At 26.8% G+C, this 60,490-nt stretch overlaps 2 protein-coding genes across 4 annotated transcripts in view; both read left to right on the top strand.

Annotated features, from left to right (window-relative positions):
- Window positions 1–23,232: 23,232 nt before the first annotated feature.
- LOC112599291 (probable chitinase 10) lies at window positions 23,233–39,908 on the top strand. 3 transcript variants are annotated; one of them, XM_025346114.1, is made up of 37 exons: window positions 23,233–23,299; window positions 27,067–27,229; window positions 27,538–27,629; window positions 27,699–27,863; window positions 27,936–28,124; window positions 28,184–28,461; window positions 28,533–28,838; window positions 28,895–29,021; window positions 29,091–29,144; window positions 29,211–29,393; window positions 29,454–29,583; window positions 29,640–29,781; window positions 29,852–30,079; window positions 30,146–30,344; window positions 30,675–30,787; window positions 30,873–31,095; window positions 32,561–33,061; window positions 33,123–33,307; window positions 33,380–33,584; window positions 33,669–33,805; window positions 33,868–34,249; window positions 34,312–34,491; window positions 34,557–34,768; window positions 34,853–34,988; window positions 35,052–35,194; window positions 35,264–35,449; window positions 35,513–35,638; window positions 35,705–35,840; window positions 36,609–36,891; window positions 36,961–37,094; window positions 37,183–37,394; window positions 37,519–37,654; window positions 37,743–37,885; window positions 38,355–38,540; window positions 38,616–38,809; window positions 38,909–39,191; window positions 39,247–39,908. In XM_025346114.1, the coding sequence occupies exons 1-37, from the start codon at window positions 23,233–23,235 to the stop codon at window positions 39,337–39,339; spliced, it is 6,852 nt and encodes a 2,283-aa protein (XP_025201899.1). In that variant the 3' UTR covers window positions 39,340–39,908. The 3 variants fall into 3 exon arrangements, with proteins under 3 accessions (XP_025201899.1, XP_025201914.1, XP_025201906.1); XM_025346129.1 differs by lacking the exon at window positions 23,233–23,299 and adding an exon at window positions 23,667–23,732; XM_025346121.1 differs by lacking the exon at window positions 23,233–23,299 and adding an exon at window positions 24,093–24,240.
- A 7,405-nt stretch (window positions 39,909–47,313) lies between these two features.
- Window positions 47,314–60,490, top strand: part of LOC112599905 (protein white) — a 26,159-nt gene continuing 12,982 nt past the window's right edge. The window contains exons 1-2 of the mRNA XM_025347028.1: window positions 47,314–47,409; window positions 59,858–60,035. Of these exons, the coding sequence (XP_025202813.1) occupies window positions 47,314–47,409; window positions 59,858–60,035 (274 nt within the window). The remainder of the gene's footprint in view (window positions 47,410–59,857; window positions 60,036–60,490) is intronic.

Here is a 60,490-nt window from a genome sequence, read left to right as displayed (position 1 = left end):
TATTTAAGTATTTATAATGATTATATGAGTACAAAAGTAACCACAATGACTGGATATATCTAGTCTTTATGGAAAAAAAATCAGTGAGTTATATAGTAATGAAATAAAGTTTATTTTATGTTAACTATTAAGGATGAACTTGCACTTTACCTCCTACAAAGTAGTTCATAAATCGAAATATATACTAATATAGTTAATATACTATCAAGTATCAACAATGTAAAGTGGATTGATATTAAATATTAATCCATTTTAATTTTATAGTTATATATATATATATATATATTTAGTTACAAACTACAGTCATCTTATTTTAATTTTAGCACTAGATGGCACTGCCGTATTAAATTAAAATTTATTTTTTTTTAATTTTCCGACTGTTAGCGGCAATCTAATTAGATGATTGAAACTTTTTATAAATCATTTAAAATATGTTTAAATGATTAAATATATATATATATTTATATTTTAATTTATAAAATAAAATATTGACAAATATTTTTGAAAATCTTCAATAATACATTTTTTAAAACATGTAACAACAATATTCCTAAAATATTTTTTATACTCTCCCTTGTGAAAGTTAAATCTACATTGAGGGGGCAGTAACCAAACCTATTGAAATAACAAATGAAATTCGATTTATAAACAATGAGTTAGCGTTTCTTTTCTCTGAAATGAAATATGAATTGAATGGGGATTCAAATTTAGAAGCTCGCCAACCCTGGTATAACTTTGACATTAAAAGGATATTGTTCGTATAATAAATCAGATATTGTTTCACACTATAACGCTGCTTGAGACGATGATATTAAAAATGTTAATAAAGATTTTATTGAGAGGGGTATGTTTAACGGATGTATTAATCTCAAAAATTTGTTTGGATTTTGCGAAGACTTTAAACGTATTTTAATTAACTGCAATCAACAACTGATATTAAATAGAGCGTTAAATAAATGTGGTTAAGCAGTATAAAAATAATGAAGTTGTTGTAACGCACCTAAACTAAAAGATATTAAAATAAATATCACTAAAATATCGTGCAAAATGCCTATAATTAAGGTTAATAATAAAGAAAAAATACAACTGTTAAAAGTAGTAAACCATCAGAAACCTCTAAAATGTGCATTTAAATCGTGGGAGTTGTGTGAATACTCATTTCTACTTCAAAACACATTACATTCGTGAATATTAAAAACATCTAACGGATTAGAAAAAACCTCGATATGCTATAATTGGATTTCAGACTGATAAGAAAAAGCAGTATGAGTAAAGCAATTTCATGTTTTGATCATTGTAAAATCAAAAACTTGAAGGTTTATTTAAATTCTGAAGTATTCTCCTATGAATATTTTCATAGCAACTTTACTAAAATCAAGAAGGCTACATTATATCGCGCATATACCGAGTTTCAGAAAACCTACTATGATCGTGATAATATTACTTTTGATTGACTCGATAAGATTTCAAAAAACTATCACCGGTTATAGTTATGGATATGAGCACAGAACGGTAATGTAAAACGTCGACTGTTGACCTAAGGATTGAAATTGAAACTGAAGAAGCGTTTCAGCCTCCACTTCGACATATTGCATAATATTACATAACCAAATTATAACTTATAATCTATTTAATGGCGAAGTAAGAACAATGTAAATACTAAATATTTATTGCACAACTTAATATTATTTCAATGAATAAAAAATAATTTTTATACATATCATGTCTTTATTTCACATAAATTATTAATATAACTGTACTTAGAAGAAAATACAATAGTTATATAACTCGAATTCGTGTGGGGTGTATAATACCAAGCACATACGTAATAGATACGGATGAGAAGGGCAAGGCTGCTCAACTTAAGGCATAGCAGATATGTGATATATAATTATGGAGGGTAGATACCACACGTCGATATGACAGGTGGGAAGGGGGGGCGAGCATGGCCAAGTACGTACGTGTAGCATAGGCTGGGCGGGGTAGTCGGATTCATCGGTTTTTCGGAGATCCAGAACATACTAAAACATACTACTTATGTGGATCGGCGGTGCTTGTTGGGTTCAGGAGATCCACCGGCAACTCACCGGACGGCGTGACTCATGAGTAGCGGTTATTATGGACTTGTTTTATTAAGATGGGTCGTACTATTATTTCCATAATTATTAACATTAATTATTATGTTATTAATAACATTACCTGACCCATTGACATTTTTCATAGAATTAGAATGTTCTTTGTATTTCGGAATATTTTGTTCTGTGACATGAATTATTTTGGAAATTTGGGAGTACCTTTCAATAAGGGCTAACAAAATGATGGCATAATTTTTATCAGCGATTTCTATAACTGGAAAGGGTTGTTTTTTCATTTTTTCCTTAAGCCCATCAATTTATTTTCATATTGTTTTGTTTTTTTTTTATAATCGTTTTATTCTTGGGTTCGTTAAAAAAAAATTAAAAATTATAACAATTTATATTCACTCTAAACTTAGTACTTACTAATTTTGCATTTTCAAAAAAAAAAATTGAATGTACATTACCAGCCGCAGAAAAAATACAGAAAACACAAAATAAAAATAATATAATATTTTTCATGTTCATTTTTTTTTTTTTTAATATTCTCAATATAATTATCTTCAAACTATATATAAAAAAAAAAAAAAAAAACAAAACACTATTATTTCCAGCAACATATCACTGAAAAAAACATTATAATATTATATATTTACGTTAATTATACAAGAATTCATTATTTCGGACAAAACAATTTCGAAGAATGAACCACACAATGAATATTAATATTTTTAATAATTTTCAAGAAACGAAAATGTTTTTAAATGGTTTTCATTATTACGTTTTTAAATGTCTTAAAAACATTTTTTGACCAACAATATTTTTTTTTAATATTTTAAATACTATTAAATAGTATTTTTTATATGTATAATACATTTTTCCAAAACATTATATATTTATTATTAGAATATATTTCATAAATATTGCTTTATATATTAATTTTAGGTAACAAGGTATCATATATGCAGTATACTATAACTTACCGTACAACCTATATTACCTACCTACTTTATTATATATATCTACATGTTATAGCCAATAGGGAGGTTTATAATACGAATGTTTCAATGTCTTTATTATAGGTAATATACCATTATACTAAATATATTATTATAGGTATAGAATATCTGAATACAAATAAATACAATATTATGAATGTACATTATAATATATAAATACAATACTATATCATAAGAAATTTAATATTAATATAACTATTATAATAATTGAGATTAAATTCAATCTCTTTTTTTATTATCGGCGGCAATGCGGCATAATAATTGATTTGCGTACAATTGTCTCGAAAATGCACCATTCTAAATATTAAAGTCGTATTAGTTCCATACGATTTAAAACAATACAACATCCATCATGTGTTTTAGACTCTTTTACTAAAACGTTTTTACTACTATACCTACATCATGCTAGATAATTTGAAATTGTCAGTCTCAAGAAATATGGCTCTTGTATATTTTCCTGGTTGCTCCAAAATAAATGATAGGATATTTTCAATCAGTGAAAATATTCTTTTTAGAAAGTCAGCTGAAATATAAATATAACGTGATGGAGTTATTATATGCACTGCTACTCTAAACATATCAGTCGGATCGATTCCAATGTGTATAAAGTTACGTTTCACCAGGCTTAAGATATAGTAAGTAGAATCGATAAGCTCCGAAGGTGGTGTTGGTAAGATATATGTATCTAAATATAATTATTTAAATTAAATTTATTAGCATTTAAAGATAAAAGAAATGGAAATGTTAACAATTACCATCAGAATTATTGCTTTCAACAGACATAATATCTAATAAAGACTTATTTTTAAAAGCAGGCACCTTTTTAATTTTTATAGGCTTTGAAGTCTCATATTCTTCAACTTCTGTTTCTGTAAAGGATTTTTCAATCTCAACTTGCTGATGCTATGTTTTTCTGAAATTATCTATGAAATAAATCAAATAATTTTTTATGAGTTGAATTTTACAATTGTTTACAAGTAAATACTAACTAATTAGATATTCAATTAGTTTTCATAAATTCTTACCATGATTTTTGTTCCCATCAAGAACTTTAACTTTATACTTTGCCCAAGTGCAGTCGGGCTCCTCTGTCATTTGTAAATTCAAAAGTATTTATTTTACTTGAGATCAACCAACACGATACTATTTAGGCTTAAAAAGTAATTCAAATATCTTGAAACAAAAATCAGTATTGTAATTACTTAAATTTATTGTATCTACTGCTTAAATTGGAAAAAAATAGAAAAGAAAAAATGTGTGTACATAATGATTTTAATGCATTTTTGATTAAAAACTCAATGGTAGTATTACAAATTACAATACCTAGCTATGTACAGTAGAGCCTTGATAGTCTAGACGAATTCTATTTCGAATACTATTACCAAAGGGTTTTTAAAATTATCTACTTAAATGACTAAGATTTTATTTATTTATTTATTTATTAATTAATTCACGGAATAAAATTCCTTATTTAGTACAGTACATAACAATAATTCAGTAAAATTTTTTATTTTTAATTCCACTACCTTCATATTTATTATACTTTAAATTACAAAAATAATAAATAACTTTAACATAATGAGTCACGAAAAAAAGTGTGTATTATAATATATGTGTTTGTAATCGTAAAAATTGTAGAATTGAATAATATTATGATGAATCCTTCTACATCAAGTATGTACTAGCTACTAGGTATTGTTCTCTATTATAAATTTATAGTATAATACAAAAATATTGTGTTGTTAAAATTGTAATTGTAAAATTTTTTAATTATGTGAAAATGATTTTTAATAATTATTTTCATAAGTATATCTAACCTATAATATAGATATTCATTTTTATATTATACAAATTAATTATTTTCCAATTTAGATGAGATAAATTATAATAATCATAATGAATGTAGATACTATGGACTATGAAAATATTTCAAATTTAGTTCCAATTCTATCTTTGTTTTTTGTTTAACGCGTGTAATATGTACTGTGGTTAGAGGTTACATACAATTTTACGTTTTTAACTAGGCACTATAGATAGTAAACATGGATTGAAAATACAACTAAAAACTATTAAATGCTTTTACATAAACACCACAAAATATTCGAGTACGTATTATTTAAATATGTTTAAAAAATGCCACTATTTATTTTATATTTATATCTACGTGTAAGACTTAATCTCTAAATAAGTGTATGATTTAACAACAATAAATATCATTTATTTTTAAGAAATTTGATATAAAATATATTACTATTAAGAATTTGTGCACATAATAATTAGTAAATTATCGTATACACTAACTGCATTATTTTTTACAATGAAATTTTTATACGATTCTGTAAATGTTGTCATATTGGTAGATTTAATTTTTTTTGCAATGGAAAAATTGTAATGCTGTTTGAACATGTTGATTTTAATTCGTTTGTTAATTCCTTCTTATAAATGTTTATAAAAAAAATTCAATGCAAATATTTATCGTAAAGTACAGAAAAAATTTTAATTGAATTTTTAATTTTTAATGGACTAATACAGGATTAGCGGTCAAGTTAATAATTCAAATAAATAATGTTATGTACATTAGGATGACTTCTGTGGGTAAATCGGAACGTCATCGCAATTCCTGTTTTCCAAGAGTTATCGTTTTAGACTAGAAGCGTTAACATCACTATGCGTTTTGGTCGTCAGAACCACTTATTGAACTGGTGTATATATGAAGTTATGTTAACAAATTGTTTTCTATTTCTCGTTTTTTTTTTCGATTAGATGACTAAAGCTTAATGATTCATATGGGTAAATGTCATATAAAGTCTATATCATTATAATCGTCCATTAACCGAATCAATTTATCATGAAACAGAAGCTTTTGAATGTACGATAGTATAGAGTAAAATAATATACTATGCTTTTGTATTTGCCTAATATTAAATATATTAATAATTTTTCTTCATAGCACAACTTTTAACACAGTTATAATACTAGTATAATAATATTAGAAATACATGTATTGTATCGTTTTAAATTTGTTTCAAATCTTCAAACATTACGATATCGTATCTATGTTCAGCAAAACTCAACACTAGAATATATTGTATATTATATTATTCACCTTTTGGCAAGGTCGTGCCATAGGTTGGGTCCGGTCAATAGCCGTGCAATAAAACCAGTATTCTTGACGATCCATCGACTTAGTTACCGTATTATTATTCTTTCTTGTCAAATACTCTATATCAAGAATCGTTCCTTATTTTGATTAATTGTGACGCTGTAAAAAATATATATTTTATATGTCTGCATTGTCAGAAGATATCAAATATATATTTGAATTCTTATAATTTTAGTTGCAATACACACATTTTAATTTCGTAAAAATACCAACAATTAATATGAATTTGTCATTAATTACAGTTTATATTTTCACATTCAACCTATACTTTTCACAACGCCTATCCAATATTTTAATATTTAAATATTTTAAACTTAATGTATAAAAACATGTAATCGTTTACCAAACACTTCAATTTACAAATGGCATAAGTATCGTATAAATTTAATATTTTATTGATTATTATGGCCTATAAGATAACTATCAAGTGACCAAACATTTTAAAACAAGATTAATACTAATTATTAAATAAAGCCACACACAAAAATATATTAAAATTCGCATAGTTAACTATTATATTACTATAGCCTATTATTATATCTGATAAATTATCAAAACTTATCAACTAATAATATAAGTAAAGTCGTATTTATAAGTAATTTGATTTTTAATGGAATTAACTCAATTAAGCTTACACATTACATTATGTAATACGTACCTATACGTTTTATAATACTTTGTATAATTTACAGATATTTTGAGTGTGAGTGTTTATATTCAATAATATATTTACTAGTAACAATCTATACATTTGAATTATATTTATCATTTTATCAAAATACAATCTATCATCATATTATATTAAATTATTGCTTCCAGTTACTTCAACCGATGTAGTTAAGAACTAAATCATATACCTACGTGAATTATAATACTTGCATTATGAATGAATGATAAATAAAGTAATGAAAAATATTGTAAATAATAAAATTTAAAATTATAAAATTGTTCATGTCTACAATAAATAGACTAGTTTATGTATGTAAGTTTTGTATACAAACCTGCTGATAAAAGTTTTTTGACATTATTTAAAAATACGTCTGAATGTCTGATATACCTACATGCATTAAATTGTAATTAACATTAATTTTGGAAATAAATATTTTTTCAAAGCTACTTATTTTATTTCTGTTGGTGGTTTAAATTGATTAACAATCCATTCAGAGTATTAACAATAAAATCAACTATTATGGACCCCAAACATGAGATCAATCACATATAGCTTCATTAAATGCTTATTTCACGTTTTCATAAAATAAGGACCATAATAAAGATTAAAGGACATTATCAAGGATAGTTATGCTCTGTTAAATGTTTATGATTTGAATAACAATAATTTAATATCTACCAATCGAGTGTAAAGTTAGACGTTTTTGTATTATTGATTTCTGATATAGCTCCGTTTTAGCGGATGCTCATACAGCCTTAACCCAAATTAAATAATTCATAAAGTTTGTTTGTGCATACGAATTCACATCTGATGATTTATTAGGTACGTGTTTTTAATAAATATCTAGATAATTCAAAATTTAATACATCAATAAGTTTTGAAGTTAAACATGAGGATTTAAAAAATTTCTGGAAATTTCGTATTATATATGCTATTGTATAAAATATTCTGTGTTCCTGCATTTATTCAATGTTTTATAGAATTGCACCAATTTAATTAGAATTAAGTTATGTTTAACGTTTAAACTACTCGATTAAGCACTTATAAGCAAATTTTATCAAAAAAATATTAATTCATTATAAAATAATATATTATTAATTAATCATGTATTTTATTTTAGAATAGTTAACAATTAGTCGTTAAGTAAAAATGATATAACTAAATTAACTGATAATAATATAATAAAAATTAAGCAGTAAAAATAAAATCTCTATCAGATATTTTGTAGAAACATTAAACATTATATCGATTTATATTTATATGGATATATTAGAAAATCGAATGACCTGTACCTAGTGTGATTATAATTGAAATTTGATTAACAATTCCAATATATTATGAAGTCTGAACTATGCATAGTAATTAAATATTCATGTTATTAACTCCCTAAAAGGTATTGATTAAAATAACATAAAACTTGCTTTGCTATTAGTAGATTTTGAATGTGCTGCACTACTATGTATTGAGTAGGTAATGTAATAAGTATAACTGAATGTATTAAATTTGAATTCAATATTAAATCAATGTTTTTGAAAAACAATTTGTAGCAGAAACTATGTGTCACTAAGTTAGTTAAATTCTAAGGATATCTTATCTATATACTTAATTATATTTTGCAATTAGTTTTTTTTTTTTTTTTGGGGGGGGGGATAGTTTGAATTGTTGAACTAATTTTTATTAAGAACATCGAATATCTTAATGTAGTTAACTTATTAATTAATAAAAACTTTATCGCGTAGAAATAACTAAATATTAGTCTTAATATTAAAAATGTTATTGTGTACAGAATAGTGTATATACAAAATCATAATGTAAGCATAATGACATAAATTTAAAGTCTACACGATTAATAATTTTTAAAATATTATAAAATAACTTATTGTTATGTTTTGTTTAAAAATCAAATTTTATTATTAATTTAATTTCAAATGCCAAAAAAATTATTCATAATTATATACGATATTTTGTAACTACTAGAAAAAAACTAATCGTCAAGCTCTTTAAGAGAAAAATATGATTTTTATCAAAATAAATTAGAAAAAAAGTGAGTAAGAGTAAATAGCTACACTGCTATAAGGCAATAGGTGTGTCGAATATAACTCATCAATAATTGAGTAACCCAGTCACTATAATGTATGAGTTCAATTGGAATTCAATGATATAACTTCGTACTATACCAAAAATTATTCTGATCAGATACAAATTCTAAGTAACCATGATAAAAAAATTATTTTATTAATTATATTCAAGTTTTAATCAAATATATTCATATTTTATATTTTGAGTAGAGCAATGAATGCATTAATTTTATAATGGTAAGTCAGTAGGTATTTTTTTTTTTTTGTGTCTGAATGTATTTTTATAGTTGGAACACTTGGATCGAACTTTGAATTAAGAGTGGTAAATAAGAATTTTTCTTAGTATTCTTCTTAGTAATAATAATAATAATAATAATTAGGGAAAACAAGAAAAAATAAGGGAAAAACTAGAATTCCTAAACAAAATCAGTTTTTACTGAATCTAAATGTTAGCATATATTTATTGTTTTATAAAAAATAATACAATAGTTTTATTTTTATTAAAATAAAAACATATTTAAAATAATTATATAGAAACAGAAAAGTTTTTTTTTTAAACTTATATAATTATACAAAGCACTTAACTGCATTAAATGATTAGGTATAAATTATAATATTGTAACAATATTTTGTTAACACATTTCTCAATCATCAATTAACTCAGTTATATTTGATATAATTAAATTCATACTAAAATTTAATTTAATTTTAATAATCTAAAAATGATTTTATTTGAAATGTTTAATGAACACTGTTTATTAAATCCTATAGAATCTATAGAAACATCAAATCTACATCTAGGTACCTATATAAAATGTATAATTACAATATTTAAGATTTTCTTACATTTATCTACTATTATATATACATTCTACATCAAATACAATAATTTCTAATAAATTTCCTTATAAATTATAGTGAAAACCAAAATTTTTTATTCTGACAAATAATCGACCAGAAATCTTAGAAATATAAATTTATAAAATTTTAAAATTGACAGAGAAAGGTGGATTTTGTTTCTGGACACCTTAGTAATTAAGAGAAAATGAATACTCATATTTATATTTATATATATGTATAAAATAATTAAATAATAATTTCAAGTCAAATTATTTTTGAATAAATAAACTAAGTAGTAGCTCGACCCAGGCTAATGTTTTAATCTAAATTAAAATTTATTTTTTTTTTGTTTAATTGGCAATAAACTAACCTAAAGTTGTTATAATACATTTGACAAATGAGTTTAGACAATGATGCCTGGAGAGTACTTATATCTATATAAATCGATATTTCAAACCGGTTTTGTTTTATTTTTAAACAAAATAATACTATTTTAAAAACATTTTTAACATGTGTATCTTATATTAATTACTTTTTATAAGAAACTAAATTAATTTAACCATACTTGTTTTTTTTAATAAGATTATTATATATTTGAATTCAATTTATATGTTTATGCATATTAGACTGTCATAAATTTAAATTTTAAATTATGATAAACATAAATATATAGAAGGAAATAGTATTGCTAACTATTTTAAATTATTTTTACTACCTATGTTTTTTTTTCTCACGGATAATATAGGAAAGACAATTGAAAATGAAATAATATAATTAATTAAATACATATAACAATTTAATAGAATTTTATTATTATTAAAAGTTATATATCGAGCTATAATTTTATCAAATAGGTAAATTAAAATAAAAATAAAACTTTAAATTTTTATTTCATAAAAGCTTTTTACAAGTTCTTATGCAGTTATACATTATTTAGTAAAAATATATTTTTAATTAACTGAGTATAATCTTATGCATTATCATGTAAGATTTTTGATTAAAAATAAGTACTTTATTTTCTAATTCTATAAAATAACAATATGAGTATATTACGTATAATATTATATTGACTTATTGTAAATATTTTATAATATTTAGACAATTTTATACAACTATAATAAACAGTACTTTTTAGAATTGATATACATTTAAATAACTAGTTTTTTTTTTTATTCCTAAAATTATTATTTTTTTAATGTTTTGTTAAAAAAAATATGTTTTGGAAATATAGTTTATATCTGTGATTCTGTGGTACTGTTATTTTTCTTTGGTTTTGTGAAATACTGTTACCGAGATCATATTGCGATTAAATGCTATAAAAAAATTAACAGGAATATTGCAATGTATAATTTTTCTTGGAAACCTAAGACACATAATGCTTTCAAACGGGTATGCCATTAGTAATTTAATATTCATATAATAAAATTATTTTTAATTCTCATTTTTGATACCCACTTGATAGACTAATCGATGCACAAAGAAGTAAAGAACACACATGGAGTCTTTTAAATCGTTCACGAAATAGTCGATAAATCACGTGTGCTATAAATAAGATAGGATCCGAAATAATAATAGGAGGTACTCATAGCACTTTAGTAATTGGGAGGTGAAAATATAATGCAAAAAAATATGTTTTAGATATACACATACCCATATATGCTCCCCGAATAGTAGGGGATATTATTTATCTGTGATAACGATGGCGTCAAAATTTGTCTGTATAATAATATAGGTACTTACTATAAATTGTACTGCAGACCTGGAGTATAATATATAGTATCGTACGCATTCGTTTATATATTTTGCAACTTTAATGGCTTTATAGTGGTATTGGTAATAAATTAATGGAATCAAAAACCGCAAGCGATTCCAAACCAGTCGTCCGAACCAAAGGCATTTATTGGTATTGTTGCCGGGCATTCTTAATCAGTGAGTTAAGTACGGCACACGCGGAATCAAGGTCTTCGGACGCCTGTGCCAATATTTTTATACAATTATTATACGGTTTAACCGTATGAATTATTCTATTTATTATGTTCTTCTACAGTGTCACGAGCCACGACCTAGACAATTGTCTACAATACGCGAACCGCGAGATAGATTTTACTAGATACCTGGGTAGTGGGTAGGTACCTATTATGTCTGTATATGAAGTGCCATTTATTACCTTGATGTAATTGTTTATCAAACACCGAACGTATACAACTGCACTTCAACAATTCAACGCGTGTTATGTTTAACTAATAAGTATAAACGATCATAAATAAAAAATGCTGCAGTTTACATTACATTATAGTATTCAATTCCGACTTTAAACATAATTTATTGCAGTAAATAGGTATTATTCGATTTACGATAGATAGTAGACAACCGGGCTAAGACCTGAGTTAAATATTTAGATACATAAAATTATATTTTTATATATTAATCTGTGATGATTTATCTAGAATTGGATTATTTTTTCAATTGTATTTGTAATTAATATTTATTTTATATTAATAGATAGCAAAAATAAAGATAATTATATAAATACATTTATATGTTATAGGCTTTTTTCTTTGCATTGTACACGAAGAAGAGAAAAAACGGAAATTAAAATAATAATATTATATAACGGTCAAATATCATCTTCAATAGGTATTTATTGTTTATGGTTATTATTCTATAGAAGAAAAGCGTATTTAATGGAGACTATATATATGATTTCTATCCATGCCAAATTCAAGTTCTTACATTATTTATATTGTGCAATTTTGTGTTAATGGATGGATAGGTAAATGGCAAAGTGGCAAATAATAAATCTAACGGATTTCCTTGAAGATATAATAATATGTAAGATGTTACAGGCTTGAGTCTTAAGCTAATATTATTCAAAACCTAATGTGGGATTAGAAAAACTGAGTAATCGTTGAGTTTATTTTAAATTGAATTTATGTTTTCACAAAAAAAAAAAAGATAAATGTTTGACATCTAATCTTGTGTTTATATATTATTTAAACGCCATTAAAAATATCGTTAAGAGCATAGTAATAAAATACAAAATATCTTGAGATTCATTGTAGTATTGTACCTAGTTGGTAGTGTACGTAAATAATGTACTCAAAAAAAAAACATTTAAATAAATAATATAAAGTTGATTGAATTAGTTAATCAAAATAACAACTTATTATTAGAAGAGGAAAATTTTAAATGGCACTATTTATACTACTTATACATTTAAGAGCATATTTACTTGTAAGTATAAAATTTAAAGATTAATATTATTAATTTTTAAACGAAAAAAAATAATAATCGTTGTAATTTTTATATCTAAATCAATTTATTTTTATTTAAGTCGAAAATTATTTTTATATATATTTATCAACTCAGGTTTAATGATATATTGTTACAATGTAATGTATTAACTACCTAATAATTTACAAGTTACAAATTATTATATTAATATGTTTAATTTTTTTTTTTTTTAGAAGGTTATACTATTTTTATATAATAACTCGTATTCATCTTTTTTTTTTTTTAATTCCTCACAATCCTGTCCAACTATATGTCAAACACGTTTCCAGACATGTAACATAATTTAATCTGTATTTATACTTATGTAAATACAATTGTCTTCGTCGTTGATTTTCTTTAATACTTTTTATCAGATGCGTACCAGAAATTGTTGTTTTGAAGACTTGAACGATATTTGAACCCATAAACGACATTTTATCGTTACTGCTGTAAATTATTTTGAAATGCGATTTTTCTTATTTAAAATATAAATACACACACAATTTATTATGCAAATTTAGACTTACACACATGTTTATAGCTGACTTTTATTTCATATTGACCGATTTTAAATATTTTTCTATCGTTCCGATCACACACGACTACACGAGTGACTTATGATATATTTGATGAGAAGGGCGAGGCTCATTGTAAACACTGAGTAACGTGTTATAAACAACAATTACTGAATTATATTATTGTAATGTTATCATCTATACCAGTTAAGTGGTCGTTGTTGGACACTGACCAACCGTCGGAAATTATAAACGTGTAATATTATGCCGTGTCGCGTAGGATCTGTTTAAATATCGTCAGATGAGTTTTCAAATACATAATAATACAGCCTAGGTTCACTGGCCAAGACCATGACAATTGAATTATCCGTCGCTTATGCATACCATTTATTTTTAATATAAATATTCGTCCAGGCAAGATGAAATCAATGATCTTTTTAACATATTATTACGCGTGTTTAATAATAGGATAGCGTTACAACGACCTGCTGTAATAGGATGGGAGGGAAATAACGAGATTTACAAAAGTTATTGTGAGAGAAAATCGCTGACATGAATGTGTCAAAAATGTAACATTTATATTAAAAATTGAACGATAAAAAATAAGCACCAGTGTAAAAAATGATAATTTAAAATATTAAATTGCCTCAAGTAAAACTTGAGTACAAAAACGAATGTCTACAATATAAATTACACGCCTTTGAATTAAAATTCCTCACAAAATGTATACATTGGAACACTTTTGTTTAGGTTTCTACTAAAGAAAATGTGTTATTTAATTAACACAACGAACTTACATAATGATAATGCATTCCATACATTACAAACGATAGAAAAGAAATGAGCGATTACAAATCTATATAAATAGCAATTAGAATATTAACATAGGCATCTGAAATTGGATGAAAAGAATAATTAATAATATGTCAGATTTATAATTATATTCGATGAAAGATTCAATGTTTTAATAGTATTGTAATATACGAAATCAAAAAAGTGCATAAATTAATCACTAATTGCTTGAAATTATATATTAGAGTAAAACCTTAAGAAATATTATTTTATCAAAGTACATATATTTATATTGCATTTTTATGTTTAGCATTAATTTTAGACATTTCTTGGAGAATAATACATCACGTTATTATAGATACCTATTTCAATAAAATTGTAAATAATTACGGTAACATATTTGAACTGAGTATTATAATATTGTATTTACGATGTAGAATAGCTAATTTTATTTACTAATACATATTGATTATAAGCTATAACTTATAAGTTTATATCTTGAATTCTTGACTCATAACTTATGAATTGCGTACCTATGTATAGTCATGTTGAACGCGTGTAATGATAAAATAATTTTTTATCAAGCCTAACAACACTTTTGCAGGCAATACAACTCATCAGTTTTTTATAAGTATATTTTTTGTTTTACCAATTTGTATACACACCGATGAACATAAATAAGTAATTTAAATAATAAACTACTTAATGTTAAAAGCAATTACATTTGATTAAAAATATATTAATTTAACTGATTTTCTAATAATGAGTGGTTTTTATGTACTACATTAATATACTTTTACTTAATCCTTTTAAGTTTTAGTATTCATCGTAAAAATTGTTTCATTTGTATTTAGTACCTATATATAATAACCTATATATAATATACGATACACATACATTTTTATTTGCCTTTTTTAATTCAAACTCATTAATTTCCAAAAGTATTTTATTTCATCAGGATTAAAAATATATGCATATATTTCATACACGTTAACGTTTTGTACTAAAATTATTACATATTATTGTTAGATTCCTGTAAGTTTATTAAGTTTCATACACATTTACAATAATAGCTAAACCTACATAAAAAAAAAAAAAATCAAATATAGCAAACTAAACATGATAAACCACTTACACAGTATAATATGATTGTATAGTATAAACATATTTAGTATGTAAGTATTTGATAATTTAATTATTATGGGGATCATCTTATACGAAATAAAAAATATAGTAGGTACTCTGCAGTATATTAAGCAATAAGAAAAGATTACCTGTGTCTATAATGCCTAATATCTGAATTTAAAAACATTCCTATTTAGGTTGAATTAAAGTTTGATTTTCAATACTTGTCACGTAAATAAATTGTCACCTTAATTTTTTACAGTATTGTTGTTGTACATTAGTAAGTAAAGTATATTATTGTTAAATGGATGCAATATGTTCACGAGTGTATCCATTTCATGGTCACCGAGTTTCACTCTAAAAAATCAAATCAAATTGTTTTCATTGCCTGTGTCGTAACTTTTCACTTGTGTAATATTTTAAGACTAGACAATTATTATTAAATATATTCCCCTTTACTTGCATCAGAAATTGATAAATGGCAGTATTCAATATATTCAATCCTAAGAAACTAAACAAATAGTTATAAGTCCTAAAGTCCCCTCCTTTATATTATTGTAATCAAACTGTTAACAGAAATAAGTAAAATATTATGTATAATGTTAATAGCCGCTGTCGTCAAAGCTAAAGACCAATTGAAAAATATTCGATTCTACTTGATTTGTTAGAACATTTTTTTGTCTTAATTATACATTATTTCAGCCTTCGAGCAAATACAATCATACCTAATATAATTTATAAATATACAATGTTCTATCGGTGTTGTGTTCATAACGAAAAAAAATGTATTATTAAATTTTAGCGATATTTTTATCTTAAGTCATAAACTCATAAAAAAATCGTTAATGTATTTGAAATATTTAATTTATTTCAAGTTTTTTCTTATATTTTTTACTTGATGTTTGAACCATTTTTTTTAAATGATTAACACTTTAAATAAAAAATGTAACGTAACGAATGATTTTTTTCATATGACACATGGCAATCAAAAAACTAAAACTCGATGTCATTAGTATAATCAAACCATCGATCAGTATATATTTTAATAGTTTTATACTACGAAGAAAACAATATAAACAATATAGTATTCACATGTTATAAAAATAGATACTTTGAAACGTGTTATTATTATATACTTAGTCATTATTATTTTCAATTTCGTAGTGTTGTAGCGGCAGCTGTAATCACGTGGATCACAGTATTAATTTTAAGTCGGCAATACAAAAATTTATCAGAGAAAAAAAAAGCTCACATCGAAGGCGCGCGATTAAAATACCCTCATGCGCACCAGCTTATCATATTATAATAACATTATCCGATCGTTTCCAATATCCGAGAGTCCGAGACTAACCCGTCAATCGAGATCACTTCGAAACGATAACATTGTTATATAACCATTCAGCCTCTGCTGCCGCACGCGGTGCGGCGCTACAATACATCGGGCAACGATGAATGTTTATATATATCTACCTCCCTATCCTACTAACACCGAAGACAAGACGACGGTGGACTAGGCACCTTTATTCGAAACGGCAGACTTCAGACTTCTGAAAAACATACTTCTGCGGCAATGTAGAGAGACGTTTCACCGGACCATATATTGTATTATAATATTGTAATAATATTATATTATATCGTTGCCGACGCAATAAAGCTCAAGTCGTCTGTCGTCGTGAGAACGTTTCGTCGTCTCTGCCACATCACAGGATTCCAAGATCGAGGCGGTGGACACCGCAACAGTCGTAGTCCATCTTTATTTGCAGCCAGCGCAATTTATGTGGATATTCGTGTGCAAAAGTCACCGCCGCTATTGTGTTTTCCATTTGGGGCCCATTCAATTGTCATCTGGACCCGATAAACGCGTCTCGTCGCGTATGCCAACATACAATAATAATAATAATAATAATAATGGTAATAATAACACGACACGTACATGCACATGGGTAGAGGTAGGTATATATAATATACATGTCACTATATGCATATGCATACGTGTTATATGTATATATATATTGTGAGACTTGAAATCATTATTTATATATATATATATATATATTCACATACATACACGTGTTAACTCACATTATTGATACGTCTGTCGGGTTCGTATACATAGAATAATATTATAAACGTAATATTATAAGAGAGCATACCGTCGGCGTTTAAATTTACGACGGTTAGCGCACGCACTACGATATAGTATTATAATATCGAATGTTTTGTTACAAAACACACACAAACGCGACCTACAACCGTCACTGGGCCTTGCGACCGTCGTCGTCGTCGTTGTGCCCGCGGTGGTCTACGCGGTATAGTGGCAAATTCACGCCGTCTTCGGGACGCTGCTCTGACGCGTAATATAGATCTCCGGTCACGATCTATCTCCTAGGACGCGTGTATTAATACTATAAGGCCGAACACCCAGTTTTTTTTTTTTTTTTTTAGAATTCATAACCTCCGGCGCTCGACGAAATTAAATTTGCCAATAAATATCCGTGTTTAGTGTTTGATGTTTAAACAGTTTAAACACCAATAAAACTAAAGTATTGACGTTATATATTATTATCAACACATAATACTTGAATTATACGTCGATATTATTCCTTAAGCGTATGATTATAATTAGATTAATTATAGTTTAGCGAATACTGATAGTTGATACGAGTTTATTAAATAATTTATATGAGTAACAAATCATGACTTCTCATTTGGTATACACATAACAGCAGCTGCCGCGTAAAGTTAGTTTCGTTTTTAACATGTTATGTGTAACTGACTTTTGATTTCTATTAATTTACACAATAATGTTGCTTTTAAACATAAATTTCTGCATATCTAAAATAATAATAACAACATAATATCATTTACTAATATTAATATAGTTTATAATTGTAGGAAGGAAAATATTATTCAAATAATAATAATAACATAGCAAAACCCAAATAATATAATACGTTATGTATTTATGTATTAATATATAATATCTTGACTGCAAACATTTAAAAAATTATTTTTAATTATTTTGACAAATTGCACAGTATAATTTTATATATTATAATATTTTACTAAACAAGTTTGGAAATTGCATACAATTTTAAATTTTAAATACTCAATAGACTTTTTTTGCTTAGATTTTTTCTATAGAATATATTATTATACATTGTATAATGAAGGTATGCCTCATAAAATTACCAACTGAATTTAATTTATCGGATCGACAAACTGATTTGTTCTTATTCCGATGAATAAATTGTAAGTACGAGATTTATTTAAAAAAATTCTCTACCGATCCGTATAATAACGCACATGCTTAGTGACATCATAAGTGTTCAGTATATTGGTGTTGTAAGCGCGCGTACCACATAGGTGTCAACGACCGGTTTCTTTTAAATGCCAGTTGATTGAAAAACAATTTCCCTCCCTCAGCCAGCAATCTGCTAGAACATTTCAACCAACTCACAACTATGAAGTTTAGACCTTTTATTTTTATACATACGATTAAGAATAAACACAGTGTACCTAACATTAAGAACATTGAAACAATAAGACTTTGTCGGACAGATTAATTTCCTTTTAAAGTAATTTAAATAATATTTTCACATCGATTACTTCACAATATTTTAAACCACTACAGTTTAAAATCCATTACATTAATATTAACATTTATCTGTGTACATTATTAGCTTTTAAATGTATTCACGAGATACGTAAATTATGTATACGAACACCTTATGTGTATTAATGTGTTAATATAATATTACTTATATAATAACGGCAATGTATAAAATGAGATTACTTTTTCAATAAATTAAAAGTTTTAGAAGGATACCACTTATTGTGGTAAAACTATTGGTCAATTCAAGTATTAATTCTTTATTTATTTGCAATATTTAAATTATAATATTATTGATATTATAGTAATGAACGGTAACAAAAAAATAAAAATCAATAATGAAAAGGTATCACAATTAACAAGTTAAATTTATATAAAAAATATCTTTAATGATTTTTAAATACTTAATAATTTAAAAAAACTTTAATATTAACTTAAATTTATGAAATATATTTATATATATAATGTTATACAATCATAATTTAATAAAATGAAGTAGGTACTATGCTATTGTTCATATTTTTTTTATTTTTTTTTATTTATTTATTTATTTTTTTTTTTTTTGATTGTTATATAAGTTGTTTACTTTTATGTATAATGTATTAATGTTATAATGTCTTTACATATAATATGTATGTATCTATAAAATAAAAACCTTATTTATCTAGTTGTTATTCCTATATACGGGTTTATATACTCTTTGATAGGTGTACTTGTCTAAAAAAAAGTGGTAAATTAAAAATATAAACTTTATATTATTTTTTTCTATTGACATTTTTTATTTTTAATGTGAATCGTTTTTCCTAAAGGTAACCAAATAAAGAAATAAAGAAGTTAAAGAATTTAGATCACGTTATTGAATGCACGCAAAATAATTCTCTGGGATTCGTAATAACACATAACGTCTTTGCAGATGCACACCATATAATAATAGTATATCGGTATATATAATCTTCATTGGGATGTATAAATGCGTATTACACTATTGCGTTTACATAACATTGTAGAATATTATTGATATAAAGCCTTTATAATCTTTTTTTTTTTTTATTGAGCATTAATGTTTTCATTTGCTTTTTTTTGTAATTAATTTTGAACCACGAATTTGATAACGACTAATGAAAACCTCTAGAGATTCAAAAGTTGTTGAAAATATAGCTGTTCTGTAGCAAATGAATACGGCATTAGTAATAATAAAAATCGAATCATAACTATTTTTTTTTTAACAAAATAAAAATGTAATTAAAAATTATTTTTTTGATTGATATTGATTAATATTTATTTGTTAGTAACATTACGTACTTATACTTAACATTTTTATTATTATTATAGTATAACATGGTTGTGTAGTGTATACCTACAGTAAATTTATCATCACAAAATGTATATTGTAACTTGAAAAATATAAATAATAAATCTAAGTTTTACTCGATAATAATTTAATGTAGTGTTGAAATTTAGTTATTTGTGTAATTAATGTAGCTCGAATGCATGGTAGTAGATGATAATCCGTACAAAACGTGTTTTTGTATAGCCAAATTACGGCGTGTTGCGTCCTCTTAATGAATAATATTTTATTTCTTATAGCAGTGTGTGACATTATATGTGAATTTTAGTAGGTACGTATATATACCTATTTATTACTGAATAGGTAATTAATAAACATTTTTATATTGAATAGATACTGTTGAAAATTAAAAATATTTGTTTTGATCGTTATAACTTATTAGGTAGATAACACGGCAAAAAGGCTATTACTGTTTAGTGAGTTACCTTTGTAACTGATAAATTTATAAATAATAAAAATAATAGTTGTAATTTAAAATAATAAAAACAATTACATGTTTTATGGATAAATAAGTATATCATGAAATATTTTCAATCTATATTCTATTTATAGTTGATCAATGAATGTTTTAAATGTATAAATATTAATTGATTTTATAGCATTATATCTTCGTCTAACACTAGTAATGCGTGGAGGAACGATATAATTTTTACCTATTGTATTAATTTAATGTCAGGATTATTTGATATAAATTTATAATTATTTAATATTTATATTTTTATATTCAAGGTATGTATATTAATTCATTTTATACATTTAACAACTATTACATTTAAAGGTTTAATTGGCCTTGAGAATTACTTATCCACACAGAAGTACACAAATTATTCATCTGCATTTAAAATAACTTCAAACTTAGTTGTATCATGATCTTTTTTAAACATTCACATCTATCTCGCATTTGATTATAATTCTTTCAAGGTCTAGGTTTTGGTCACGCTAATAATTTTGAAAAAAAGTAATGGGTGAATAGTTTCCTGAGAACTCCGCTTCAGCGTGTTCGATTGCTAGTGAGTACCCAATACAATTTAAATCCATGAGCCATACTCAATTTGATACACATAGAATAATGAATGAAAATGTTAGTCAGTTCATTCAGTTTTTATCATATTGTACGAGCTTCGTTCAAATATAAATCGAAAACGTATATAATACGGTTTTTTATAAGACGGACTAAATACTATCATTTGATGCATAATATTCCTCTCGACATTATACGCATAGATATGAAGGTGTTGTTTAGTAGTGTACAGTATCTATAAACTAGTAGACACTCGATAAGTATTTGTATTTCGATTAAATCGTTAAAAAAATATTTTAAATTTATAAAGTAAAATAATGAAATGAATAGTAATATTGTACAGATTTATATAATATAGTCTGTAATATAATAATATTATAATATATTGTATATAAGTTACAATAAGACGATGTATGATCTATTTAAACTAGTGTTGAAATTAGTCATTTATAACCGTGCAGTTACTAGTAAATTACTTTTTAATAATGTCTGCCAAAATTAGCTTAGATACATATCATTTTTCTGATTTGAATAGGAGGTATACCTATCTATTATATTAGATAACAAAACATTCGATCTCAGTGCCAAGATTTTTTTTTCGACTTAACGTCCGCAAAATCCAAGTTTATTTTTCATTGTTAAATATTATAATTTAACACCTACCGAATAAATTGAACAGCATATATTATAAGTAATAACTGTCGTCATAATTTTGTCACCGGGCAGAACTTATAGTCTTATAGGCTTAGCATTTACAATACACCAAAATAGTTATTATAATATAAATTTGCGTTGAAAAATATCAATTTAGGGCGTGTGTAGACTGTAAAGCACTTTATAATTTTTGAAATGAAGAAAAAAATATTCGCATAATTATTTATTATAATCTTTGAACTATATTATTATGATCACATTTAAAGCTACATAATAATAGCCGCGTTGTCAAATATAATTAGTTTAGTTCAAAACAAGTAAGATACGTATAATTTTATTTATTTATTTTTTTTTTTTAATGCATAATAAATAAATGACTGTTGTTCTCTTTAAGCATAAAAACAGATAAATGTATTATTAATATCCTTGGATTTTAATTTATGGAATATAACATAATTGTAGCAAACGAGTGGTTGTGGATTTCGTTATTATTACGTGCAAACCAATTGATTGTTCATTATTATTGCGATAAGGCTACTAGTTGTTTCTCCGATCTATAGCATGATCGTGAGCATGGTTTTGAGGCCTATAGGCAATGCGAGTGTTGTACTCGCGCACTGTGTTTTACGTGTCCATTGCAATTGTACTGCAGTCTTCCGCAACAACGGTATACGAGAGAATTCGGTAAAGGAACAAAATCGCAAGACGGACTTAACGGATAGATTTGTTCGGAAAAATCAGAGCGCAGTGTGAAATTTCGTCAAAAAGTCCGGGACGTCGTCAGTCGTTGGACCGCGAACAGAATATCCCTTTCCAAAAACACCAAAGCCGTCGATTGGCCGTCGTGGAGGTTCCGGTCGTCCGCGCCCACCAACCCGACCGATCATCTTATATACCCTTTCCGGACGACCTTGAACCGGTCGGTGGTCACGCTCCCCCCCGGACGATCGGTTCGGCACGGGGTGGAGACGCCGCTGGTGCCGTGACTGCGGAGACTCACCGACATCATTCTAACGCGGTCCGCGCCGTCCACCGGACATATTATCATGCCTGGTCGCGTCGTCAACCGCCAAAGCAACCGCCGTTGGTCGGCCATCAGCAGCACCACCTCAGGTACATTATACAAGTTCAAATATTATACTGTTTCATAGCGTAGTATCGATTGTACAATAAATAATATCATAATAACACATCAACACTGTATTATTATTATAGTCGTATTTGGAATATTAATATCGAAATAATTATCACCAAGAAGTCGTCAGTGTTTGTAACATTTTATAATAATAATAATATAATAATGGTATTTATACCGTTGATTAATCATCAGTAGTGGTGACACGACGTCGGGTCATACGGGCACGCGACGTGAATCCTAAAACGCATTAGTACAGTATTTGAAGAAAAAAATCCGATACGTTCGGTGATCGGAAAACCCGCGCGGGTGAGGCCAGTGCGCGACTCGTGCACGCAGGAGTGCAGACGCGGTCGTCGCCGTCACGAAAACACGTCACCTGTACGCCATAACGTCTTATAATCACAAGTCGTAAGCATTATTGTTATTACAGTAAAATTATTGAAAATTTAACGTTTTCGCCTTTAACTGTTACGCCATTTCTGAAGTTTTATTTTTCCTGTACAAATATCGTTTGGATTCGATCGTCCTGAGACTTGTTCGTCGTTCGTATAATAATAGTAAACATTCGTTTGCCGTTTACAAAATATTATAACATATAAACACGTACGTGTGGAGCCGCATGTTAGGCACACTCACTCAAGGATTACAGCTCAAATCGTTTTGTTTACTCCCGTCCTGATCGCCCGCGGTTCATCCACCGTGTATATTAAGCATATATAATGTATATTATGTTATTGTGTTTTTAATCCGTTCGGGATTTAATCCGATTCGGGAGTTCGACGTGTCAGCGACTTCGACGTAGGTAGACCTGACCTGTAAGATATTAATAAATATAATCTTGAGCTTTTATACGACACAACCACCATAGCTCTACCCAGTCATGTTTTTCTGTCATCCGATGTTATTTTGAATAGAGGTATGTAACATAATAATTGTTATTGGTTAACATTGTATACATACGAGTATAGAATATATAAATAAAATTGCTATCTCGAAATTTGCATGTTTTTTCGTCATTTGTCGTCTTAATGTCTGCGAATTTTTTTCATATCACATTTATATTTCTTTGTTGAATAAAATATAAAATTGTATTCAATAACACATTCAATATTAACTCATAATGATATTATTAAATCACCATCTCTCTCTATAAACTATAAAATTAAATCTTAAAATATAATATCCCTGTATTTATTTGCAATATTTTTCATTTGTCAACTTAGTGTTTTCCCATTTTTAATATTTTTATGATTTCAAAATAAGTACATTTTTTTAACACCTTATTAGACAGTTTTTCCATTTTTTTTCGACTTTTAAAAATTAATAAACAAATTGTATTTATTATAAATAAATTATGATTATATAAGTCGGCATTTGAAATTTAAATTTTTTTTCCAATTTTCGTAATTCATTCTTTATTACTTTCATACACATATTTTTTTTAAATTGTTTAACTTATTAAAAATTATTTTATCAGGGAAGATTTCATACAAGTATAATGTACATTCTGTGGAAAAAAAATAGTACTTATATAAATTTGTACAATTTATATGATATCATTTTTGACTAATGAACAGTTTTATTAAAATACATAATCTTGTATAAAGTAGAAATCATTTTTAAAATTGTATTTGTATTTATTTTTATGAGAACTTACATGGGCTTATGATTTAACGAAAAAAAAAAATAATTATAAAAGATTATAAGATGATGTAAGATGACGTACTTTTGATTAATATTTTAATAACTTCTTAGAAATGTTTTGATATTAAGCAGTAAATTATTATAACCTATTACTCGAAGAGTGTATACTTTAGTTTATTTAAATTTTATATAATTATTAACTTTTAAAATATAATTAAATTAAATTATACATTTTTAACTGCACGGTGTCGTAGATTTAATATGTATGATTTAAAACTTAAATTAAGATTATTTAAAATATAAATATGAAATTAGATTTTATTAAATCAATTTCAAAATAAAATTTAAAATGTGTAATTTTTGTTAATTTAATTGTTAAATATGCTCTAATAGAATTTCGTTTCTTATTAAGTATTGAAGTTTGGTAGATTTAACGTTAATCCTTTTTTGTTCTAACGAAATTCAACCACAATAGACCGGAAATTCTGATGCACGTAAACCTATTGGTATTTTTATTATTAATTTTTCGCTTTATGAACTGTTTGAGTTGGAAACGAATAAAATGAATTGTCGTCGGTATACGTGTATCGTTAAAACTTGAAAATATTATAATCGAATTAAAAACAAAAAAAAAAAATGAATAAACAAAATACTAAAATCATTCTAACAGCCTTATAAACTATAATATATTGAGGCGTGGTGCCCTCTTATTACCTACCTACGTTATGCAACGATATAATATTATAAACACATTTTTTGGTATTGTTTTTATAAGATATAGATATGTAAAAAAAATCGCGCGTCTGATTGGGTTCGATTGTTTTACACATAGTAGCGGTAGCGGTTACTCATTTTGCAACGACGGTACCCCGTCAGCCATTATTATTGGCGTATACTGAGCGATCTTGTGTTATTATATTAAGCCGAGGGCGAATATCAGCGGTGCATCTGTAATGTAATGATCCAGTTGTAATGTTACTACGGACGCGTCTCTGCGTGATTATGTAGATTTGTCGGCAGTCCAATTAATCGACCGATCGCATCTAATACGAGATAATTACAGAATTTGCCCCCGAGTTATACAGTAGTATCAGAATTATATATTAAACATATATACATAAATATGTATGTATATATTATTGTAGTTGCCGTCCGAACACTATAGTCCGGGCGTTTTTGCACTTGACCTCCCGCAGTAACTAACCTGTTGTCTATATGCATTAATACGCGTCTCCGCATTTGATACATATCGGTATGGAACGTCTACAGAGAATATGTGCAGTGTAGGAAGTGTTGACAGATTACACGACAAAAAGGTATTTACTAACGGACGTCGGCGGTTAAAATACGACTTCGGCGGCGTTCGCAAAAAAAAAAAAAAAAATTGATCAGCCAGAGATACAATGATATATATATTATTTATATGAAATAAACATTATTTATTGTTACGACCTTGAAATCACTTTGCGCAGTCAAGAAAAAAAAACAGCTAAAACGTTATGTACTCGGAATTCAGATCGAGAACAAAATCGTTTATCGTGATTTTTAACTTTTGTTGTAATAGACATAAAAAAAAACAGGTAAATTTATTTTTATTAATAACGAATATACTAATGGTGTCATACATAAGTCATTAATTTGGGGTGAAAAAATTTGATTGCTTAATTTTGGACAAGTAGCTCGCCAAAATTACATAACATATTATATTTATTAAAAATATTAGACTAATGGAATCGATTTGTAACGTAAAAGATCGTGAGGGTCGTGAAACCACTTTTTCTAGTGAAGAATCGGATAATCCTTAATTCTATGGGTCAACGTATTGACATACTCCGCACGAATATTAAACAATAAGACCGTCACTAATGCGTTATTACTGTTTTTTTATAGATAAATAGCAATTTTTTATGGTATACTAACAATATTTAATTTTTTATATGTATATATATATTAGACTTTTCAAATGAAGGTCTATAGTACACAATATTATATTTTGTTTGTATTACGGTAAAATCTAAAAATGACGCAACGTGATGCGTTTTGTTCATATAACATAAATGCAAGTACGTGCAATAATGGTTATTTAAAATATTTTCAGCTATGAGGATCATCGGTGTTTTGTTTACCGTTATCCTTATTTTCGTACCATCACGAGGTTTGACGTACATAGATAAAGATGAATCATCCAATAGTCGGAACAAGGAACTTAATATTTTACCAAGTAGAGCGGCTATTGAACGAGTACCTCATCAGTTCGAAAGGTAATTTTTTTTGTAATAAATTAAAATTTGTTTATTAACGCATAATATATTTTTATTACTCTAAAAATTGATGTAGTGATGTTAATTTAAAAGTCATTGATGTTTGACATAATAAATATTATATCTGCACTCATGTGTAAAATATTTAATACATATTTTAATTTAATTCTAAACAAGTATTTATTTAAAATTTTCAATTTACATATTCGTGTACGAATATAAATTATACTTCAGAATATAGTAGTTCTATTTTTGACCAAAACTATAACATCAAAAATAATGTAATAAAATGTTTCATATGTCCTTAGATACAAAATTCACGTTCCTGTTCGCGATGCTGTTGAAAAACTGCCATCAAAAAAAGATCCATCCCCTTCAAAATATAGACTAGCGTCTGGAAGTAATATTTTTTTCATCTTAATATAATTTTATAAATTTTTTTTATCACGATCTATATTTAAAATTATAGGTACAAATATTTTTTGTCATCTGGACTCTACACAATACCATAAAAATCAAATTCCTCAAAAGTTGGAACAAATAGTTTTATCTTCATGTACTCATATATTATTCAGTTCTGTTGATACAAATTTTGACACTATTGCAAATAATTGGTATTCTAGTCAATCAAATGGTATACACATTAGAATAAATATTAAATGTTTATTGCTAATTTGTTGTTTATTAAAATTTATATAATTTTTAGGCACGTTTGCTTCAATTGCACGTTTAAAAAAAAAAAATCCTTCGACAAAAATATTATTATTAATTAACGAAATTTTACCCGAAAGTGTATCACTTTCGAAGAGAGATTTTATCATTTCGGTCTCGGAAGTTTTGAAAACTAGTGGATTCGATGGATTAGTTTTATCTGATGTTACACCTTCAACTTATAGTAATATATTTTTATAATTATTTTAATTTTTAAGTTTTTATTACTAAATACATTTTTAGACGAATTTGGTGAAGACGAAAACATTAAAGAAGAATTTCCGCTATTGATTGAAGAATTAGCCAGCGTACTAAAACAAAGAGGATGGTCATTATCACTAATTGTACCACCATTAGATCAAACATCACAAAATTACGATACCAAAAGAATTATTCTAAATTTAGATTTCATTATTCTCAAAAGTTTTGATTTCCGGCAAGATGATGAAAAAATTATTGGTCATCACGCACCTCTATACAGTGCAGTAGATAGGGATCCATCGTCAAAGTATCGCAATGTGGTAAATATTTGAAATATTTATTTAGTTATTGGACAAATAAACAACATATAATACAAATTTGAGTTTTAAAGGATTATATGGTGAAACATTGGATACACAATGGTGCTGATCCGAATCAGATAATAGTTGGCGTAGCATTATTCGGAAGAAGTTTCAGATTGACTGACCCTAAAAATTTCCAACCAGGTTCTCGAACAAACGGTGATGGATATGCTGGTAGATGGACAAAAACATCTGGATTTCTATCGTATTACGAAGTGTGTGATCGTACAAAAAAGGATGATTGGAGACAGTATTCGGACAAATCCGGTTCTCCGTTTGTTGTTAGAAAAGATCAATGGATTAGTTATGAGAACCATCATAGTTTAACAAAAAAAGTAAATTAAATAAAATATATGACGTTTGATTTAATAACATAATTATTGTATTTTAGCTTGAATACATGGAAAAATTGTCATTAGGAGGAGTAATGTTATGGTCATTAGATTCAGATGATTTTAATGGATTTTGTGGCACTCCCTGGCCACTTGTAACCACAGTTAAAACATATATTAGTAATAGTAAGTTTAAATACTAAAAAAACTATTTTTGTACCGTTAAATTAAATTATGTTTTTTTTACTTTTAAAGTTAATAAAAAATATTCCATGACGAATGATCTACGAGATTCATCATTACAATTTGGTAAATATTATCATAAGAAGGCTAAAATAGTTCGATTTTAATATCTAATAGTTAATTTATTTTTAGATTTAAATAAAAAAGTGGTATGTTACTTTGCCAGCTGGTCGTGGTATCGTTATGGAGAAGGAAAATTTGCTCCAGAGTATATCGACAAAAATCTATGTACCCATGTAATTTATGCATTTGCTTCTTTAGATCCTAATGATTTAACAATAACATCAGGAAATGAATGGGAAGATTTTGAAAATAGTACGATTATTAGTGCAAAATTAAATTTAATATAAAGTAATGAATATTTTTAATTTATAGAATTTTATGAAAGATTGGTATCCAATTCAAAATCCGAAGATATTAAAGTTATGATCTCAATGGGCGGATGGACTGACTCAGCCGGCGACAAGTATTCAAAATTAATCAGCAGTGGAACTACTAGGAGAAAGTAATTTTTTACAAAAATATAGTTAAATAGATTAAAAATAATTGATTGTATTACAGTTTTGTAAACTCTGCTGTTGCATTTTTGAGAAAATATAATTTTAACGGTCTTCATTTGGACTGGAATTATCCAGTATGTTGGCAAGCTGATTGTACTCAAGGTCCACTTTCTGACAAAACAAATTTTGTTAAATTAATACAAGTATTATTATCATTTTTTATATTATAAAGCTATAAAATAGATAAATATTTAAATAATTTTTATATTATAGGAACTTAAATCGGAGTTTAATAAACAAGACCCGCCGTTTGAATTATCAGCTGCAATTTCCGGTTATGAAGAAATTATTAAAGAAGCTTATGACTTTCCAAGTTTAAGCGAATACTTAGATTTTATGTCGATAATGACTTATGATTATCATGGCTCTTGGGAAAACTTTACTGGGCACGTGAGTCCGGCTTATTATAAAGACGGTGACGAATTTCCTAAGTACAATATGGTATGTTAATAAAAAACAACATAACATTTTTGTAATTTCAATAAATAATTTGTTTTCATAATTCAGGATTCCACTATTAAATTAATACGGAAATTAGGTGCAGATCCGTCAAAAATCGTAGTGGGTCTTCCATTTTATGGCCAGACGTACACATTGTCATCGAATTCAGAACACGGACTTGGTGACCCTGCTAAAGGATCGGGATATCCCGGTGAATATACTCAGCAACCGGGAATGTTGGCCTACTACGAAATTTGTAACAGAGGTATAATAAAAATTATATTACACAATTTTATAGTACTTATTATGTATAAATATCATGTAAGTTTTGTAGCTTTATCGTATTTCAAAAAATATATGATTAATTATATCAATATGTACAACTTTTCCTTAACTTATTAAAAAATATTATTTATTATTATAATGCATGTTAAAATTATTTATTAAAACCAATTATGCGAATATAAGATATTTCTTACATGAATTAATAACGCTATAATTGTTTATTTAAAATTAATGTATTTATGATAGAAAATGATTATTTGTTAGTTCATATTCAAATATATTAATATAATATATTAAATGCATGTTTTAGTTTCTAACGAAAAATGGCAAGTATCGAGAGATAAAAATAATGGATTTGATCCATATGCATACGATGGGAATCAATGGGTCAGCTACGACGACGAGATATCAATCAAATTAAAGGTACAATTTAATACAAACATTAAAATATTTTATACTTTAGACTTAAAAATATTGTATAATTTTATAATAAATTATTTAATTTTAGTCCGAGTATATAGTCAAGCAAGAACTTGGTGGAGCCATGGTTTGGACGATCGATTTAGATGATTTTAACAATATATGTTGTAAAGGTTCTTATCCGCTACTGACAAAAGTTAATGAAGTATTTAAAAGAATTCCAATCAAACCTTCAAATTCAATATGTAATAAACCAAATTATCCAACTACACCAAGTTATCAAATTCCTACGACTACTGAAGAAGGACAAGGTTTGTATCTTATAATTGAAATTAGAACAAAATAAAATAAAGTAGTCCCGGTAAAAATCTATAATCCGTATTAAGTATCTATAGGTAATAAAATATTGAATGTATTAAATACAACTATTATTTTTTTAATGGTACCGTTTCAATGTCATTATTGGCAGTTATAATTTACATTATTCTATTGTATATTCAAATTATACATGCATAATGAATACAAAAAAATACAGATAAAAGATCTTAGTAAAAACGCTTAAAGGCTTGCCCCTACTAATAGTTATGTTTACCGTTTAATCATACAAACTAATCAATTAAATACAATTTTACATATTTTGTAGTTTAATTAATTTAAAATAATCTTAATAATGTGAAAATAAATAATTCTCTAAATATTTCAATTCACAAAATATCAAAAATAGCTATCTAATGATTGAGAACATTTAAAATAACAAAGAACTTATGGTTAACCCAAAATAATAGTACGGTTAAGAACGAAGTTTTATGCAACATAAATTTATTTTAAAAACATTTATTTTGCTATCAAAGGAGTCAGTATGCTGTATTTTGTTTTAAACAATTTAATTTTAACTTAGATACTGTTACAAGTTATTTTTTATTACTCGTAGCTTCAGAAAAATCTTTTTATTAAATTACAAGTATAAATGTAATAGTGAATACTACTTCTATTACTACTACTGTTAATAATAATAATAACGTATTAGTTAATACTTAATTATAATATTATTAAAACCAGCTAATAAGTGAAAAACGAGTTTTTAATTATTATAAGTCTGATGTAAATTTGGAATCAATATTAATAGTTAAAACTTATAAAAATATGTTATCAATTATAGTAGGATTACGTAAACTAACATACTTTAAATATTTTAATAAATTATTTGAATTTTTATTTTCCACGCACCATATAGGTGTAAAATTTTGTTTTTTAGTTTTTAATTGGTATTTTATTCTTTATATGTGTTCTATAGTTACTATTTTTAAAGTTATTTCTAATTGAGTATCAGTTATAATTTTAATAAAAACATAAATTGCTGGATTACAGCTATAAAATTGACAATTAAATGTTTTGTGAAACCTTTTAGTGTCGTTATAGTCCTAGAAAGTTTTTTTCGTTTCTAAGTTAAATGCAAGATAATTATGTTAATATTATTTTATTTTTTAATGACATCTCGTAAAACCGATAAAATTCCAATAAATATCGTTCAATAATATTTATTAAATTTTGTAACGTTAAAAATAAAATCAAGCGTTCTCAATCGTATTACTTAAAATTCCATTCTCAACTGATACATTCACAATCGTATTTTACTGCCAAAACCATGATGTGTATAATATATCGTTTATTAGAAGTGTTCAATAATTATAACAATTAATGTAAAAATTAAAACTTATTATAATTACTAAAATTAATTTCTTCTAACAATAATATATTATAATTACCTACCTATAGAATTTTGGGAAGAACAATCGTCATCAACAGCATCAACAACACAACCTACTAAACCAACAACACAACCTACTAGACCCACAACACAACCTACTAAACCAACAACACAACCTACTAGGCCAACAACACAATATATGACTAAACCACAAACTCGACCTTCAACGACAACCACTACCACAAGTACAACAACAACTACAACCCCTCCGACCACTTCAACTACAACCACAACTGAATCAATTATTGATGAAGTGATTGAAAATGAAGAACAAACAACTCACAAGCCATCTGTAAACCGTCCTTGGTGGTCTGAGTACCATACCCAAAGACCAGCACAACAAGAATCATGTAAACCAGGAATGTATCAATCTTCTAAAGACAGTTGTCAGAACTATTATCAATGTAAAAATGGACGATATAGGAAATATGCATGTAAAGAAGGATTACTGTGGAATAGAAATACCAACAAATGCGATTATCTAAGAAATGTTGACTGCAATGAACCCAGTGAGTTTTTAGCTTCATAATGATTAAAATATATTCAAATTAATATTTAAATTATTCACAGCCAATTCTCAAATTTCTGAAGTAACTACAACTACGACAAAAAAACCTGTCACTACATCAAGACCTACAACAGTTAGACCAACCCCTACGTGGCGACCTACAACAACAACAGTCAGACCAGTCACTACATGGCGACCAACGACAACAACAGCCAGACCTGTCACGACGTGGAGACCAACAACAACTGTAAGTCATAATATAGTTACTTTTAAAATTTTATTTTCAAAATACTGATTTTGTTTTATATGTTTATAAAAGACGAAAAAATATAGAAACTGCGTTGAAGGTGAATATGTCGCTGCCATTGGTGACTGTACTTCATACTTCGTGTGTACGTACGGCTATTTCGTGAGACAGTTTTGTTCAGCTGGATTAGCTTGGAACGACCAAAAGAAAATGTGTGATTGGAAATATAATGTGTATTGCAACTATCAACGTTCAAATAATATATTTATGTACACCAGTAAGAACGCACAAAAATATAATTTTAATCGTTCTATCACTAGAGAATTACCATTAAGTAATCATATACTTGACATTATTCTAGGTATGTTAGTTAAATCTTCGGTAGAATGTCAAGAAGGAGAATTCGCGTCTCATTCAGGAGATTGCAATAAATATTTACAATGTTTATGGGGAAAGTTTAAAGTTAACTCATGTCCAGCTGGTCTCTATTGGAATAATGTAATATTTAAATAAAATAATAATATTATGGTAACTATGTAGTAATTTTATTTTTAATACAGAGGCTTAAGCTTTGTGACTGGCCAATGAATTCTGGCTGTATGCCGTCTCAAGAAATAAACACTTACCCAACCGGTGAGCCAGAAATTCCATCGTCGCCTAGTCAACCGTCAAGTACTGAACCAACCACGAAGCCAACAACTTCAAAACCAGTAATAACAAAGCCAACTACTTCGAAACCAATAACAACAAAACCAACGACTTCAAAACCGACAACTTCTACTTCTACAACAACTACTACTTCGGAATTAACTACAGAAGAAAACTATATTCCATGGAAGCCAACAACTGGAATCCCTACTACGGAAGATCCGTGGGCGTGGAAACCTACTACTACAACTGCTGCAACTCTTCCCACGACCCAATCGAACTATCATTTGACAGGTAATTTAATGCAAAAATTAAATCTTATAAAGCTTATAATACTACTTTATTTTGTCTTGTAGGACAGTATAAAGTTGTATGTTATTTCACCAACTGGGCGTGGTACAGACCTTCACCTGGTAAATTTTTCCCAGAAGATACGGATCCAAATCTCTGCACTCATGTTGTTTATGGTTTTGCAACATTAGATTACACGCAACTAGTTATTAGAGTATTCGATTCATGGGCAGACATTGATAATGGTACACATGGAGTTAAAGTTCGATTAATTAAAAAAAAAAAATTAAATATCAATTATATTTTTTAGGATTCTATGAACGAGTAGTGGCACTTAAGCGACGTGGAGTTAAGGTATCTATAGGTTTAGGTGGATGGAATGATTCAGCAGGTGATAAATACAGTCGTTTGGTCAATAATCGTTCCAGTCGCAAAAAGTTTATTAACAATGTTCTCGATTTTATGTATAAATATGGTTTTGATGGTCTTGATGTCGATTGGGAATACCCCAAATGTTGGCAGGTAATAAATATATATTATTATTGTATTGTATATTTTTTGGTTGTTTTTATTTTATGAATAATATCTAAAACTAACAAAACGCAGACTAATTGTGATCAAGGACCAGACTCTGACAAAAATGCATTCTCAAACTTTTTGATTGAGCTTAAACAAGCTTTTAAACCACACGGATACTTATTATCTGCTGCTGTTTCTCCCAGTAAAGTAGTAATAGATTCGGGTAAATACATTAATTTGTTTAATATTTTTACAATCATAATATTTAATGATACTATTATTTTAGGCTACGATGTGCCTATATTAAACCAATACTTGGATTGGATTGGTGTAATGACTTATGATTATCACGGACAATGGGATAAGAAAACTGGTCATGTTGCACCAATTTATCACCATCCAGAAGACGACATTGAATATTTCAACTTGGTACATAAAATAATATAATATTATAATACTGCAGTTAAATTATTTTATGCAAATTAATTTTTTTTAAAGAATTATACTATCCATTATTGGATTGAGAAGGGCGCAAATAGTAGAAAAATTGTTCTTGGATTTCCATTGTATGGTCAGTCGTTCACGTTGTCTAACCCTAAGGTACATGGATTAAACGCCCCTTCTTCTGGCGCAGGAGAAGCTGGCCCATTCACCCGATCTGCTGGATTCATTGCTTACTATGAGGTAAAAACCTTTAAATATTTATCGTTTTAAATAGTTGATTTATAAAATTATATTATTATATAGATTTGTCGTAAACTCGCCTCTGAGCAATGGACTATTGTTCAAGACCCACAAAATAGAATGGGCCCATATGCATACAAAGGTAACCAATGGGTAGGATTCGATGATGTCAAAACAGTAGCGCAAAAGGTTAATGATTTCATTGGTTTACAAAGCTAAAATATTCAATAATGTCTTAAATATATCTAATTTTAGGCAGAGTACTTGAAATCTATGAATTTGGGAGGCGCAATGATTTGGGCTCTAGATTTGGACGATTACCGAAACTTATGCGGCCAAGGGCATTATCCACTACTCGGCACTATCATGAAAACACTAGGTCAACAACACGGTAAGAATATAAAAAAAAATTAATATTTTAGGAGCATTGATAGTGCTAACACTAAAAAATGGTTTTGTATAAAAAAAATTGTTTACATATTTTTTTCGAGTGTATTTATCAATCGCATGGTCATAAATTCATATATTTAATACAGCTCCACAAACTATAAATTTGTAAAGAATACATTAAAGATAAATTTCTATTTCAGTTAGTATAAAAAATATATAGGTGCGTTACTTTTTTAAACAAATCAACAAGTCATTGTAACACTTTACAACTTTAGTAACACTACCTATTTATTCAGAATTTTATCAGTCATCTACACATACAAAATAAATATTTATGTAACTATACATGGAGTTACATTTTGTTATTTTTAAAATTTTAAATAACACTCAAAACGGTTATAATATTATGTTTAATTTCAATAAAATTTTAAATCATGATTAACAAAATTAATACACAAAAAGTATAATAAATTGATCAATCTAAAATAAAATGTAATATTTAATAACAATAATTATAGGTAAATATTTAAAATACAATTTAAATACTTACATATTAAATAATTTCATAAAGTACGATGCATATAATGTAAGCCATAGATCATATATTTTAGTTGTTCTACGTTTTACACCAATATTATGGTGTACCTATATAATCCGATGTCGATTTACTGTATACATACTAATAATAATATATTTTAGAAAATTCAAAATAATATAAAGAAAAAATAAGAATTTTTTTATTAAAACTTTTTTTTTTTTATTTATACAGGTCATCCAAATACAACTCCGATGATACCTGTAACAATTAAACCGACGACAACAATGACTACATCGTCATCACCGCACCACAACACTTCAACAACCGAAGTGTCCACAACCACATTGTTACCGACAAGACCAACAAAACCTACGTACACGAGGCCGCCGACGACTACAACGACTACAACTACTACCACGACGACCACAACATTAAAGCCAACAACGACTGTTGAACCATCATCCACAGAATACTTTAAAGTGATTTGTTATTTCACCAATTGGGCGTGGTACAGGTTTGTAGTAATTATTGAAACGTACAAATATTGACATATCCATTGATTTATTTCGTTTGATATTTTTAGACATAGTGGCGGAAAATATTTACCCAGTGATATCGACCCGTCGCTTTGCACACACATTATTTACGGGTTCGCGGTACTGGACAACGAGGAGCTGGTCATCAGGGCGCACGACACTTGGGCGGATTACGATAACTGTACGTTTTTGGTACTACTCTCTGAGGCCGTTTTTAGGGGAAGAGGGAAATACATAAAGATAACTAATTTGTTGTCACATATTTGCAGTTTTCTACCGCAAAGTGACAGCGCTCAAAAAATTCGGCGTCAAGGTGTTGTTAGCGATCGGTGGTTGGAACGATTCGGCCGGTAGTAAATATAGTGAGCTGGTCAACAACCCGTTCGCGAGAACTAAGTTTGTGGAACACGTAGTCGGCTATTTGAAGCAAAACGATTTCGACGGACTAGATTTCGACTGGGAATATCCAAAGTGCTGGCAGGTAATAAACAGACGATCATATACAGAGATCTGGACAGTCGTGATTTGTCCGTAGGACAAAATATTCTAATATATTATTAACTATTATCATTAATGTGCGCCGTAATGGTTTATAATATAAACAGGTCGATTGCAAGCGGGGCCCGAAAAGCGACAAAGAAGGGTTTTCAAGACTATTGTTGGAACTGCGAGCAGCGTTCGACAAAGAAGGTTTCCTATTGTCGGCGGCCGTATCGCCCAACAAAGTTGTAATAGACGCAGGTACGTTAACAATAGCAATATTACAAATGTATTATACAAATACAACGGACCGTGGTGTTTTATTCAAGTTCGTTTGTTTCACGATTAGGTTATGATGTACCGCTACTCTCCGAAACGTTGGACTGGATATCCGTGATGGCGTATGATTACCATGGACAATGGGATAAAAGGACCGGACACGTAGCGCCCATGTATTCTCATCCCGATGATTTCGACATGACTTACAACGCCGTAATTATACAATCTTCATTTATTTGATTCAGGGCTGTAAAAATTGTTAAATAATTATGCACTTAAACATAAAAAAAATTGCTAAAATATGCGCTAAAAATTACAAAAGGACAAAAAAACATATTTTTAAACTTAAAAATAAATAATTAAAGTCTTAGTTAACATTTTAAAAATAAATTCAATAAATAATTTTAAATATATAAATTATAAAAATTAAAAATACAACTTTTATAAACAATATTTTGATAAAGATTATAATAATAATATGTAGTCATATGATCGTAAGCTTAAATATATAGAAAAGTATAATATTTTGAACATGCATGACAGTGATGTAAAACAAACTATATTGAACCGACTTGGTTCTCAACTCTATAAAAAATGTGTGAAAAAAGCATTTAGCAAATATCATACAGCCCTGATCATCATTTATATTAGTTATATAAAACAACAACGAAACCTTTTGCAGAATTTCACGTTATACTATTGGGTGAATCAAGGCGCAGATCCACGCAAACTTATAATGGGTATACCCATGTACGGTCAGTCGTTCTCGTTAGGTTCTAGTAAGAACAACGGTTTGAACGCGCCGACCTATGGTGGTGGTGAAGCGGGAGACGCGACCAGATCCCGGGGATTTTTGTCCTACTACGAAGTAAATACCTATATAATAGCGTGGTGAATTATTGTACGGTGGACTTGAGATTTCACACATTCGTTGCATTTCCAGATCTGCCACAAAGTGCTGAAGCGCGATTGGCAATTGGTCCAAGACCCACTTGGCAGGATGGGCCCGTACGCCTACAGTGGCAACCAATGGGTGTCGTTCGACGACCAGGACATGATCAGATTCAAGTCCGAATTCGTCGTGCGCAATGATCTCGGTGGTGCAATGATATGGGCATTGGACTTGGACGATTTCAAGTGAGTGATAAGTGCATTTCCGTCAGAAAATAATATGCATATTATACAGGTAATAGATGTAGACATATTATATTATATGGCCTGATGGATTGATTTTAGAAACGTATGTGACTGCGAAACGTATCCACTACTGAAGACTATCAACAGAGTGCTGGGAAGGTTACCGGGTCCGGGACCAGACTGTTACTTAGACCAAGAGCGAAATGACTTGGACGGGGTCGTCATCAACAACAGTGACATTGGATACGAAGAAGAACTGGGCAGAGGGCAGTGCACTGAACCACTGTTGAAAGGGCACTGGACTGACTGTAACAAATATGTGATTTGCGAGTTTGGAACATTGCTCGAACAGTCTTGTCCGTCAAATTTGTACTTTAATAAGGTAAGAAAAGAATCTTTGTAATAAACACTTTAGTAAATCGATATATCGTTTTCAGATAAACATGTTGTGCGATTGGCCCGAGAACGTTAACTGCACCGAAAAGAAACGTTTGTCATCCTCATATAGACGACTGCAACTACTACATTGACGGATCCGAACTCCTTGGTAATGTGCCGCATCGATTAATTTAAGTCTTTGATTTAAGATACGACAATTATCACATTATACCTAAGTTATATTACAGTAAACAATTCAACTCTATATACTGTCCCTCTGTGTACTTCCTTGATCCGTTTCGTTATATCAAACAATATAAGAGACGTATCGCGATACGGATTAATGGGACAAGTCGCTTATTCGTTTTCAATCTTAATTTTAAACCAAAATCATTGTAAATAATTATGTTATGTAAGTATTATTATTGTATAACAAAAAATTCCACGGTTAATGATAATCAAAATTATAAAATTTAGGTAGGTATAATATTATTATAAAAACTGAAAAGCTATAAATACTTCGTGAATTTACAGAACATTATTTAAAATACATGTTATTATTATTATTATTATTAGAATTATATTTCCGATTCGTTCGAATTCTGACACATTCGTAACGATATTATATCACTTCTGCCTTCTGAGCTCTGAAGTATTGTTGTAATAAAATTGCTAATAATTTTATTCCTCTACAAAGTGATATTAATTATTTTATGTAATATAGTACTACAATTGTAATTTTTGTGTTATTTATACCTGAATCCCTGTATTCAATTTAAGTCAAGTTTATACTTGGTATATGTTATTTTTTCTGGTCAACATTTTAGTGAGAATTTTTTCATAACGTTTAATAGTTATTTCTACTTTTATAGTTCTCAAATAAACTATTAAAATATGAACTTCGTAATATTTACTAAGTAGTGGATAGTAATTACTATTTATTATGATATACAATTATTACAAAACATTATTATTATTATTATTATTATTTTATTAAGCCTAACTACTAAAAATTTATATTCATTAAAACAAGATACATCGATAATGAAAATCTAGAAATAATTTTTCACATTATACACAAGTCGTATAAACGTTGTAAATAATCAAAAAAATGTATTTTTAAATGTATTTTCTTGTTATTATTAAAATATATTGATTCAAAAATCAAAGACTAATATGTAATAAACAAAATGTTTGTCTTATATTTAAAAAAAAATCATCAAAATTCAACAAGTCTATGAAATACAAGTCGTGATTGTGTTTCCAATAAAATAATCTTTGATCATTTTAATTTTATAACCTCATGTTTTATAAATATTATTAAATAATAATGTTGACGCCTGCACAGCGATTAAGTAGATAAACTATAATACAAGAACGTAAACTTAAATGCATTATCTATTGTTGGTATATTTTAAATAACTAATAATATGAAATTAATTAAATTACAAATTACAGTTTTAATCTTACTAAGTAATAATTTCAATAGTTCATTACAGTAATTAAAATAATTATGTGTAATGATATGCTCACACATCATAATTTATTATATATTTTATCATTTCGTTAAATAAAGTAAAGGTCAAGTTGTCGCACGCAGATAGCCCTCAATAAAAACCAATAATCCCTATTGATCACTGACGAGAGAGACGATCTACATTGTTTGGCCACGTGGGAACCCAAACGCTATTGCGACCATATAGCACAAAGCGTTTGACCTATTTTCGTGTGCCGCCAAAGACAAGGGATGGTCCAATGAGGCTCTCCGTCGTCGGGGACCCTGGCTGTCTTGATCACGCCGTCTTCTCTAGTCAGTGCATGAACACCAGCCAAACTATCGAGTACATGAGCACCGACAAAATTACAAGTGCAAGCGCACCAGACAAGCGAGCAGGAGCTCTTCCCAAAACCTATCACACACCACACAACACCAGACTCTGCGAGCGACAGCTGGACTTCTTTCTTTTTCTAAGATAAATCAGTGTTGTTTTTCTTATTTAAACTTAAGTTTTCCTTAAATCGTATCGCAACTTGTGTTATCTTACATCTTTCTCTGAGGATTGTACTACAGGTATTCACCGCAGCGAACCAGGTAAGGTGCATGCCCTAAATACTTATTGTCAGTACGAAATCTTTTACCATTTAATTTACATACGGAGTATTTGGTCATATTCTCGAATCACGATCTCGAGAATCCTCCGAAGAACAGGAGGAAGGTAATAACGCAAGAACAAGTACATTCAATATTTATTAGTACCGGACTTACATACAAGGCTTGTGTCCCTTGTGTCAGTCCGGCCACATCATACTCATAACTAATACCCTTTTATTTTTATTTTGATAAGTTTTATATTATAACTTTTATTTTCTCTTGTTTTTGTGTTATTACATATGAAAGATATACATTAAGCTTCTACAAAAAAAGTATCAATTATTCACTACTATTAATAATATAATATAGATAAAAATACATTTATATTTATGAATTATTTTAAGTGCATGAACGCTTTAAATTTATTTATTGAATTAAATATTATTACAGTTATAACAACTTTTATTATTTTAACTACTAGATATTATTCCTAATAATACTTAAACTAATTTAAAATGTTAATTAATCTTGTGACCTAGTACCATTGGAATCAAATTTAACTAATCTATATAAAAATAACCATTAAATCTTAATAACTATATTTTGTTCTATGAGTAATGTTTCTAATTTAACATTAATAATTATAAATGAACCTATTGATTTACCATTCACAAAAACATCAACTCTCATTAAATTTTCAGAATCAATACTAATACGGAAAGATGCCAATTAGTAAGTTATTTTCTCAAAATAATCGTGAAATTCAAAAGTCTTTTCAAATCATATATCAATTTGAGTTGTTTTCTTCTCGACTCAACGTATCCATGTCCATTTTATTACTACGATGAAGTTCGATTTTTAATAAAATTATTAGTTATGACATATTTACATTCAATTTAAAATATTAGATTTAATCTAATTCTGTTAAGTAAAATATGTGATTTTTCTTAATTTGAATTCCATATTCTTGTTTTAATTTAATTTTACACAATAAACGCCGAACAGTTATGAATTTATATTATTAACAATAACAAATATTAACAAGAACATAACGAAAACAAAACAAAAAAGAAGACCTAAAGCATTGTAATTTCGCATAATATTTGTAAGGGATGTATTTCTCGTCAAGTTAATCTGGCTTAAAGGTCAATAAAAACAGTCCTTGTAGCCTAATGTTCTTTATTAATTATTAGGCACCCGATTCCAGAATACTGAGTTGTACTAAAAGATGTATAGAAAATGTATTCGACCGTTTGAAAGTCCCCAAATAAACAGTATAATACGAAATTCATACAGTGAAAAATTATGTACAACAATCTTAACTTTTTAATAATAATATTAAAAGCGTACAGTAAATAATAATTTATACCTTATTCTTATTTCTTGTACAATTAGAACCCAGGTTCTTTTGTTCTACTTTTTTTCGTTTAAGTACTGTTTATTGATTATGTTATTTTTTTAAAATACTTACAAAAAGTATAGTGAGCATCAAAAATATTTTCAGCTAGATAAAAAAAAAAAAATTTTGGGAATAATTATTGAAAAGATTAAAAAATAAATAATATTATGTACACAAATTAACTTATTGGAATTTGATATACAGTATGTATTTAAGAAATTTAGTTATTAAATAATTTATCCAACTAATACAAAAATAAAAATATTAGTTTATTATTTTTACAAATGTTTTCTCATTTAAAATAGAATTAATACTATTTATATATAAAGAAATGGTATATGGTATATTCATTGTATTTGAGTTGTTTGTTTGATGAATCTAATTATAAATAATAAATATTCATAGTTACTAGTAATAAATTATACAATAATAACAATATAAAATACCCATAATAACTTATTATTTATCTTAGTTATATTATATAGGTTATGTTATAATTTTGTAAATATATATTGCATCATTCGGTGTAAGCCAGCATAGTTTCGTTCCTCCCATAGCTTTCAGTCAATATAATTTTATATAAACATTAAGCCAATAACCATGCAAGTTTCACTATTTTTAATTCAACTTATGTTGCGTTAGTCCGTAACACATTTATGTATTATCATTAATTATAAATTTATAAAATTAATAATATTAATTGATTATATTTTTTTATTTATTTTACTTATAGTTAACACATATATTCTTGAGTAAAAAATAATTTATAATTAAATATCTACTGCGTTAGATATTATTATATTACATATTATACCATAGGACATAAAAACAATATAAACTGGTATTATAATTTTGTTTGTGGTTATAGTTAATGATAATAGGCATAAACTTATTACATATCTATTGTGTACAAGGTGTAACAAAATTATTGTTTCAGCATCAAAAATTACAAGGTTATTAGCTTAAATTTCAAGTTAAAAATATTGTATACCAATAAAATATTAACATAGTATAATCGAATTATGAATGTTTTCTTCGTGTAATTCTATTTATGATGTAATATGTAAAAATATATACCTAACTTCAAGTTACTACAAATAAATCTTAAATCTACAAAATAACTTAGTAACGTGCAGACTACAGTGAACCTTTTTTGAGACAATATATTTAGTTGAAATCATTATTAATTTTTTTTTTTTTTTTACAACATGAGAATATTTACAATTTGTTAATCCATATATACATAAAATAAATGTAAATAAGTTTTTATTACCAGCTAAGCTCAAAAACTACTAAACCGATTTCAATAAAAGTAATATTATTAGATTCTTTGAGACTATAGGAGAGTGTTTCAAATTTCATTTTCAGCCCCCAAAGGTGGTTCAAACATAAATTCTGTTTTGATATACAAAAATTTATTTTTCGGCTTTTATAAATAGGGTTTCAGTAGATTACAGAAATTAAATTTAAAAAAAATATTATAGACTCGCCAACCCACTGTGCGTGGCTATAAGATATTTTATTTTAAACTTTAAACAGAAGAAAATAATTCTTAATTTATTATTTGCTATTCAAATACATAACAAACAAAGCAGTTTTCTTATACCTGTAGAGTATAAATTCAAAAACTATTTGACTAATTTTTCTTAGAGATATCGGAATAAAAAAAAAAAAATAATAGTTTGAAGTAAATTCAAAAATAATCCAAATACTATATCCAGTCCACTACAGATGGATTTTTCATCTCGATCAAGAGGCAGTTTACAAAGCGAGGTAAACCAATGACGTTTTTTCCATCTATTGAGGTACACTAGAATCAAATCACGCTAATACGTAGAAGTGGACTGGTATCCAATCAACCCACTGTTTTACAAAAAAAAATCAACTCCTACTGTACAAAATAACCCAACACCTAGTGTACAGTAAAATTTTACTTTCTAATTTTTTAGTTTTTAAATTGTCATTAAAAATTTGAAATAAAAAAATTTTATTTTTTATATTTTTTTATTGCGTAATTTAAATGTGACTCCCCTTAATTGCATTATATATTCATTGTGAGATGAAAATTTTTATTTTTCCTAGTTCCTCTATAAAATATAAATTATGACAAGAGTTTTCAAATTTCTAATTAATAATCAAATAATATGAAGTTAAAAATATAATTTATAAAAATACTAATAAGGTATTTGTAAAAAACTTATAATATTTCCTTTTCTTTCTCTGAATCATTGGTAACAGCCTGAAAATTTATATCAATTTATGAATGAAAATTGTCTACTCCGCTCTTTGGTTTTTTCCCATTATATACCGATTAAATTAATAGATTAATATAATGATAATATAATCAAGGTATTAAAAGTATTTATCATCGAAGAAAAATAGTGACGGAAAATAATAGTTTGTAGCATATAAAATTAATAGAATCATTGATTTTTAAAAAATATAAAAATTGTAAAAAATTGAAATAAACTTAATTAAGGAATAAAGTTGCTTATAATATTTTATATTTAGATCAAAGAGTAATATTACTCTATAATTTAGATTTAATTTTCAATAATACGCATATTATTGCCAATGTTGTTTGACACAACAAATACTCATTGTTAATGTAGTAACGTTACATAAATATTGCCGTTAATAGGTATAGAGTAATAAACTATTTTTATTTTTCTGTTGAAGAGGAGGACATGGACTATAAAGAAACTATAGATTTTTAGTGTACATAACTCTATATTATGTCCATGGTTATACACAGCCTTACTATATCGCACAATTTAATCCAAACAAAAAATTACCATCGTCAGACGAAAATGTCAACCAGTATTATTATTATTGAACCTATTCCTTATTAAGTAAATAAGAAACCTAAAATTCTGAAAGAAGTCCAGCATTTGTTCCAACAAAAAAGATCATAAATGTTTCTAATGTGCTAAACAATATAACATACTTAAAATAATACTGAGTGAATTCCACTAATTATTAACGACCAACAAGTGTAACATGAAGTCGTGAGTAGACTTACACGGTAGGTAATACCCAATTAATCAAACTTGTATAAAATTGAATCTGATTAACTAATATACAGTAATTAGTACTTAGATTTATCTATATTAAATATTTTATTTTAACAATACAATACATATCGGCTTATTTTATTTCAGCTTAGATGGTATAAAATGAAACCGGTTCACTGCGCAAATGCACAGTAGCTAGCGACTTAGTCCACCGACTGTGTGTATCAACATTAAATACGATAAACAATGTATCTAATATTTCATATTTGTATATTCAGACGTGCGATGATTTAAGATATTTCTTTTTTTTTCTATGATACAAGTATCTTAATTATTGTGTAGGTAGGTTGTAAATATGTTTAAATAACGAAGTCACATACATCAATCAATGGTATACATTTTGTTCATTCCGCATCGGCATCGTCACACTGACCCATTGTTGTCTGTTGCAGTACCATAAACGAAATGTATGTTCTAAGTCAATTATAGTTATGAATTAATACAATTATTTTATTGCATTTACATAGTTTACAATTCTTAAGAAAACAATAAATTATATTTATAAACAATAAACCTGTAAAATAATACATTTTGTGTTATTTTAATCGCACACAGTAATATTGAAATTATTAATTTTTGGCTAATAAAAATGTTGGTTGAAAATATTTTTTTTAGCTAGATAATAAAATTATATTCGTTTAAATTACTTTTAAAAACAATAATTTGTATCCATCTCCAATTTTAAAAAAAGTTTAGCATATTTTAAAATTGTAGTTTTTTTGTAAATACCTTTTTAATATTAAAAATAATACTATTAAATTGATTGTTATTTACATAAAAATTGATATATTATGCATTTTTAAGACGAAGTCAACATAATAATATATGGATATAACGTATTTTTAAGTTAAAAAATAATAACAATTGATCATATCATATATACTTGCAAGAGCCAAGAGGTAATTTATCCCAATAATAAAATAATTTATAAATACCTATAAACATTAGAATATTATTGTAATTATTTTATTTAATGCTTACTTTATGTTAATAGAGTTTAAAAATCAATAGTATACTCAATAATAATAGTACATAATATTATAGGTAATAAATATACTGTATTCAACTAAGATGAATGTGATGGCAATTTTCCAGTGATGCCCATATTATAGAAGTCAAGACATACAAGTCGAGATGAGTGTGAAGCCGATCGCATGTAGCGTGTGAGTATAATAATACGAGTATACTATACTGTACCTTTTCAATATTACTATTCACAATACCTTTTTTCCGTGTTTGTGCGTTTTTACTGGCTCTCAACATGTTACATAACCACTACACAGCTCGGCTTCCCCTTCCATGCCGATGACTATGACGGTGGGTGTCAGGCTGATAGTCCGTTCCTAAGATCAGTTTACGATTGACGGCTGGTGATCTCAAACACACCTTGTACCTTAAATTAAATTATTACATAAGTACGTTCATATCACACAGAATGTGGGGAGCACGGTAATCCTAAAAAACACTCGACGAGCACAACTACTGAAAGTGCATACGATAAAGTTTTCACCAAATTATAAATCCCAATTCGGTGTGCGCTCTCCGACTGTGCGTTTTCACCATGAGCCCCAAAGATGAGAAGAAACCGCTATTGGCTAACAGAAATGCCGACAATTCCCAGCTCGAAAAAGAAAATTTTACCCGTTACCGGAGTCTGGTGAGTATCCACACATTTCACAATTAATTACGACCCTCTTGACTCATATATATATGAAGTAAATTATTGTCTCTTAAAAAACCCAAAAGTATGAAACAAGTATACGTTCAATAATAACTAGATTTAGAAGTAGATGACTCTGGTTCAATAATTAATAGCAATATCGCTTCACAACTTTATCAGTCTATCCCAATCTATTATAGTGTACAAAGTTCTACTAAAAATATCGGTATTTTTATTTTATGTTTAAGACCATTTTGGAGTGACGTCATCAACCTCTGTTAGTCTTATAAAATGCACATAATGCTTTACTCTTGTATTATAAATGTGATAAATGTACAATATTCCATTCAAACGCTCATAAAATCGATTGTACTTATAGTATAGGTAGGTGAATGCTTTCAGTGCTGACAAACATGTATCTTTTTCTAATTTACAGTACAATACAGTACTTTCCAGATGTTTTCAGTACAATATTTTTTGTTGTTAAAAAAACATTTTTGTTGCTGAAAAAAAATCAAATAGTTTATTTGAATTAGCGCCTGAATCCTTGCAACTTATTTTCGACAATTGCTAGCACTTCATCATGTCACTATAGAACCTATACAGCACGATGTCTCTGTATTGGTATTATTGTTTGATTTAAAGAAAAAAAACTAACAATACACACTGAAGATCGCTTTACTCGTAAGCGATTACTTATGAATATTAAAAATATTACACCAATATAATATATGATATTATGTTATATTTAACAGGATAAAAGCCCAATATATAATTTCCTGCGAGAACTTTAAAATTTATTGGTTGATAAAAGAAAAGAATCTTTACAAAACATACGCAATAATATTAACTTAGCTTCTTAATAGTTTATACTCTTCTATTTACGTTTTAATTACAGTGTCAATGAAATACAGCATGTCGTAGTATAATCCGCCGACCATGACCATACTGGTAGTTGACGTTAAACACCATAGGAAAATTATACCTAACCCCAATTTGTAAACAAATGTATTATCCTTTTTGATTTCATTTATGCAATACCTACAATTACATATCTTCAATTATTATATTTTTTTTTAATTAACGTGACAATTTTCATAAAATTATTTACACTAAAAAAATATATCTTATTATGTTTACTGTAAGAATTTAAATAAATACTCAAATTTATCTACTTTATTTAAGAAATTAAAGAAAAAAACTTACACGTTAAATATTTCAGATTTTAAACCATAGGAAGTATATACTATTTGTTTAATTTAGATAGTAAAATATTATATTCTTTCGAATCGAATTTAAATGACCTATTTATAAACATATTTTTCACGGTCTATACAATACAGTATTTTAATTTTTACCTAAGAGTAGCCAATCATTTAGTTTAGAAAACAGAAGGAGTTATCTAAACTAATAACTACATTACAGAAGAATCTAATTATAAGGTCAAATATAAGAAAGATAACTGATGGTTGATTTAAGTATTTTATCGTTTTTATATCAGTGAGTAAATCATTAAAACAGTCAGTTTTTATTAATTTAAATGAGCACGCACGTAATTTACATTACCATTTAACTTCGTAGTTGTAAATTATCATTACATCAGAAGAAAATATTTCGCTGATCAAAAAGCCATAATTCAGAATTTGATCTTATCAAAATATACACTTAGGTCGATGAAATTGAAAACCCATAATCATTAATCAATATTAGTAACACTAAACTGAAAAAACACTAAGACCCGGTTTGATATTCGTACATAGATACTTGGATATTATCCAATTTGAAGGAAGATAATAATGTATCAATTATTATTGTAAATTTTAAAGTGAAGATAAATTGCATTCGATATTCTTTTAAAGCAAATGTCAATTAAAATTGCACTTGTTATAATTCTTTTAATTTATTTTCACCTAATAAAATTTATTATATTGGCTCAATTGCCGAGTAAGTGGCTTCGTACACCGTGACTATTAACACTAACAAAAACTGCTGAGTCAATCAAAAAATTACTTTTTTCTAAACATTGACCGTCATTTGCAATTAATATATAATAATTTAATAGTCTCTTTGAAACCTTTGGAATGATAAAATAGCATTTAACAAAACAATGTTTTTTGGTGATAGTAATTATGGGTTTTTTTATTTATCTTACTAATTACTTATTCAGTTTCATAACTAAAAAATTATTCTTAAATCTCTATAAATATAACATAATTAGTATTTTTTATATAAAAGTACTGCAGTAATTACTTAATTTTGCTTAATAATTAATAATCAAAGCCAAAAATTTGTTTGAAAATTTCATAAAATTATACCTATTGGCTATTACCTAATAGAATAACGTCAAGAGCATATATTTTTGAATTAAAAATTCAAAACAACTAATTTACACGTATGTTATTACGTTAAGAAATGTACTCTTGTCTACCCGTTATAAATGTAAATATAGATTATTAAGATAATAATAATCTACTTACTTCTATAATTTTATTGACTTAATAGGAATAAATAAGAATTATTAATTCAAGTTACCGTGGCTATTATATAATAATAATAAGTTATGTCAGTAAAAACTAAAATTATATATAATATTATGCACTTGCCTATTAAAAAATATGATAATTTTGTATGATGTATTTATTGTCGTCATTTTTAGTTTGTGAATACGTATATTAATATAATATATCAATCACACACTTTTCAGTTTTAACAACTAAACAGATAAATTCATTGTTAACTCAATACTGCAATACCCTACATTGATAATCAAACGTATAATTTATCAAAATATAAACATAAACAAGTGAAAGAACTTTGATATGCCAGTTTACAATACCATTTCAATGCATAGTACATAAATAAATCTACTCGATTGTCAATTTCTATAATATATGAAACGGATTTCGCACGTTCGCAGAATTAAAATTGTTTAATTATAAATTATAATATATAAAATATATTAGATTCTAAATGGAACGATGACTGTATTGATTATACGATGTGGGTTTTTTTGTGTCCTAAGATTCTTTTTACAGTAGAAAACATACTCCGATCTTTCATCATTAGTTATTCTTATAGAAATCTTAAAATTGCATACATGAAATAGTACACACGTTTTTTTTTTTTTTTTGTGGACATTTAAAATTAAATTAGTTTACAAAATTAAACATTTTTGAAAACAAAATAACCTAAATCATTAGTTTATGAACATTATTCTCGAAATTTATATTTTACGTGTATTAATATTTACTTTACAACATAATATTTTTAAACAATTTTGATATTTATACCACGAACCTCACGCCATTCTACGGTACCTATACGTCGATATTAACATATTAATTTAAAACACCTATCATTATATTATGCAAAATAATATTAAAATTATGATTATATAATATTATGCGATAAGATTTCGGAAAAATTAATTCAACCTACGACCTACCGCATTAATAATAAAAATATAAATTACTAATAGTAATATAAATAATATAATAAAATTTCCTTTTTTACTATCGGCTACAGATCGTCTCCGCTCAAAATAGTTTTTCATCGTTTACTATTATTTCTCATTTAAAATTTAAATTAAAAATATCCGTTACATTTACCTATAGGTAAACGTATTTAGATTTCAAATATACTCAATGAGAAGATACATTGGACACCTATTCCATAACAAAGTGACTTCCTTGTTGTTATACATTTAGAACCAATAACCTATGTCTCAGTCTCCGTAATCATAATTTCAAAACTTCTGGGCACTGGTCCAATGTGCAACCTAAAACTGATAATTGACCTGTCCTTATCTTTGCCGGGCTAACATGCGACCTACAGTCAATGAGTGTTTTTTCCTAGGCTGACGTTGAATTGAGACCCAAATATTGAATTGAGTCCCGCAAATATTTTTGAGTTATCGGAGTTCAGTCCAACCAATATTGTTAGGTTATTCGAGTTGAGTCCCTTTCTTTAATTGTAATAATAAAAATAAAGAGTCAATTAATTTAAAAATATTAAAAATAATAATAAATAAATGTAATTTTTAACTAAAGAATATTTTTTAATTGACAGTTATAGAAAATAACTAAAAACAATTGAAAATTTGTCATACTTATAAATATTTCTAAAAGAGTTGAAATTTGTTGGAAATTTTATTATAATGTAGGTATTGAAAATAATAATTTGGAAATTTCAAGTACATACTTATCTTATTATATTTGGAAATACAACAAAATATTAAAAATTGTTTGAGGAGAAATAAGTATTTTACGGGTGAATATTTAAACATACACTTCATTTTTCACTCGTAATAATTTGATAATTAAGTAAGTATTAACTAATTGTGAGTCACCGGTTATATAGGTAGTCATGACATTTTGTCTATCGGACTCAATTCAAAGATATTAAAATAATAAGCTAGACTCAATTCAAACACATAAAAGTAGCATGGACTCAATTCAATATCACCGTTTTCCTATATGACATGGGGATATATATTTATTTTTGTGAAGAGAATAGAGATACAAACGTGATAATTATAAATCGTTCGGCATTCAGTTACGGTCTCACTGTCTTTGTCGAATTACGTTATTTTAAATACGGCGTTACAGTGATTTTAAGTAAATTTGTTTTTTTTATTATGAGTGCTACATTAGGATACCTATATCACCCAAACAAGCAAATTATATTTGACGAATTTTTATCAGACATGAAAGATGCTTTTATGACATAATAATTATACATAAAATTATGATGAATTCTTATCAGACAAGAAGGATAATTAATTATAAATGAATTAATAACTATAATAACTAATACAAATGCAGTATAGGTCAATACGTATATGTAGATCGCACACTGGATCGAAAATGTATGAGTAGGTTGCACATTGGACCAGTGTCAACTTCTGTTGTTTTTTGTTTTTTTAATTAAACGGTTCTTAATTTTTGAAATTTCTCAGAAACTTTTTTATGTTTTCTTATATTATCAATATCAGATACACTTCATTGGAGCAACTGCAATACACTGAACAACTAGATTTTTTGTATACAAAGTTGTACAAAATTTTATCTAGATAATTATTCGAACAATTTTTTTTACAATTATTCGAATAATTTTTTTTACAATTATTCGAATAATTTTTTTTACAATTATTCGAATAATTTTCAACTATGATTATTCGACTAAATTTCAAAGAAGGTTATTCGAATAATTTTCGGTTATTTTATTTGAGTAAACAAATTTATAATTGGATCATTTTTTTATAATTATTCATTGTTATTATTTAATAGTTTAATACTGTTTATTATTGTTGTAATTATTACAAAATATTATTATTAATTATTAAATATTATTCATATTATAATATTGTTAAATTATTATTATAATTAAAATATGATTGAGAAAAATAAACATATCTAATCCTTTATTTTCTTCGATTGATATATTATATTTGTTTTATTTATAATATTTTTGGATTTATTCCGAATAAAATACGATTTACAATCGTATAACTTAACATAAAATACCAGTCATTGTTTTTAATATGTTATTTTTTTAATTTATCAACCATGTTTATTCAAATAAAATAACCGACAATTATTCGAATAAAATGTTATCTACATAATTAACTAAATAAAATTTCATTTGAATAACGTCCTACTCTGATTGTATGAGTATGTGCTTATTATTGATTGTCAAAAATAAGTTAGATAAATGATAATTTCTAAGTTACATATTTACATATATTTACATTCATTCAAATCTTTATTCTTCAACTGTACGTATGATAATTATATATTATGTCAATTGCTTGACGAAAATGCGTACATAGTAATCCAATATGAAGGTAAACGAGTTATGAATTCCCATCATTTGAAATTTCTGAACCGATATTAACTGATACCTTAAAATGAGGTATAGTTTAATAGAAATATTCTCTTTGTGGTGGCGATCGTTCGAGCAAAGTATTATAACATTGAGATACAGCGTGTATTGGTTTACAAGCGAAGGGGCAATGATACTTGCTATGGTTTCCATGATCACGTAATCTCATATTTTTATTTATCGATTGACAGATATTGAAATATAATTAGTATTAGTATTATTGTTACTTATTTTCTCAAATAACGACAGCGTTCGCGCAAAAGCGTTAACTTTATTGTTATAATTGTAAGAATAAATGGACAAATTAATGAAAAAAATTAACTTGATTATTTAAATTATAATTTAATAGTTAACAAGTGAAAAATCCAACTTTAAACACTGATGTTTTATATTTAGTATACAGTTGAAAAGAAGTTTATCTTAATAGAAAAAAAATGTTTTAATCTTCAATTCTTAGAGTAATATCTGATGGGAAATTAAATGTAGTAATTATTTTAGGAGTCAGAAGTAAAAAATTCTTCATTTTTTTTAATTTTTGATCATTTAAAAACATAAATATTTACGAAATACCAATTATCGACAAAACCCAAAATACTTAAAACCTAACCTAACCGGTGCAACCCATTTGCGCTCAAAATAATTTTAATAAAAATGCGTTAAGACCGTGTAACGTTGCAAAACTGTATTATGGAATATAATTCAATACGACTTATTACCTTAGAACTATTTTACATATTATTTACCAATTTTAACTACATAAACTATTTTTAGGTTACACTCTTATCGATATTATCGAATATGGGTCCATTTTATCCTAATTGCATTTCATTATGAATCTCACTTCTCTCTATGCATGCGTTGTGCAACCTTACAGAAACTACAAATTCTTAACTAGAGTATTATACTTGAGATGCGTGTGTATAAAAATAGATTTTAAAATAATAAATACTACCAAAAATTATGAATGTTTAATTGTTTGTAACTTTAAATTACACTTTAGTAGAAATTTGGTTTCGAGAAATATAGGTTGGTGTTGCCTTAAAAAAAATTGTAGTGCGTATGTAAAAACGAATTATTCAAAATCAACAATAATCGATATCTAAGTATCTATCAAGATATAAATAATCCATTTTTCGAATCACAACAACAACGTATATTGGGTGCATATGGGCTATAAATCGCAAGTAGTACCTTATCTTTTGGGCGCATTTGTCCTCATCCCTCGTAGCACAAGTATAGTACTTATGAGCGCAAAAGGGTTGTAGCCCATGAAACATTTATAACATGTTAAGCATTGAGAATTCTTTGAAAAAAGAACGCGTTGAATCTTTCTTAGGTTATTTAGATTATTGAATATGAACTCATTTAGTAAACAACTAAGAATCAAATTATATACCAACGTTGATTTTTATTTGCTAAGAATTTTAAAGTATTGCTTAAGTATAATTATATATTATATAGATTATAAAATATACCAAAATGATTTCGCTAAAACAAAAATAGTAGGAAATGTGGTTTTTTTTAGTAACTTTATAAAATCAACAAGTCTGGTAATGAACAGAAGCTATTATTCCTAAGAAATCTACATATATACTTAGGTCTTAGTTCATCACATGACGCACGCCGTTCAGTAAAAAGATAACTATAAAAATCGTTTGGTAAACTGTTGACACCTTTGATAACACGAAACATATTCGATTCCGAATACGTTACTACATGGCCGGAAAACGATATCGCAAGAAAAAATCAATATTAATTTATTAAGTAGTACCTATATTATCTTCTAGTTGTCGTCTGGCCATATTAACAATAAATCAATTATATTTTCTAATCCAAACTTTTTTCTGTACTCTATTTAATTGACATCTGTCACTGTAAACTTCACATATACATTAAATGATATTATATCTATATTGTCTACGTATATCATAGTATTATTTTATTATTACTTTATAAACATTAACTGTATAAAAAAAGTACCACTGACTTTGTCCAGGAAAAAAAATTGTAGTTTATATGATATGTAGTCAACAGAAATATGATTTGTTCAGCGCCATAGATCAGAAGCGATTTAAATTATTCTCCAAACCTTCCTAAAATTGAAGGGAATAATCACTGAAATTGACAAAATCGATCGATTAGTATTTTTGAGACTATAAATCAGAGTCTTACACATATTCTCTTTTATAATGTATAAAATCAACTATATATATATGTTATATATCTATGATATACTATACAGATAACAATTATTTATTTGCTTTATAATTGGTCCCATGTGTTGGTTACGTTGTAACGTATTTAAATAAATTTATAATAATATTATAACACATCATAAAAAAATTTTTTTTAATCATAAATAGGTATGTATATATTGTTTAAAATTTACATATAATTAACATTTAGTTATAAATTCGTATAAAATTAATAAACTAAATATCATTTAGATATTATATAATATATTTAGGTATATTACATAATATTATTGTTTTATTAAAATATTTTTAAGTTTTATAAAAATAAAAATGTTCTAATGCAATGAAAAACACTCAATTTATTATTTTCACTTTAAATTCGTTGACATAACTTTTTTACCTTTAACGATTACCAACCACTATGCCAGGAACTTAAAGCCCTAAAAACACACACAAAATATTACTAAATATGCACTATAAATTAATATATTATTAAAATTTAATTTAATATATAATTGTATTAGTATATTTAATATAAATACTATCGGTACTATCATAGCGGCGCTATGAACTGTTATATTAGGTGTTTTCATTTTTAAATTACATTTTTATAAAATAAAATAGTATTCGAAATAATAAAAGAAAAACAATTAAAAAAACTACATAATACATGTAATTATTATTTCTTTAAAATCAATAAATCAATAATTTTACAATATGAAAAATAAAATATAATAGATTCCCTTCACCCTCAACAAGATGTTTATTCAACCCAACCGTTCATTTAACTATAAAAAAATAAAAAAATAGAAGTTCTTAACAATTAATCTTATGATATTCATTAAATTTTACAACAGTTTCACATCTGTAGAAAAATCACGTGTATAAGGATCGACTATCGATTGCACAACCAACTGCAACTTTCAAGAATTCATATACTCATACAAATGTAGTTAATATCTTCATCAAAATAAAAAAACTCTTTTTGAAATTTTGAGTTTTTTATTTCTATAAATGTTGATAAATATATGTATACTCAGTTAAAAAGCTTGAAAATATAATACATTGTTATCTTCATAATTTCTTAACAAAATTAAAAAAATAAAATGTTGAATAAAACCACATTGTCTGGGTAATCCTTTCAATAGAACATGTTAAACATTGTTGATGACGGACTAAATACAACATTTTGAATATTTTCCTCGATTACGAAAAATATGAACAACTATGCAAGCATGAATATTATTTAACTGTGTCTCGAATAATATTATACTACTCTAAAGAATTGATTCAGATTAATGAGTTGATAAGTTTAGGCGTTTACCTTTTCATACATAACAAAACTAAGAACTTAGAAGTAAGAACAATCTATAATATACATAATTTAATTAAAGTATTTTAAAACAAGTAATTCTTTGTGAGACATATTCTATAATAATAATTAGTAATTAAAATATTAAAATGTTCTTATCTTTATAATTTATCAGTATTAAAATCGGGTTCATTCAGATATTACGTACCACGTGAAACTAAGGTACATGTGTACAATTATGAATATTACTACGAAAAAACTATACACAATGACGTGTAGCATTTAAAACGCATTTTCATATTTTAAACAATTATTAAAAAAAGTATAATATTTTTCAAATACTCGCATATACAATACGATTATAAAAAAAATTATACATTTTTATGGAACCAAATATTAATCTACTATAGAGGTGTACAGTTTAATAAAATATAACTTTAATACTTGATAGTTATTTTAATTAAATGCACGTGAGTAGAAAAAATAAGAAATAAATACTTCTAATTATGTTATAACTTATAAATAATAGATGTTTAGTACATAGTCGTGTTATAAGTATTTACGTATGCGTAACTGACAGTTTACGAACGACTTTATAAACCTAAGCTCTTATTATAAAAATGAATGATGATTTTTCTGTACTGAACTAAAACAATTATATCCTTGAAGGTTGTAGCATAATATTATAATATTAAATTTATAAATAGTTAAACAAGAAATAAATTCTTCTTCAAACCAGTTTTAGGTATGCGTGGTTGTGCAAGATATTTTTCACTCACTTTATTTTCAATTTATTATTATGTTAAAGTGGTATATCTCAATGTTGGATATTGTGCTTTCTAAAAAAATACTATATACGAGTATCAATATGGATAGGCTGCATAATAATATTTTATCGTTTAAATATTTCCAGTCACAACATAAAAATATATAATAATTCACTAAGTATCTAAAAATCTAATAAATAGTCGTATTAAACAATAATATCATTTAATAACAACTAACCTTGGTTTGAAGGCAAAAAAAATATTTCCCTTCTTAATTATTATTATTTATTATTATAAAATATCGTTGTATAAAAATTTACATATACATATTTAAATTTGGCTAGTTAATTATAACAGTAAATTTAAATATTACAATTTTATTAAAAAATCTACTTTTATTTTACACGAATACATTTTAAAATGTTAATATATTTTATTAAATTAAATTAAGACTTTTTTCGGCAACCTCTTAAACTATGTTTCAATAATGTGAAAATAAAACATAAAATCAAATACACTACAACAGTTTTCACTGTTAATGTTTCAGGTCTATTTCAAGTATATTAATAGGCAATAATTTAATATTACGATTTGTGACACAAACAGCATCCAAATCAATATTAAATGCATGGATATTGAGTACTTATGTGAAAATTAGGCAAAATTTTACTTGGTAAATTGCTTATAATATTTTTTTTCTATTATTATGTTAGAGCTCATAAAGATTTTATTTGTTAGGTATTCAAGTTATTGTTAAGATTGTTATCTACTATAGTATTATTAACATTTAATATAGCAAGTAATGGTACTTAAAAATAAGTCAAGTAATAAAGAATCCTAGTGAATTTCATTACTGCAATTAGTTATTTGAAAAATTGGTAGAACCCAGCCTCTTAAAAAATTCTTCAGGCTCCTTTAATCGTGTTATTAATTTATTGTACATAATATGTATATATATATTTACTAGAGGTATCACAAATTTAATTTTAGACTAGTAAGACTATATTTATGATTTATAAAAGTAAACTTTACAATTTGATTTTTCACTTATATTAGCTTAAGTATCACGAAATAAAATATTTTAAATCCAATCTAATAGTTTTAAAATACCTAGTCACTAAAAACATTTCAAATAGATTTATAGTCTATACTATACAATATGTAAAAAAAAAGTTGATATTGATCATTGAAAATGAGCACTTTAATAGATATATACAACATATATATTATGCATTTAATCATCATATGAAACCATTGATTGAAATATAAACATTCATCTGAATATGATATTAAACATATTTCCGAAGATAAATTACTCGGTTCACTTAACAGTATTGTAACGGTAATTATTTTCAGTGGTTACTAAATGGTGTTACATAACTTCGTATAATCGTAAGTGTTTATGTATAATTATAAATTATAATTATATATACTACACAGTTTTCAACACCAAATGATGTATTGTGTCTTTTGATCACATTACAACACATTAAAATCTGAAAGTAATTTAATAAAATATTAAAAACATGATTTATAATAATTATTATTATATAATATATGATAAGTATTTTTAGTATGTCACTTCCTTAATAACATGGTCCAAAGAATTTTCTTATCTCTAGATACCAATATAATACTATTTGGACAATATATTGGTGATTATAGATCAAATCCTGTTATACGTATGTAAAATACTTTAAATGTTGCTTACCTAATTCTATCTTAACACGAATTCTGTTTTTCTCGATAAAAGATTTTGTCACTGTTTTTCAAACAAATTAATGAAAAACGTGCTACTAGGGGCAACATTCAAAATACATGAATTATACCAATTTGAGTACTCAAATTGTAATGAATTGAAAGATGCACCACTAAGTGCATACGTTAAAGTTATTACTGTCTTGCAAAAACGTATTCATAATATTTTATACTTTATAGTAATTCTAGTATGTATGCAAAAATTGAATGATAAATATATTAAAAAAAAAAAGTTTTTGTATCAAAAAATATCCAAAGACAGCCTGATTAAATTTAATTCTTTCTTATATGATTTCGCCACTTGGAAAAAACGCAACATTTGGTTACTGGTTGTTTTGAATTTCGTATAGTAGCTCTGCATTTATTTTTATATAAGTAACTGTGTGACCAAAATGTATACCGTTTAGGGCCTCAAGCAAAATGTTAAGCGTGTAAATGTCCGGAATTAAAAAAAATTAGATACTTTAAACAAAGATTAATACTACGAGTGGATAAAATGCAAATTATAATCTCAACATGATATTTTTTAGGAACATTCCAACGGAACGGGTACCAACAAACAAGTTAACCAAAGCATCACATATACGTGGACTAATATGAATGTGTACACCAAAAACGGCAAAAGTCAAAACGTTTACGATACATTCACGTCATGCTGTTCGGGGAGTCTGAAAAACAGGACTGAGAAAAAACAACTATTAAACAATGGTGAGTTATAAGTTATTCACGAACTTGACCAAAATATAATACTCGACAGGCAAGCCCGGATCAAGAGCTAGCTTCTGACCTAGCTTCAGGGGCCCAGGGGCCAATACATGGTTGTGGGCCCCCGTCAATAAAAACAATTCTTTAAAATTATAAAATTATGCAATAAAACAAATCTAAACATTTTTATTTAAGTATGATAACGATTGATGAGGATAAAAATATTAAAAAAATATTATATTTTTATTAAAATATATATTTACACACAAAATTAAGTTTTGTTTATGTAAACAGGTTTAGTCGGTAGGTATCTGAATTATGAGTATCCAAGACCGAGACAGTCACATAAACAAATTTTCCCAATTCTATTTTTAAATACAGTAATATCAAAATATATACCTATTCCCAACAAACACGAACCTGGCTATGACGCTATGTGTCCCCACTTACCATACTAT

Source organism: Melanaphis sacchari, unplaced genomic scaffold, assembly GCF_002803265.2.
Source record: "Melanaphis sacchari strain LSU unplaced genomic scaffold, SCAv2.0 Contig0_pilon_pilon, whole genome shotgun sequence".
Classification (NCBI taxonomy): Eukaryota; Metazoa; Arthropoda; class Insecta; order Hemiptera; family Aphididae; genus Melanaphis; species Melanaphis sacchari.
Note: the sequence above shows the minus strand (reverse complement) of the source record. Positions and strands in the feature narration are given on the sequence as shown.

Bases quoted from the DNA above. Each gene is read 5' to 3' on its own strand.
- LOC112599291 (XM_025346114.1), top strand. From the start codon at position 23,233: ATGCCTGGTCGCGTCGTCAACCGCCAAAGCAACCGCCGTTGGTCGGCC. The intron at 27,864-27,935 runs GTATACACATTA...TATAATTTTTAG, and splicing joins GTATTCTAGTCAATCAAATG to GCACGTTTGCTTCAATTGCA. The intron at 35,195-35,263 runs GTACATAAAATA...TTTTTTTTAAAG, and splicing joins ACATTGAATATTTCAACTTG to AATTATACTATCCATTATTG.